The sequence below is a fragment of the Aplidium turbinatum genome, chromosome 5 (assembly GCF_918807975.1).
Source record: "Aplidium turbinatum chromosome 5, kaAplTurb1.1, whole genome shotgun sequence".
NCBI lineage: Eukaryota > Metazoa > Chordata > Ascidiacea > Aplousobranchia > Polyclinidae > Aplidium > Aplidium turbinatum.
In genome coordinates, this window is record NC_137476.1 from 32,509,285 (window position 1) to 32,581,373 (window position 72,089).

The 72,089-nt window shown below is 36.2% G+C and overlaps 3 protein-coding genes across 3 annotated transcripts; 1 reads left to right on the forward strand and 2 right to left on the reverse strand.

The window, feature by feature from the left end:
• Window positions 1-10,979: 10,979 nt before the first annotated feature.
• LOC145771143 (ryncolin-2-like) lies at window positions 10,980-17,379 on the reverse strand. Its single transcript, XM_082582880.1, has 5 exons — window positions 17,242-17,379; window positions 15,968-16,064; window positions 15,033-15,129; window positions 14,573-14,639; window positions 10,980-11,328 (listed from the first exon to the last, which is right to left on the reverse strand). Exons 1-4 carry the CDS (start codon window positions 17,377-17,379, stop codon window positions 14,600-14,602), a joined length of 372 nt encoding a protein of 123 aa, XP_082439006.1. The 3' UTR covers window positions 10,980-11,328; window positions 14,573-14,599.
• A 7,744-nt stretch (window positions 17,380-25,123) lies between these two features.
• Window positions 25,124-35,428, forward strand: LOC145770411 (microfibril-associated glycoprotein 4-like). Its single transcript, XM_082582052.1, has 7 exons — window positions 25,124-25,350; window positions 25,686-25,787; window positions 26,194-26,315; window positions 26,623-26,719; window positions 27,466-27,562; window positions 28,015-28,082; window positions 33,676-35,428. The coding sequence occupies exons 1-7, from the start codon at window positions 25,170-25,172 to the stop codon at window positions 33,921-33,923; spliced, it is 915 nt and encodes a 304-aa protein (XP_082438178.1). The 5' UTR covers window positions 25,124-25,169; the 3' UTR covers window positions 33,924-35,428.
• Window positions 35,429-45,517: 10,089 nt separating this feature from the next.
• Window positions 45,518-55,051, reverse strand: LOC145770442 (microfibril-associated glycoprotein 4-like). Its single transcript, XM_082582092.1, has 7 exons — window positions 54,820-55,051; window positions 53,542-53,652; window positions 51,196-51,335; window positions 49,961-50,057; window positions 49,028-49,124; window positions 48,612-48,679; window positions 45,518-47,608 (listed from the first exon to the last, which is right to left on the reverse strand). Exons 1-7 carry the CDS (start codon window positions 55,001-55,003, stop codon window positions 47,358-47,360), a joined length of 948 nt encoding a protein of 315 aa, XP_082438218.1. The 5' UTR covers window positions 55,004-55,051; the 3' UTR covers window positions 45,518-47,357.
• Between the last annotated feature and the right edge of the window lie 17,038 nt (window positions 55,052-72,089).

The window sequence follows — 72,089 nt, forward strand, 5'->3', positions numbered from 1 at the left end:
TAATAATTATAAGTATTTTGTAATGTTAACAAAAAGCTTGCATTAATTTGAGAGCAATGAATTTACTACTCTTAGTTAAAACAATTTTTGCTTTTCTATCGATTGCAAAAACGCCAGGCACCCCTGGTAACTTTTGGACTGACAGTAACTTCCAGACTGCAACGCCGCAGAAGCAGTCCAAAAGTTACTGCTATTGTAAGTGGGTGTGCTTTTTTCAAATTCGTTTGGGAAAACTTGTAAATGGACTGAAAATTTTGCAGTTAAAACTGTTTTTTAACTGCAGTTTAAACTTCACTTGGTCAGTAGATTAAACCCTCTACAAGTAGGCCTATGCGAAAGATGAATCCCAAGGATAAATATTCTTACCACGAAACCATTATTATTAACTTTAAGTTTCGTGCCACGTGTTTTCGATTGGAGTTCAACGGAAATTCATTGGAGTCTCAAAGTGTTCAACACTTTTGTAAAAGTTAAAGCCTCTCCGCGTGTGAGACTGTGATAGCCTACTCACTGAAGGTTGATGGCGTTTTGACTACCAGTTGTAGCCAGTAGCCTAAGTTAATTTATATTTCTTCAAAACGGTAGTTATGAAAAACCAGACCAAAAATAGGCTCAGTGCTTCATTCACTAGAAAACTTTGGTTCGCAATCGGAATGAGCACATCGCAAAGCAGTGCGGACGAAGAGTCTCGTTCGTTATAGGAATTAACCACTTTCATGAAATACATAAAATATAGTCAAAGTCTCAAAGACTATGTTCGTCAACTACAACTCAAGACCAGCGGCTAACAAGTCAGCTTTCAAATGCAAACTTTGCACGATATATTAAGGCCTGTAGCTTATTAAATGCCACCGATTCATGCATAGCCACGATTCAAACTTTGAAATGTTTGGAGCGATGATCAATTAAATTATTTGTTTCATAGGCCTAGGCTATAGCCTACAACGAGTCAATAAAACACTCATAACATTACATTGTGAATCGTAGGTTGCATCATTGCACAATCAGGATGACCGCAAAAGACTAATAGGCTGGGTGGTAGGCTAAGTGGATCTAGTCAATCACCTCCCCATGCAAATTTATTTGCCAACGCACGTAAGGCACGGACACAACTTCAAATGGTATGATACAAACCCTTGGGAGGTGATTGACTAGATGACCACTTAGCCTATAGACTTTTGCTGTCATCCTGATTGTGCAATGATGCAACCTACGATTTACTTGCCAAAATTTATTTGCCAACGCACGGACACAACTTCAAATCGTATGATACAAACAAATCAGGTTGAAATGATAGCCTACCGTACGAAAATTGTTAGGTTACTTATTAAAATTTCATTCCAATACAGCAACAATTTCTGGTACAAAACTCATCTTTTAACTTTCATCTTATTTTCGCTTCATTCCCAATTACGTTTCTGCTATAAACCATGTTGTTAAGATGCAATGGTGGATAAGTCTTCAAGTTCAACATGTTTCCAATGTTGAAATCATTTAGGCTATAAAAATCTGCTGCAATTAAGCGTCAAATCTGACAGCCCTGTTTTAGTAACTTCTGGACTGGCAGTAACTTTCAGACCGCGTATACGCGGTCCAGAAGTTACGGTAACTTTCAGACCGCAGTAACTTCTGGACCCAGGGCCGGATTTAGCTGATGGGGGGCCCGGGGCACTTTAAGATTGGGGGGCCCCCGTGCAAAAAATTTTTTCGCGCCTTCGGCGCGAAAAACTATCTCTACGTCTACAGTAGCATCAGTCCAGTATTGCACAGCATTTTGCAGAAACTTTAAAGGTCAAAAGGAAAAAAATAACACAAAATCACATTTTTTTCCACATAGGGGGGCCCTTCAAAAGTCGGGGGGCCCGGGGCAACTGCCCCCTCTGCCCCCCCTAAATCCGGGCCTGTCTGGACCGTTACACCGGCACATCAAAAGGAATATGTATGTTTCGTAAATTTCGTTCAGTTCTTCAAAGCTGTGTTCAATTGCAACAGACGGGTTTCTGTTTCTTTCGTTAGACGTTTTCTTCATGCTTAAATCGTGCTTTGACGCTTTTAGGATAGGCCACCTATGTCGGTGACTGATTGAAACGTTTCAGCGCTTACCACAATAATTGTATGGCTGGAAGTATTCATGACCAATGCCGAGGTCACACAAATAAACACTATAGTTGGTGAAAGGCAAAATTGTTGCTATGCAAAAGAATGCTCTGACATTTACAACTTGAATATTACAAAACTTATACACCACAGTTTTGAAACACCCACCTTTATTTCATAGGCCTGCATCAATATAATCTGCCACAAACGTTTTTTATCTTTTTTATTCCTTATTTTAACTACAATGAATACTAAGTAAAATTTTTATTTTCTGTGAAACGTTGTTTGCAATATTTTGTTGCTGTTTGTGCAAAACTTTTGTTGTCAAAAAGTATTAAATCAAACGGATTCAAGCTTTTAATTCGTGGAGATTCAGATATTCAAACGATATTTTATGCAAGTTCGATGATATTCTAGTTTGTCCAAATACTTATGCTTTGGTACGTTATATATTTTCCAATCCCAAGCTTCAATTGTATGAAGCGAAAAGGTCACAAACGGTGAATTGAAGTAGAATTGTGTGTGGCCGTTATCCCTTATTGGTACATCTGCATCCATTTTGTAAACGCAACGTAAATTGAATGTAAATTGCAACGTAAATTTATACGAACTTACATGTAAGTAAGTAACCGAATAACGAAGTAACCGATAATAACATTTCGTGAGAATTATGGAATTAAAACATTAAGCTTGGTCGAAACACATAAAGTAGCCTGTCGTGAGACTTTGCATCTTGATTGTGACACTGCATAATATACATTATAAATACGTAAACCGACAATTTTCTTTTACAAACGTTATCCGAAAAAATGTTTTGTGAAGCGGTTACAAACCACGGTTTTGTGAAATTAATTATCGTTATTTTGTTTTTACTTCTCAGATGCTGCAAAATGTCATCAGGAAAAATCGCAAATAATTATGTTTATTTTACTGTATCTCTGCAATATTTTTTGCTAGAAATTGTGAAACTTTGTCATAATCATCTTTATCTTTACTTTATCCACTAATCTTTGTAAAATTTTTCAGATGTCTTAGTCTAAAGAAGTTCAATTAGATGAGGATCAAATGATTTGTACTGCACAAACACTGCCTACTTGTATATAAGCTAACCTTAATTTCTTTCTTTCATTTTATGAAAATATACAATAAAAATTGCCATTACTTAATTGCAAGCAGTAATTATGACTTCACTCAAGCATTCTCCAAAACTAATCTGCTTCTCGCCTGGCATCTGTTGCTCAGCAGCACATTGCAAGAGTTACGCAATCGTCGCTTTAATTTGACGCTTTATTTTTTTTTTCATCTTTGGAGATGGACAATAGTTGACAAGAATAATATTGTTAATTTTGCACTAAATTTTAGGTGCATTCATTATGAAAAGTAAAACAACATAGCATTTATTATGTAGTAGCTACTGACCATTCATCATTTACATCAAAATAAAATACAATTTTGTTTATTGAAACTTATTCTTCCTATCTGGATTTTTTCACATTTCATACAAATCAAACTAATGCACCAACATAAGGCTTAGAATACATGTCAAAACATCTTTCGTGAACTCATCTTATTAAAAATCTCTGAAGATTAAATTCAAATGCCTTTTGACAATGACTGGTTTCTTTTGCAAATATGCAGCAGAGAAAGGTTGAATTCCTATATGCAGATTTTTTTCTGCTTACAAATCCTATGGTCTAGGGCAGAGGTCACCAACTGGCGGCCCGCCGGCCGCATGCGGCCCGCCACGCTGTTATGTGCGGCCCGCGGAAGGTATCAGCGTACAAGTACAACCTAAAATACTTTTCTTGAAGAGTTATAGAGCATGAAGGCAAAAAATACTTTCCGGGAAGCATATTTTCGCTTTGCATATGATTCCACCGACCGACCAATCATATTTTAGTTCTAGGTTGGGGTCGCTTAAAGTGATTCCAATGCGATGTCCAGCTAAACTGTCCCAGTGGTTGATTAAAACGTCTGTTTTCAAATTTCGAAATTGTCTGTGAGTATAGGGTTGCTTATATTAAGTTTGTAAATGTCATGTAAACTCTAGTGTGCGTTTCACCGTTATTGTGTTTCACGAGCAGTGTTTCCTTTATGCAAGTTTTTGTTGGCAAAATAAGTCGGTGTGCCAAATCAATTTATAATAAATTGGCAGAATATTATACAAATTTAAAAACTTTTTCTGGTTGTATTATGAAAATACTTAGCTTAGTACTGCAAAAAGTTGTTAATCAACAATTATTGCCATGCATGCTGATAAGCACCGTAAGTGACACTTGTCTAATAATTAATCAAGGAAAGACGGTTTTATAGACTCTCACAAAAAGGATCAAAACCAACCCATTGCTTTTTTAGAGGGAACACTGTTCATGGGTTACGATAGGAACGTTTTTTCGGTGATTTCCACAAGCGTTTGTTTCATGGTGCCTGGTTTCTTTTTCCTTGTTATTGGAGCATATTTTTCGCTGGTATGTTTTGCAGGTCACTCTTGTTGCCTGTATAGGCTGTATTGCGATGCGTCAAACATTTCCTTGTTTACTGATACTGTTAATTGCGAAGCGAAGTAACAAGACCACTCTTGCTTGGCGATGAATATTCTTATGAAACCGCTCGCCTTGCTATAATTAGCAAAACAAGTGGCCTCGTGTATTATTATTATTGTAACTGTCTCCGCCGCCAGTGTAGCCAAATCGTTTGACAGCCGCTGGCTTCGATCAGTCTTTCAACAAGGTTGATAGGATCTCCATTCTGTTTTGTCCTTTGCGATGTTTTGCAATCGATGGAGATGTGATTTGCTGAGCAGGGATCCCAGGCCAGCTTTCCTGATGTCAGATCGCAGCAGTTGTAATAAGTTGGTACGGTGACGTCCGGTTCGGCCTTGGTACTTTTTGCTGCCAATTATGGCAAATTCAAGGGCTTTCTGGGGAGGTGAGTCCTGGTGAAGTCTCAGAAGGTGTCCAAACATGTTCCATCTCATGGTGGAGATCTTGCAAGATAATGGTTCACTGTTGCATGTTTTGTGGAGGCTGGCACGAAACTTTGTGTGCGCATTAACAACGAAATGTCCGCAAACTTTGAGACAGCCATCGGTTCCCCTCAAGGAGACAGCCTCTCCCCCAATACTCTTCACTTGCTACCTATCTGCAGCATTGATTTCAGTGCGAGAACAGTCCTCGTTTATTAGGGATTGTTAAAGAAGTCAAAAGTGTTGTTAAAGGAGCTTGGCCTGGCAGTAGCGTTGTTCGACTAATTCTGTTGTTGCGGTATTCTAAGATAAATATTAACAACATGTAACGCTGGATACTAGGTACGAAATGAATTCTTTTCTAGCATAAGAGTGAACATACTTAAAATTTTATTAGTGCAGCCCGCCACTGCTCTCCTTAGTGCCAAAGTGGCCCACATGCAAAAAAGGTTGGTGACCCCTGGTCTAGGACTCGAGGTTTTCCAAATTTGATTGATATTTAACGACCAAACGACCAGGTTAAACTGCAACGTTTTAAAACTAAAATGCTAAACATATCACGATCATTCACATTTATATTACACATTCAACGTCTGCAGACGTTGAATTACTGTAAAATTGATGGATTTTTTTGTCCGGAAATGCACACACGTTTTTTCTTGGAATTCGTCATAATTTCATGGGTTCATTAAGAGTATTTTTTCGTGCCAAGGTGATTAGGCTACTGGTTCTGACAATTTCGCATCATCATTAGCTTAAATAATGTATTGGAATAGCTTTGTGTTGTTCGTTGGCACACCGATGATTGTCTTTAGTCCTAGTTGTTGGTTTAAAATATCATTTCACAATTTGGAGTAAATTTACATCAGGATAAACTTGTTTGGTCTTGGGTGTGAATTTATGCAGTCTTGACTTCTTTGGTTAATGTTAATGATGCTGATTTAAACAGGAGGCCAGAATTATTCTAGCCCCAGGGCAATATAGGCTCAACACAGTACTGCCAATGCCACCACGTCCCACTTTCGAACCGGCCCTTAGTTTATGAAACGCCATATATACTGTTTATCGCCGTTACCAGAAATAAGGATCGACCATTGACTTTCGCAGTAAGGGAACGAGATGGTGCTCACACGGCACTGACTACAACGTTTGCAACTCGAGGTGTCTACGTCTCACGTTCAAAAAGTATAGGCTACGTCTCATAGCTTCTAAAAGAGCGATTTACTCAATTTATAACTGTTATTGCAATTGAACAGTAGTCCATTCAATCAATATATTCAATTTCTAGAGACCTGTGGTCATTGTAATAAGGTGGTAACTTTTAGGAAACATATTTTTCAAAAAGTTTTGTTTCAGCTCTCATTGAACATCAATAGCTTTCAGAGAATTCCTGTTAATGCGTTGACAGAATCGTCACCGGTGCATTGTGGGTAGAACTGGAATAACACGAGAAATCGCTTTCAATAATAACTCGTTTTTTTATTATGTTTTACGGCAGCCGATTGTACCAAGAATCGAAAGCGATAGACACTGTGTATCGCCCATGAGCCTGGGCTCGTCAGTATCACACCACCAATTCATGCCACCAGGGTTTTCAACCACCGCCATTCGATGCGTTTTTGCTCACACTGGAGCTGATTTCACTTTCCAGAGTTTACGCTTTTATTGATTTTTGAGTTATAAATTGTTTGTATTTGCCACACTAGCAAACAAAACGCTTAACCTTTAGAAGACATGTCTCAATGCGAACGTTTGAAGTAGGCTAGCTTTCAGTTTAAATTGCGTGAACATTCTATCCTAAACCGCGACTTATTAGCCCACTTTAATTAACCCGGCTGAGCATAAGAGCTTTCCTGCTTTGTTCCATTTAATTCGTCACATGGAATTGAATTAATCACTGTTACAACAATTATAATAAAAGCAGTGATTACGTGCTGCGACATGATGGTAAACTACAACATTAAGACCATTATTGACGTTGAGTCCTGTTGATACTAGGGTATGATTATGACGTCACCTTTCATTAATTGATAACAACTGTCAACTGGGCCTACTAAACCAATTGTGCATACTGTGCATTGAAGACACGTTGGGAATGTTAACAAAGGCAACCAACAATTAGAATGTCATATTACAACATTGTAATTTCGTTGTGACTAGTCGTACGGGGACTTGTGCAGTGAAAAACTATTTTTATAAACCTTATGCTAAGAAGTCGAATCGCAGTTGACAACGGTTTAACAATGCATCAGCTTTAAAAAATATTTTAGCGGTTTTACACCGGTTTAGGTTTAAATGCTGTTAACACATTTACTTCGCTTTAGTTTGAGGTTTGGCAAGCGCGCTAATATAGACTATGATTTGCGTCGGTCCCGTTTAGACATCATCTAGCTTTTTTTGTTTTTTTTCAATCCCATTTCTCAAGTAACTCTGCGTCAGTTGAATAAATCTCACTTGAGTGAGTGTGATTCAGTTTAAGACTTTTGACGTTAAAAATCGACTTAAAATTTTAAGTAAATAACTGCGCTTAAATGTGGCCATGAATCGAGAGGAGTTTGATTTTGTTTGGCTTTTATGTCTTTGTCTTCAATGGTTCAGTTTCGATTCGACACTACATCTATGCTCTTTTGTTAAGACTGTAGTCTATTTCAGAGCTTCCCAAACTTTTTTGCTCGCGACCCCTTTTAACCTCCTAAAAATTTTGGCGACTCCTTACGATTGAAATGATAAGCAGTGTAAAATACACATTTGTGATATTTATTGAAAAGCTTAGATCAAACGAAAACCAAAAACAATTTACCGGCACTCAGTTCAGTTTGTTTTTATTTTTATTTATTTCTGACCATCACAACGAATCCTATAGGTAACCCACTGGAAACAAAACAAAAAAGCAATCACGTTTATTCAGCTTGATGGATGTGACTGCTTTCTGCTACAAAGCAAGTCCATCCGTGGCTGAATGTTAGTTAAAGCTGGTCTCAAGACGCTTTCAATGTTGCTTAGGTTGGAACGGTAGACGCAGTGAGAACATTTCAGATAAATCATTTTGAAATTTTGGATTCTAGATGTTTCAATTTTTTGATGAACGCATCAATTTTAGATTTCAATGCAAAATATTGATGTTTTCTCCTAGGAGGGACAAATTAAATTCGTTTAGTGTTTCAAGCAAATCTGGCATTTGACATAATTTCAAAAACTAGATGTTATTGAGAAAATGGTGGACCAAGACTGAATTTTATTCTGTTGGAAAAATCACGCTTTCGGTTTTCAACGTTAATTGGCTGGGCATTTTAAAGCTTTGACTTTTGAAAGCCACCTCACTTCACGGTGCAGTACAAGAGTTTTTAACTCCGATTCCATTTCACCTCATAAATGTTCAAAAATACGGGCAGCCATTGAGTGCGCGACTCTTAATAATGTTTATAGCTGTCACAGCATCTCGCACAGAAGTGTTAATATGCAGCACCTTGTGCAAATTGGTATACTCTCTGCGATCTTTGAAGTTTGTTACGCGACCCCTTGGGGGGTCGCGATCCCCAGTTTAGGAAGCCCTGGTCTATTTGGTTGGTTTTAAATCTTTATCCTCGGGCTGACAAAGCCTTGATAGCTGATGATAGTTTTGCATTCTTGTAGAGGCTTTTGACACAGAGCCGGTTACCGAGATCGACAGCGTGAAATTTCCGATTGTTGAAGTGTTGTTGCCAGGGAATTATTCCATTTATTGGGTGTCGCTGACTGAAGAGCAGTCATTAAAATGCGTTGCTCAAGCGCACACCCTGCGAGTCACCACTTGGTCTTGAAGCTTCTTCGTTCGAGAATTCACTCGCTAACCAGTTGAGCTATAGAGGCGGACTTCAGCATAAAGCTGTTTGCCGCATTACATAACTTGTCGGAAAAGTTTTTGTTTCCGAAATGAAAATAAACCCTTAAATAAAGAAACATTGTCTTGTCTCGTATATAAACAAATGCTTGAAATCCAGCCATTTAAATAAAATAAATTCCTGCATCAGGATTTAAAAAAAAAAACGGATTAAAATTCCTAGATTTCCGGGGCCCTCAACCCCATATTTTTTTTTGTAGTTTAATATCACAAAGGTGAGATTCTCACTCAGGTCGGTGAAGTCCACAATTCCCATCAAGTTAGAAGTTCGATTCCCTCTTAAAACACATTGATATCCACCACTGATGATCACAAACAAAGGTGAAACTCGAGTATGGCGTCTTCCATTTTTGTTCGATTGGAGTTTTAATGACTTAACAAATCCTCACATCCTTTAATTAATCTAATATCACGTCAGTTCCTCTTAGTAACTTTTATCGATGAGTTTATGTTTTGGACTCGGGGCTGTTACTCCGTCAGCCTCCGCCCTAATCCGGCCCTGTACATCAATAACTAGGATGGATTTTAGCAACTTGTAATTTTTATAGCTCCAAAAAGATTCCTAAACAAGCTACACTTGTTTTAAGTTATGTTCAGGAGTTTTATAATGTAAATTGCTTTTGCATTTTTTAACTGCAACTTTTCTAGGAATTGTGCACAAACGAAAAGCAATAAAGAAAATGTTTTGTTTTGAATTTTACAAAATCAAGTTAGGATAAGATTACATTAGAATCATCTTTTTGAGCTAAATAAAGACGTAATAGTGATCACAGAAATGTCCCAATCAAATATTTTTCCCGCCGTTTTTCAACGCAAAATGTTCAGATACATCAAAAGTGTATGTGGATAAACCAAATGAACAAAGTGACTATACTGCGGTTTAAAATGCTCGTGCATAAATGCAACATTTTACTACAACATTTCTTAAAAATAAGTGCAATTTTCTTATTTTTTTACTGCAACAAAAGTCCACAACCAGTTGATGTTATCACGATCTTTATCAACACTAGCTTAGACACCACTTTAACTCAATTTGGTTAATACTTGAAAAAGATTAAGTGGCTGTTCGGGTTGAATATATTTCAGAATAACAGCATTTAAATCAAATAACATGCCCAGCATCATATCACGAAATTGTCCTGTCAGTTTTAACCAGAGCTTTTAAGATACTTGATTCTCAGTACCAGGATATAACACTTTAACCGATATTTTAAAAAACAAAGCAAAATTTAATTTTCTCCAAGAAGCTACTAATATATCTGTTATAAACAATAGGGTTAAACAGTTTAACCCAATCAAATGCACTTGATAGCAATCAAAATACTTCCACTGCTCTCTCTCAACAAACTAGTATCTAGGCCAGGGGTGGGGAACCTTTGTAGTATTGCGGGCCACATAAAATCAGAAATAATACAGGCGGGCCACTAAAAATTTCGAAATTTTATTTACAGATAAAAAATGCAGCGAAGACAGTTAGTGGACAATGATTTATTTCACTTTCACAGCTAGCGGGATGGTTGAAAGTTTTTATTTTTGGTGAGTCGTGTGATATCTGCTAACACGGAAGATGTTGCAACTCTTAATTGTAACTCAACTCTTAATTGCAATTCTTAATCTTCTATGATGGATTAAATAGTCATAGAAGGCCATTAGCAATATACCAAGAATGCACACCCTACTCTTTTTTGAGCTGTTGTTTCAATACATTTTGGGTAAAGAAATTTTAACGCGGGCCACATGGAACAGTCACGCGGGCCGCATTTGGCCCGCGGGCCGCAGGTTCCCCACCCCTGATCTAGGCCAAGCCTATTTGTTTGTACTTGCGATGCTTTTTTATGTAAAACCTACCAGCTAACTGCGTAACCAGAAAACAACAAAATTGTGTTATTGGATGCAACTGTTTATATACACAAAAAGAAATTTCAGCGAATATGTACAACCAATTGTTCCTCAGGATTTAAACTATCCACGATTAAATTAACAACGATTTTCTAATAAAACATCATGTTTGACTAAACGTTACACAAGGTGCTGTTATCGATATGTTCTATTTAGGCAAAAGCATAATGCAACCAGAGCTGGATTCAGACTTTCGGAGAACTGAATGAAGTATAGTTAATGATGGTAATGAAGTATTGTCTCTCTTTTGCTTGTGAATCAAGTAGCCTACATACTTATCTTACTTAAAAATTACTCCAAAGGCCGTGCTTTCAGTATATCGTAATTCATAGCGTACTTAAACTGTTTATTGATGTGACAGCGAGTAATATAAAACAAGGGTGTAGAAACTTTCCGCACTGTCGAGCTAAATACTTATAATCCAGGGGTGTCCAAAGTACGCCCGGGAGCCAAATCCAACCCGCGATACGTTTTAGCATGGCCGCACCTGTTGTTTCACAATGTGTTATTTTTGGTCCGCAGACTTACAAAAATCATACCAATTCAACTTGCATTATTAAAAAAATTAAAACAACATTTTCTTACAAAGAAGAGAAAAGCCATTGAGAAAAGTTAAAAGTATTATTGCGTCATAATTGCGAAATCAACTATTATTGTCATGAAGAGTACAGTAATGACTGATGAGTGATCGGCGAGCATTCATTTATTTCCTTGCTTGTGAATTCACCGACCGCTTTTGGGATTTTGCTGAAATTGAAAAGGACATTTTGCGATTCACTTCATTCTGGGTGAGCTCTAGATCACCTGCAGCTAATTGAGCTTCACTGCGACGCCGATTGGCGAAGTCGACAGAAACCTATTTGTCTTGTGTTTTTTACCAGCAGCTGGATAAAAACAAGTTTTCAGAAATGCGAACGTTTGAAAGTAAACGTTGAGCTTGTTCGGCTCAACATATTTATGCTTGGTACCACTACAACCTCAAACCAAATTTGATCTGGGTACTAAAATCAAAACGTCAACTTCATCCTTCACATTAACAGCTGTGGTTTACAAAATTTCTGGATGTTTCTATTTATAATGGAAAAGCAGATAACTTATATCTTAACTTATCACATCCGGTAATATGCCACTTCATGGTAACTCATATAAAATACTTAAACCTGCATTGCTTAGTTGTATGAAAATGATATTAAATAACGCAATATTACTATATATTGCACCATTCTTGGAGCAAAACAAGATTATCAGATATTGTTGGCCCTCGGGCCCTTCCGCAGTATCAAATTTGCCCGCCCGGGAAAAGTTTGGACGCCCCAGGTATAAATGGATGGGCCGGGGACCGCACTTTAACAGAAATTATTGTAACGTAATATGTTAATTATGACAAATGTTCATGCAGCTATCTCAAGCCGTCCAGCCATTCAGTCCATGATGATAAACCAATTACGCTACCTCCTTGAAGTGGCAGTCAGCTGAAAATCACCAATCAAAATCTAATGCAAAAATACAAAAGTCATTGTTTGGAAACAAAAATCAAAATTGTCGAGGCACAAATCGCCTCGTGGTTCCCACTTTATTTAAAAAGTAGATCAATTTGTTTAACCACGGGTTGCACAACGTTGGAGTAGAAAATACGATGACGGTAAAAGTTGTTTCTTAACTAACGTTACAATGACAATCTCCATATCAATGACCATGCGATGCGGTGTCGTTGATGATTTTAAAGCCGTTTGCTTTTCACCAAGACGGACTATATCAGGGCGATTTAACTGAGTCGTTGACTGAGTCGTATATCAGGGCTACTACGGAGTCGTTGATGATTTTAAAGCCGTTTGCGTTCCACAAAAATGCTTTTTGGGCCACATGGATCACAAAGTTTAAAATTAGAAAAACACCTAAACAAAATTTCAAACTTTTTTTTTTGGCAGATTTGTGGAGAATAACAAATTTGTTCTTTAAATTGAATCAAATCCGCTGAATCTTCATTTCTGCCTTTTTCATCGAATAGCTCAAGAGACCACCACCTATAAAGCAGCGGCTGAAATCAAGACGCCCCTTTGTGCCTGCCGCACAACAACTCCTTAAGAACGCAGAAGAACTTGGTTTAAGTGCGGCACACTGGACGAACCACATGTGGAACACGGAGTGGCAAAATCACACCTCCACGCTCCGTGACTTCATACCCGACGCCGATCCCCGTCCACCAGGGATGTCCCTCGCAAGGCTTGCGTGGGTCAGGCTTAACCGCCTGCGAACTGTCGTCGGCCGCTTTCGTTCGGACATGCACAAGTGGGGCCTGGCTCCTTCATCAGAATGCGAGTGTGGTGCCACGGAACAGACCGCAGACCATGTCATCCACCACTGCCTCCGCACGGTGCGCATGGTCTGAGAATCCTGGACGACGAGACTGCTGAGTGGCTGAAGATTTCCTGCCCTCCAATCTAGCCTGGAAAGATCGCTCATACGCCATCATCATCATCATCATCGAATAGCTGTTTCCCTTCCAATGATACCAAATGATTCCTTTATGACGACCACTCGAATGCCCTCCATCGATGTATTCTCCATTTAAGTCTGAATGAGAACAATGATCATACCACCACGCTCCACGACGATCAACGGCACAATTGCTGCTCCCCAACGCGTCATTATCGTTGTCTTTTGTGCTGAATTGCTGATTATTGTTGTAGGACAATGAATCATCTTCAATAAAAATGATTTACGTCAAAATGCTATTTTCTTACGCAAACAACTTGCCTTGTCAGTAAATAATCAGTTCATGTTCAAAAGCTCTCAACTGCTATAACTTATTTGAAAAAATTGAATTATATTGAGAGAGATTAAATTTCATTTTCAACATCATTTTGTAAATACTGGTTGTGTGCTGTATACAATTTTAATAGTACCCGGTCTGTGACCAAAAGCGTTTTTTCCGTAAGCAATCCATTGTAAATATGGACAAATAACTTTTAATGATCAATTGGCACCGGCTAAGATAGCCAGTGACGTGCTTTCCGTGTACGAAAACAGCTCGTATTAAGATAGGGTTAATAAAGTTTCAAATTTTAGAAATAGATTAAGCTTGAAAGTTGGATAGATCGTTTTATATACTTTGCTTTATTATTCACGCAATCGTTTTGTGTTTACTTAATAATCTTGATAATAATCCACTGATTAGCTGAAATGACAGATGCTTGGGACATTAAGCTCCTTTCGAAAATGTTCATTTTCTACATGTATCCGAGTGTTCGTTTGATAGTGTGTATGTTTGTATTATAGCCGATGCGGCTTGTGATGAACTAGATGCTCAGTTCGTAATTATTGTAGATACGTAAGCTACCACTTTATTTGATAGTAAGCAAGCGAAATAGATCTTAGTAAAAAAATTTGAAATCGAAAAACATTTTTTAAGGTGGCGCCAAGATCTAAATTTTACAAATTTATTTTATGAAAATAGCTAGGCTTACACCCTTTCCAACGTAGAAGAAAAATTTCCAAATAATTAATGAAAACATCTGCACACTCTATGTGATGTTGATGTCCGTCCTTCGTTTTCGAAGATGGAACGGATAATGTGATTTTATTCGATTGTTCAAAGACAAACAAATGATTTGCCAAATAGCGGTCCTTGTGGTTATTTAGGTGTAATTTACAGTAGATACAATCCAACTTTTGTCAAATGAAAACTTATTTCTGTTCAAAACCATTGGTTCAACCACTCACTAACCCACCTGCTGTTCCATTACAACTTCCAATATTCAATCGATAATGGATGTGGAGTCTCCTACAGTCATGGTGCTGAAAAATATTTATCGTCGTATAAACCGTTAATAGTACTGGGGTATATGATGAAATAAAAATGATATGTATCACAAGATACGTTTCAATTGCGTTGAAATGGTAGAGCATAGAAACAATACGATAAGCAGCAGCCGGTCCACAAACTCAACTAACTTATAGGCGCCTAAACAAAACTTAATTGAATTGTTCGATGCATAAAATTTGTTAGCGATTGTTTGGATGGTTTGGATGGTAATTATTTGGTAAACCTTGATGCCAGATTTTAAAAACAGATTGCAATATGTTTATTTAATAATAAGTTTTATTTTTTTTTTTTATTTATTGATTTCATTTGAAACAGCCGGGCTATACATTGAACAAACAATATGTAATGAAAAATTAAATACTCACCTGTACTCAGCATATGCAGTGTTTCCTTCCCAGTCTTCAAGATCAATGCGAAGTTTATACGAACCAGAACTGGTAATGGCATGGAGATTATCTAAGCCTGAAAATATCAAAAACTCAAAATACATGACAAATCAAAGTATAAATCATAAAATATAACTGCAGATAGTGCTATACCACTTCGACTTCAAGGTCTCATCCATGCAGTGTTGCCGGATGTAGAATTCTGTCAATTTGGAAAAATCTGAAGGTCGTTGAGATTCATGGGAAACCAAATTTGGGTTAAAAAAAATCTAAATTTTTGTAGAAGGAAAAGGTAGACAATGCTTGTTTTAAAAAATTGCGGCTACACTGAGGTGATAAAAATCAAATACTTTCATTTTTAGAGATCATTTTGTAATTTGTAAAAAGCACATCACTCAGTGAAGATTGATACATTTTGCTTGTAATATGAATTGTAAAAGATGTTTCATTAAAGTGTTCACAATTTTTTTTCACTTTTTCAACTCACAAAAACAGTGGATAAGATATTAAATAATAGGAACAGCTAAAGGTGGTTACGTGGCTTTTTAACTGCCGATTTTGTTTTAAACAAGTGTAATTTTCCTATGTTGTGCTGGTAAGCCACATAGCAAGCAACAGTAGCCGCACCAATATGTTCTGTTAAGATTTTGCACTACTTTGGCACTTGTGTTGCATTTGAATTTTTGAAAAAACAAGTTTGCAGCCAAACATTTCAAGGGTATTGATGCTTGACGAATGTTTTATTAACTCTGGTTTTGAAGGATTGCGACGTGTAAATACTTTATTCTCTTGCCAAATGATTGCTGCTTCAAATCACCACAAAGTTTTGGCATAAATGTGAGGGGCCCAACACGCAAACTGGTAAATCACAACTTGAAACTAACGTATAGTTGTGTCATAGTTATGTGACCCACCCAACCAGAATTCACCACTTTTGTTTCCAAATCCAGCTTGATATTCAGACCAACCCAAATAAAAATCAACTTCTCCTGGGTTTCTTCTTTGAAACACCTGGAAAAGTGGAGATGTGAACACTTGTCTATTATTCATGTGCTTTATTTAATTTCTCAAACAACAAGAATGTCTTCAGCAAGACAAAACTATATTTGAAAATACTGGGAAACTTTGGGGCCTGTCTAAACAGAGTAAACCGGGTGCAATTGATATTTGTTGAATTTCCAAAAACGAAATATAGAGGGAGTGCTTATCAATAAACAATTTGGTGATTTCATAGGTATTAGATATATTATTTACACGTTTTGCCAAGATGAAACAGCGTATCTTGACCTGTCTATCTAGGCTCAAAATAAATGCAGCATTGACAGAATAATAAGAATTTTATAGGCTATGTTGAATTATGTTTATAATATAAGTCATGTTAAAATTGAATTTTTCATATTCGTTTGTAATATTAAACAATAAAATAGCCGAGGTATGAAAATTAATTTTTTCAAATTTTAGAAATTTCAGGTCAAAACATACTGTAGAAAATTAAATAACAAACTTGAATGTAACGTTAATTTACTGAAATACACAAACACAACCAAGATATAAATCGAACGTTTTTGTTGCAGTACTATGCTTTCGTTAGAACAAAATATTTCAATTACACATAAAGAAGAATCAGTTAGAAATTTATTTTGTTTGGCAAATGATATTTTGACGAACACTGGACTAAAACTGCACATCACAACATTAAACAAAGAGAGAAACTTGAATCTAAACCATTTCGACAAAGCATATCATAAACATGGTTTGAAAGACCAGCATAAGAGTGATTCAATTCAACTAGAAAATGCACAACAAAAAGACTAATCGCAAACACATTATTTCTTTTTTATGTTGGCACTCTGTACCAACTGAAATAACATCTAGATTCTAGACATAACGCATCACAACGCTGTTTATACACGTCATACCAAAAAGAAGAAATTTCAATCACTGCATTATGTTGGACATGAGTATTAGATCAGTGCATTGATGGAAAACATGACCTTTAGCATAGGCTAGTCAGGGAATGGTTTATCAAACTTTTAAGGTCTATCTGTAACATGTATAGCATCGCATGTGATCCAAAAAAACGTTTGCTTCGTACCATGCAAAAACTAATGAGCATACAATAAGCGTCTACAAGATAAAGCAAAGTATCAAAAATTTAGTGACATCAACATGTGAAAGTTTTACTTACCAACCAACTGCCATCACCAGATTCTAAATCGCAGTACACGTCAAGAATTTTTCCTTTTATGAAAATTGAATAAATTCCACTGGTGTTGTGTCCTTGTTTGGCAACATCATTGCAGTCATTTGTTTGAAGGAAAGTCATTTCTGATAAAATCAAAACACACTCAACAAGAAACAAAAATCTGTTTATTTTGAAGCATGGGCTATAAGAAATCACTTTGGTTAATTTTTTAATGTTTAGTTATTTTTTAACTTCGGATTTATTTTAACGCAGAAAGTCAACAAACGTTTTTCTTTATCACAAAGTAAATAAATAATTTACGATGTTTTTCCTGCTCATAAAGGCAGAGCAAAGTGTTAATCGGGGGAGGTAGTTTTAAAATACGCTCACTGGTTCTAATTTTGATGCGATGTTTGTAATTTGAGGCAAACTGTAAGAAAAAATGTGATCAATTACTTCTTCCAATCTTTCACTTCTCCTTTGTGAAATAACTTGAACAATATATATCAAGAACACATTGGCATCAAATCTGTATTCTTAAGAGCTTATGTGGTCTTTTTTGTACCCATGGTACAAACTATTCGATGACGTATACCTTTATTTCAGACCTTGCGATCCATATGAAGCGAAGAGAACAATTTAACAAATTCACTTGCATGCAACATGCGCTATAAGACATAGGCTATACTAGTATAAACAATTAGAAACATTCAGAATAAGGTTATACGAGATGCATTGTTTGTTTGTAGTGTTCATGAAACGATGACTATAACAGACAATCCGATTTCATGAGCGACGAAATTTATTCATTCATTTTATTTTTCATCATTTACGCGTCCGTGACGAAAAAAATACTACTAACTACAAAAGTCGATATAGTTATACCAGCACGATAATAAACGGGAAAAGGTTGCAAAATCTTGAACCCAAACTCAAAAACCCAAAAAACAAATAGCAAAAAATAAGACAAAAACAAAGAGAAGCACACATGTGGTAATGAATGACAGCCTAATGAAAAGTATTGTGGATTGAATTTGCCAGTTCCTGTATTGATTTGGTTGAGCAGTCATCATAACAATAATAGGATAGAGAAAGAAAACCAGACATAAAAGAAACCCATCCTAGGCAAAAACCGGTTTTGATGTGGCCTAGGAGAGCAAGGTGTAGAGCTCTTTCTATAATTAGACAGCACATCACCCAGTGGCCTACGACGATTGAGGTTCGAGATCCAGTTTAAAGTATTGTTTCTTGTCCTGGTGGGTGGTGGAATGGATGAACCAGTAGATAAGATGATGATGTCCTGATGGTGTTGATGAAGCTCTCATCCTCTTTTACTATTAGCTGAGATTTCGCAACGTTTGATAAACGCAAAAACAGCTTTTCTCATCAAGGCCTCAAATGTAGTTGTACCACAAGAGATTTGAAGCACACTGATGTTGATGTGACGAGGCAGTCGATATAAAATACGAAACGAATTGTTATACGCCACTCGAAGACGATGAATATTGGAACATAAAAATTCACTCCATAGTTGGTTTCCATACATATGCATACAATACGACCGAAATAAGATATTTTTGACCACTTGAGAATGCATTGAAAATCTAGCTCTTAATTTATTTGCAGAGCAATAAAAGAAACGAACTTGTCTAGTGACATCACAATCATCAAGCAAGTCACTTCTTAGACGCACACCTGAGATGCACACCTGATGACTTAACTCGGTCAACCAAATTAAGTTTGTGAATATGTTTCATAAAGAACACATTAGTGAATTACTTTTGCCAAAAGTAACAGCTATTTGTTATCATCTTTTATTCTTGCGTGTTAAAAGAAGTTTGACATTTCGGATTCAGCACTCAATATTAACCCTACCTCAGTTTTCAAATATTTTTGCGGAACAAGTATGCATCGAACAGTGTTATTATAAGGTAATGCATAAAAAAATGTGCTACCTCAGTTAAAGGTCATTCAAACGCGGAACTTATTTAATCAAAATTTGTCAAATAGTTTAATATTAGACTACATACGTTTTAAATCCAATTAAAAAATAGATAAACTAACTGAGTCATGCACTATCCTTAGAATACGTTTTAAACCCAATAATTGTGATCTTAAAATGTATCAACATTGCATGCTGCTTTTAAATCGCAACGATGAAAGTATACTTTAAAGAAAAAAGCTTTTCCTAAAAGTTTTGATCAATATTAAAATCGCGATGGATGAAGAATACAAAACAAAAACAATCTCTGAATAACGCAATGGTCTTTTTTATCTGCATAATTTTCTAATTTCTGTTCCATTGCAGACAATTTGTTCTGCAGCCTTTCCAACTCCGCACTGGTGTCATCAGCTCGTGCTTTTTCACCTTTCATACCTTGATCACCTGTATTGGTAAAAAAATGCAATCGGCTTTTCTATATTTTTAGTGAGACTATAAGTTTTTAAACGCAACTTTATCACATCAACATTGGCAGAAAAACGTTTTATGGTGCTGCAAGTAAAATCGGCGAATATTTACCATATACGCTACCTACAACGGCCACTGACTTACTTTAAAAAGCATTAAACCTACTAATGAGGATTATCACCAAACTATCACCAAACTATTATCACCAAACTCGACCAACTAGTGTAGATTATCACCAAACACAAACCTTAATTTTGTTCAATCTCTGCTTGTTTATTACCAAATAAAAAAGGTTTTGTAAAAGCTTAAGTTTATGTCCAGTTGTGACCAAATAAATAGTTAAAATCATCCAGATAATGGATATTTGGCTGTGGCCACAAAACATTAATGTGACACGCCATTTCAGGTGATTAGGTAGAATCATGGGTGATCAAACTGTTCTATAGTTACGTATCCTTTCGTTGAAACTACGCATGTGTCGTCTCCCTTAAAAACATTTAGTACAAACTGCATGCGACAGAATGGATCAACGCAAAATGTAATCAGTGACTGTTTAAATTGTCTCTACACTTTAAATGTGATGGATTAAGTTGGCGTTACTTTGCAAGTAAACCAGTTTTTGAATCAAAAGTGACTGTCATGTCACTTGTCACATGTTTGTCACTTTTGATTCAAAAACTGGTTTACTTGCAAAGTAACGCCAACATGTGACAAGTGACATGACAAACACTTGTGTCTCTTTTTAAAAGAGGTACGCATGTTTGCCATGCTTAATTGGAAATCTGACACAAAAATATACGACTTCGACTCCTCGGTTTATAACTGGTCGACTCCAGACAAGCTAAAATCCCTAACCTCCGACTTCACAGCCCTCATTCTTAGTTTCGAAATTTTATTAGTTGTATTTTTCCACATATTTACTTAACCGCATCGTTTTTATCGAATTGCGTTGCATTGACGTATATATAGTGTCTTGCGTGCCGGAAGTTTTTTGAGGCAATGCTACTTCGTAAAAACGTCGAACAGACCAGGCTTGCCACTCACAGATATTCAAACAAGCTGATTGAATGGCTACAGAAAACTACATACATCAAAAAACAAACTATCAACCTTTGACCCCCTGCAAACCCGTCGCACCCCTCTTGCCAGGAGGGCCAGGCAATCCCTTTTCACTGACGTCATCAATATTAGGAGCAGCACCACATGAACAACACGTCATTTCACGTGAGGTGTCCGCAATCGACCATGACATGGCAAAAATGCTGAGGATGACCAAGATTACTGCTTTGTCCATGTTTGTTTTGAAATCAAAGTAATAAAAACAATAAAATTCAAACCCTGCTTTTGCTCCTGCCGTAGAATTATAATTGTTAAAAATATTGTAATTATTTGTATGATTCAGTAAAGACTATTTATTGCTCATATAAAAAAAAGAATACAAAAAATACTCTAATTGAGTTTAGGCAAATTATCTTCAACTTTATCCTGACAAGCTTCAAACAACCTTTTGAGGTCCAACTTCTTTTCCGGTATTGGATCGGAGAGGTCCAAATTTTTTTCAATAAATTTTAGTATGCTAATTCGGGTGGAATGAAAAAATAATATATTTTTCATTTAAAAAAACCCAGATGTCTTAAAAGTGGCGTTTAGGCCTAAAAATATATTTCAAAATGATTTTGGTCATCTGCCACCTGTACTGAAATGAAGTGAAATGTGCGTCTAGGCTAAAGCTCAGCCAGCCATGGATATTGACTACCTTGACCGTATATATATATAGATGCACATTTCACGTGTGTCATAATGACAAGTACGCGATTGCCATCACTATCTGTTCTACCAACAGTTAGCAACCACCATTAATTGACTTACACTAGACTAATTTACTTCTCCTGGACATAACCTACAACGGATCTTGCCATTAAACTTTTCAGTGTCTACAAAGTAATTTTGTGATACTACGTATGACATCATTAAAGGACTGTAGTTTTTAAAAAAATAACTGTAAATATTTTCATGAAAAATCTGACGTTGTTGTACAAAAATTATTTACTGCCCGAAAGTAGGCCATTTCTATGGTTGGAGAAAAAGCTACATAGGCAAGGTCTATTATAACATGTTCGGCTACCGTCAGGGACTTTGATCTTGAGTAGATCTTCACATGTAGCCTATTCGCACAAAAATAATTTTGGTACAAAAGGTTTTGTAAAGGATTGATGTCCTGTAAACCAGACGGTTGAATACGTGACATCAATATTTATGCAATTCAAAATACGATTCAAAATTAAATCAATGAAAATAAAAAGCAAAATCATCGGCAAACTGTGTTTTTGATTTATATGTCGGCGTTTCTAAGCTTCCATCCATTTTAGGATTAAACCTTTTGACCTCAGTGATCGTAATTTTTTCTCTTTTTTTCAATTTTAAAAATATAGCAAATAAAATTCAACTTTTAAAATTATTTTTGCTTTAGTATTTTTGTGCCATGTTTTAGCACTTAGCCAGCACACAAAAAAAAACTATACTACTCAGTCAAACTACATCATCTCTAGATGCAGTGAACAAAAGCTGCATTAGTCAAAACATGTTTTATGTATATCTGGTCTGCAACCACATCTACACTTTGCGGAAAAATCATTACAACTGCTAATTTTTCATCAAGAAAATATATTGTCATACAGAAAGCGTGTCTTACATGGAACCAGTCTCTAAATGGAATAGAGATGATAGAAATCAGATGCTCAAGACTAACTTCTCACTAACAATTAACTTTTCATAATTAGTTACTTTGATAATAAAATACTGCATGTCAATCATAGACTATGAATTCTAGATTGTTACATCACAAAAAGCATTAGTTATTCATTACAATGAAGGGATTTCTAAGTTCTTTGTATCATAAGGTGTCGATGTCACCCGTCGTTTGCAGCAAACAGTTAAAATTACTGCACTTTTGCACACCAAACAAACAATGATCCCAGAGCGGTGTGAAGTTTATTAAACCAATGAAACTCACAAAAGGAAGCGGCTTTTACTGCAATCGGTTTTCGATTAATTTAAATTTAATTTCCAAAGGAAAGGGTGTCAAATTGACACCCTTCGTTGTACTAGTGTTAAGAAAAAACAATGCAAGCAAGCTGAAACTACGCCTCCAATAAAAGGTGTCATATTAACTAACGAAAGATTTGCCAAGGTTACAGCTTGAGTATAAGAAGTTTTGTTTTAAACGCAAAACAATATTGTGATAAGTTGAGACGCGTTACTTATCTTCGAAGTTTTGCAATTCATTTGTTGGAAGGTTTGTTCTACCACGTTTTCGTGGTTGACTGGTGGACTTTTCTACAGATTCTCTGCTTTTCTTTTCATTTTTTTGTTTAATCCAAACTCAGAATAAGCTATAGTGCTTTTGTATTTGGAAGTTTTTTTTTGTCGTATCCTGCCTTACACCCGGTGGTTGAAAATTTAGATTGAGTGAATGGAAAGGCAAGGAAGCCAATCTTCGTGTCTACCTTCAGGCATGCCGTTAAGTGTCCTGCCAGAGACACAGCCACATGCTCTTGAGCGTGTCGATATTTGGAAGTGAAGTAATTTATCACAAACAAAAGCTTTTGATTGACTTTTAATTTCATAAAAGAACCACAATGATATCTCATGAAATATTTTACGCGTGGGAGGCTTTCCTGTTCCATGCAAAGTCACATCTTTCTGTTTTCATTTGGAAGTGATGTAACTGAACAAAAGGGGAGAAAGTTTGAATCGTTTCCTTCTACAAGACATCAATTTAAACCATCACTCCCTCACCGTAATTACATTACAGGAATACAACGTTTTTACAACGTGATTTAACATGTCCAGAGCAGGATCCGCTTACAAACATTTTGAATTGATGCTGCGACTGAAGATATCTCAAAATTCAAGTCTGATGTATTTTAAAATAAAGATCAAAATTAAACAAAAAACAATTAAAAGCAAAACAACCAGTTAAGTAACTCTGACTTGTCTGTTTTGTCACGTTCCTAAACTACCAATCAATTTTAACGGTTTTTAGACAAATTCTTAGAACTTTTGGTTTTGTAATTTCTGAGAATGTTGTTTCATTAATGAAATCTTTATCCTTGGAATGAAAAATTTTCTTTGGTAGCTTAATCCAGACACTTTTTTGGATACTTGTAGAGGCTTTGCACCACTGACGCAAACTTGATCATTGAGTTTATCTGAGGAAAGTTTTCGATTGTTAAAGTGTTGTTGCCAAGCGTTATTCCATCTACTAATTTGATAAATAAACATGTATTTTACTTCATGCCTGGTACTCGATTTTCTTTTATCTATTGCAAATTAGTCCAAGCATAGCATGATATGCGTATCTTTTTATAGAAGCGACATAGCAGTGTGTACTAGAAAAATGCACCTGTGCCTCAATGTGCGTCATCCTGAGATGTGTTTGTTTTTGCAACAAAAGCCGACTGAATGAAATTGTTCAGCGCACATTTAAGAAAAAAATGGTAGGCTCTTCTGTTTTAAAAAATAAGCTAAACTATTAAGAGGCCTTGCAACTGGTAATCACATGCAACACTTACAATCATTTGCCATGCTTTGTGATAGTTTAACACATGGCCACGGTTTAGTTTATTCCACACAAAAATCGTGTGCCTTGTTTTTAACAAAGCACGTTTTTCAACAACAAGGAACACAAGAAACTACTACATCATCAGTACATCATCAGTACATCATTAGAGCATCGTTAGTGCACTTCCACATAACATGAAGGTAGAGTTTTGTTTTTACTATTGTTTCGTTGAAGTTTAGGAATTAAAAAAGTTAACAACTACTACTTATCATAAACGAAACATAATATATTCTGATGACTGCTGCATTCACTACTAGATAGTAAAACGCCTGTTGTATCGCTGTAACATATTTCGCAGGCAAGAAGTCATAGTAACTCTTAACGCAAGTGTGGCCATTTTCAATCTAAAATGCACAAACAGTTATTGTATAAGTTTAGTACAATGAGGCATAATTGGTGTGGGAAATTTTCCTGTTTGATGCATACTCATAGCTCGGAAATATGAGGTTTCAGGAAGCAAACAGGAAGCTTTACATTAATTATTTTATAAATTACATACAAACCCACACGACTTATAGTGAAAAGATGGTAATATAACGTATATGTATAATAGTGCTCACAGTAACTCCTTCAGTAACTATAAGGTCACAAACCCAGATCTGTTTGTTCATAAATTTTGCTTAATTTCCAGCAAAGATGTTAGTGTATTCTTGATTAGAAAAGCAATGTTTTATAATGCTTCTAAGTATGCAAGTAATAGCCTATGTTGCTTTGAGAAAACTGTTTTGAATATATTCAGGATTATTTCATTTTATCTTGGAAATATCAAGACTGATATCAGCGAGTTTATATTGAGTAAAGTGTTTGCAATATTTACATATTTTCATTTCACATCAAATATAGCCTAGCAACTTAAAAAGTTGAGTATTTTTGTTATTGCAACAATCTAAAAAAAAGATGAGCAAAATAGTAATTTTATTCGTGATGAGCGTCTTTGCCATTTTGTGGCCGATTGTTGTCACTTCTCGCGAAGTGACGTGTTCTTGTGGGGTTGGTCCAGATGGTGATGACGTCAGTGAAAGGGGTTTACCTGGACCCCCTGGCAAGAGGGGTGCAACGGGTTTGCAAGGAACTAAAGGTTTGTATTCTGTTTTTTTTCAAGCACATTTGTTTTTTCAGTTGAATTTATTCTGGGTTGTGAACGCATGTGCTCAACAATAAATATCATGAATGTGTTTTCATTTGTACATATTTTTGTACTCATTTTAACCAGTAACGGAATAAAGCTTCTTTCATATTTATTAGCGACAACGTTCCCATTACGTTGTAAATTTTCGTGCTGTTGATCAGTTTTTATGAAGTCAAAAATTCCTTCACAATGCTAAGGACATAATATGATCTGATGCGTTTAAAGACTCAACTTTTATTAAATGGTTATGAACAATCTATCTGCAAGCTTTCATTATTTTGCAGGTGACCGAGGTTTAAAAGGTGAAAAAGGACAAGCTGATGACACTAATGCTGCCTTAGAGAGGCTTCAGAATAAACTACAAGCACTGGAAAATAAATTGGAAAGTACGCTTTGTTTAAAAATTTTCAAAAAGTTTATATTTTTTCCCATTTAAATATCACATCTTATATTTCACATATGAATCTTTAGGGAAATTTTTTTTCCATCGATTCCTTACGAATTTTTTTAAGAATTATTCTCAAAAATTTTTCTCAAAAAATTGGATTCATCTTCATGCTAAATATTGAAAGTTAAAATAATACTAAATTTATGATGCAACTTGCTTTGAATATTAATTTTTTGTAAGCTACAATTTACAAAATAAAACTCTTGTAATCCCTCAAGTATTTTTTCAAAATGTACGCACGTATAGCATTGGGGCTATTTTTGCTGTTTTAAATAATCGCACAACCGTATTTTGCAGCAACTGATTTGTTTTCTGGGTTTAATTATTTAAAAAAATAATTTCAGAAAAAGAATGTGATGATGTTGCTAAGCAAGGTCATACAAACAATGGAGTCTATACGATTTTGACAAAAGGAAAGTTTATTGAAGTGTACTGCGATTTGGAATCTGGAGAGGGGAATTGGCTGGTGAGGGAGTTATCAACGTTAGTTAATGTTCAGGCTATTTGTGAAGATGAAGGGAACATCAGTTTGAATAAGACAAGATATCATTTGTCAGCTCACCAATTCAAAAATTACTTTTCAAGACTGCAAACTTGAGACAAAATTGTCATTAAACCCATAACCGTTGTTTGCATATTTTGGCAACGCTTCTTTAAAATTATTCATCAATTTCTAGTCGATCGATATTCGGTTTAAAAACTATTTTTATGTATGCATAAGCTAGCATAAACATCTTGTTGATAAAGTACGAAAATTAATCTACTTATCTTAGGTGTTTCAAAGACGAAATTCTGGAAAAGTAGACTTTGACTTGGATTGGTTGACATATCAAGCAGGATTTGGAAACAAGTATGGAGAGTTTTGGCTTGGTAAGGAAAGAAATGAGGTTGAGATGTTAAAACTTTTGTCTTTACTTTTGTAATCATTCCAGATATAAACTTGAACTTCACCAATTGAAATTGCACTCAAAAAATATTGTATCACATCTTAGTGAAGCAAAATGTGTCAACGAACAATTCTCAACCAAGTTCACACAAATTCTGGACTAAAACTTCTAATGTAAAAAACGACAAATTGTAGTACTTGAAGCAATAATCGACTTGTCGTCGTCGTCGTGTGAGCCTCTGGGGTCGAGGGTATATCCTTTTACCGCTACCGATTCACGATGTTCCTGGACTACACTGGAAGGCTACTAGAGAGCAGCCAGTCTTTGGTTTCATCATCCATGACACGCAAACCTTCCACTCCGTTAGGTGACTTGAAGATGGAACAGTCATTGATGATGTGGTCTGCGGTCTGTTCCTCGGCAACACACTCACTAATTGACTTACATCCTACACGGAGAAGTTCTGATTGATTAATTACTTCCACTTATTTAGTCATTTTCCAATTATTCAATGATCATGATAATGCCAACGTGAAAGAAAATGAATTACATCACAATTCTCAAACTTGCATACCCACTCAAGCATTTAAATTAGGTCCCACATAATGAAGTGTGTAAATACATGATGATACACAGACTTTCTAAAAACGATTTACTTTAAACCTAAATTCCAGCATCAATATAAATAAATCCACAGCGCAATGTTTTCTTGCTTTTTTCTTTCATTAGGCTTGGATAATCTTCATGCTATCACCAACTCTGGTTCATATAAACTTCGTATTGATCTTGAAGACTGGGAAGGAAACACTGCTTATGCTGAGTATAGGTGAATATTTGATTTTTTTTAATTGTCTGATATGGCCAACCTCTGTTGCATTTGGTCCACATGTGACAACCATCACTAGTTTATGGTTTCGACTGTTTCAACTCAGTTTACTTGTCAAAAACCAAGTTCAATGTTGGCAGCTATTCTATATAACTTTAATTGGAACATTTGTTTCACATAATGCCGCAGTTCGGTATTCTATCGAATAACTACATTTGAAGAAATGCTAATATCTTTTAAAACGTAAAAACCTAAAATGTAGTTAAGTGGCAAACATCACTTGAACTCGTTTACACTTGTTGATGTTTTTTGTAGGCCATTACATCTGGTATGATAATGTCGAAGAACTTAAAACATATAATTTGCGATTCCAAACAAAACTAAATTTTATTATTGCATACTTAAATTTATGATAGTAGAATTATACTGTGAAACTTTTCTTACTTTTTCAGCACTATAACTGTGGGGGACGCAAGCACAAACTATCGGTTGAATATTGGAAGTTATAGTGGAACTGCAGGTGAGTTGCTCTTCATTTGAGTGTAAGTGTACATCTTTTGCTTGATGAAGAATGAAACATTCATCAACCGAAAACAATACAATTGTTGTTCTCAGCAGACCTAATGAAAGCATAGCACAAAGGTTTGAAACGTGGTTTGAAACTATTTATCGTTATGATCACTGGTGGTTACTCTATGATTTTAATGATGCTGTTGTAGCTGCATGAATAAATTATATTGGAAGTCTCATTTTTGAAACTTCAGAAAAGTTAAAAAAGAAAATTTGATAAATGAATCAATACAAAACGAAAGCTGTTAAAAATGCCAAAATTAATGGAGTAACGATCCTACACAAAGTTACATTTTATTGATTTTCCTTGTGCTTAATTGTATTTAAATTCACGATGTTTTCAAAATTGCATATGTACAGTATATGATCAAGTAAATTGTGAATCTCTACTATACCTAATTCTAAGGCGGAGTGATAACCATTTTGTGCAGTGATAAACCAGAATTGTGCAGTGTTAAATAAGTGTTTTTAGGCCAAATAATAAACAGCGCATACAAAACCCAAAGCAGATTACTTTTATGTTGTCAGTCACCTTCTTGTTTTCTAAAAAAACAATCAATGTAATATAAATGTTGTTTGAAGTTGTCTGATCTATGATGTAATAATGTCCATCTGGGCTTTTATCAGGTCAAGCCAAGTTTATCTTGTCAGGCCAAATCGAAGTCATACAACAGATGAGATTTGTAAATTCTTATAAAAATAGAGAAATAAAACAAAGTAACTTCAGCGGGTTTAACATGATGTATTATATACACAAATATAACACAATTAAAATAAACTCTAACGTTTTCGACACGTACATGTGTCCTCATCAGGAATTACATATCTGCAATATACCTAAAATGAAAATTGTAAGGTAAATTTGACTTTGCACTATAACTGTAAATGTATAGGCTACTAACGACACTCCAGACTGAAAAGTAGAAAATGAACGAGTGACACAGGAATGATTACAAGTAAATTATATGGTGGAAAACAGATCACATGAGGTGTAAACTACAGGCATTTGACAAACAATTAGAAAACACACAAGAGGAAAGATGAGCCACAGGCGAATAACTGCTGGTTCAGAGACGGATTATTACGTTTGATTCTTTAAGGGATACTAAAGAAAAACCTGACTTGGCGATTTTCCAAGTTCTTTGTGTTTAACTTGCTACCGTAAAACGATTTTCAATAATATTTTGCCCTATTGCGGTCTGATCAGCATTCCGCACCTACTTTTGTCAGAGCTTTCAAAACCAGAATGGGCCTGAGCAGCGAAGCGTGCGACTGAACAGTCTACGTAACAAAAGACGAGCAATCAGTTGATCACGCAACAGTTGTTACTGTCGGCGATTTAACTGTAGGCTATGTATGTATGTACATCAAAACATCAGATTTCAACGTCAAAACATCAGACAGTTTGCTCAAAACCTCAGATCTGAAGTTAAAACATCAGATGTTGTAACGTGGCTTTTGTTATTGCTGTCTTTTGTGACGTATTCTCGAGGTGTGTTTGCACTTTTTGGTCATTTTGAAAAAAAAAATGAAAATAAATGAAACATTGGACTTTGGGCTTTGCCAGCGCCATTGAAAACAAATTTTTTTCGGTAATTCTTTTTGAAATGTATTCTTGAATGTTCAGTTTACGCATTTTAATGCTTAATTCCCGTTTGAAAATTTCATTTAGTATGCCTTTAAGGCTTCCATGATTTTATTCTGAAATTCAGATCTGCCTCGAGAGATGATTTTAAATTGGTCGATCGAGACATTGTCAGTGCACGTTTCACAAGAGGCGATGTGCTCTTTAATTGCACTTTTGGTTGTTAAGTTTGGGTTTAAGTGCTCCCCGGCCCTTGTCAACAAATGTCTGGTTGACATACCAATGTATGTCTGGTTTGCATCACGCAAACAATGAAATTTATACACAACATTCGAAGAAAGAGCAAAGGGGGTAGGCGATTTCAGTTGAAAATATTGGTGCACTTTAAATGTTTTATATACAGAATGAACGTCACATGAAAATTTTTTTTTTATAAGTTTAGCTAGGTTTTTTGCGAAACTTGTTAAATCTTTTCCTAGAAAGGGTATACTAATAAAATAACTAAAATGTACTTCTTCAGGCGTGTCTTTTGGTTCATCAGCCATGAAGGTGTTTAAAACTTTATTGAAAACGTGGGAAGGATATCCACATGTTTTTCAATTTCTTGATTTTTTTCTGAAACAACTGATTATCAGAACACACCAAACGAGCACGAGACAACAGACACAAAATTAATCCAGATTTCCATATCTTAGGGCATAGAGCGTTATAATTTAAAAGCAAGCCAGTGTTGGTAGGTTTTCGCCAAACCCAGGTGTGAAAAGAATTGTGTTTAATTTCAATTTCAACATCTAGAAAAGCGATGGTATCATTAGATTTTTCAACTGTAAATTCGATATTTTCATGCTGCGAGTTTAAGAGGTTTAAAAATTTTGAGCACGATTCATCATCATCAAAAATGGCAAAAATATCATCGACATAACGTAAATACAGTTTGGAATAAAAATCACGATAGAATTCAAATATTTTGGTTTCGATGTGTGCCAAGAAGAAGTTTGCCAGTGTTGGGTCCAATGGGGAACCCATGGTGACACCATCTATCTGTTGAAACAAACTATTGTTATACAAGAACATGCCTTTTGTGGCTAAATGTAATAATTTTAAGAAGTATTTTTTCTCAATGGGCAGTCGGTTAGGTTGGTTATCATTAAAAATTTTGGTTATCTTATATTGGTTATTTCATAAAATTGGTTATCTTTTCATTGGTTATCTTATAAAAATGAATAAGTAAGTTCTGGTGCTACTTCTAAGCTTCAACTAATCGCTGCTTAGCGACTTTACTAAACTTCCAATTGTTGCTGACTGAACCCAAAATGAGTCAGGAGAGACATAATGTTGCTTTAGCAACGTCACAATTCCATTGTTTAACAATGGCTACAGTAAAAGAGAGATTACTTTTTGATCTTTGTACCGTATTGACCGCAAATTAGATTTTGAAGAAAGTCACAAATTTTAATTTTTTACCAACCGATTTTTGCGCCCTTATCAATGTGGCGCCCATGGCTCGAGCCATGCCTGCCATACCCTAGGTACGCCACAGCAGTTTGGTATCATTGTCTATATCAGTGGTTCTCAACCGTCGGTCCGCGGACCGGTGCCGGTCCGTATAATTATTTTGCCGGTCCGCAGAAAGATCTTACTTTCTGCAAAGCTTATTTTAATGTGAAGTCATTAGCATATTGTAAAAATGTGATTGCACTGTGAAATATGCACAGCTGTAAAACTAACATATCTCCACGTAAAATTGTTTGATAATAAAGGTGAACTTTTTGATGACCTAATTCTGTGCCGTTGATAATGTTTTTGTGACAAATTGCGCGTAGTTTTCAAAAAGTTTTGAAACACAGAAATACATAACCAAATGGGGAATTTTGTTCTTGTTTTTGAAAAATTTTAAAGTCGTTGGAGACAAAAATTTGGAATTAGATAAATTTGAAGTTCCGGGATAGTCAGGCCTGCAATGGAAATTTGCCAAAACCGGAGTTTGAGAAAGCAAAAATCTTGTTTTTCAAAGACTATGCGGAAAATTGCGCTTCGGAATACTGTAGAATGAAGACAAGCCGATTTGCTGTGGAAAATGCTGGTAAAATCGAGTGGTGAAAAAAGTAAAAAGAGGTGCTGAGCATTGTGAGTCAACACTTGAAAGAGTTGGCTAACAATTTTGACGATCATTTTGCGTAACATGAAGATCCTCGACATGAAAACTTTTGGATAAACAATCCATGAATGATGATGAATGATGTCAACACATGCGACCTTAATCTTCATGAAAAAGAAAGTCTGATTGAATTACAATATGTTGTGCTTCTACTTTGCAGTCAAGATTTGAAAAACATCATTGTAACACTTTTGGATATCTCTTGCAAACGAATTCGTGCCATCGAATTGATGGTAATTGTTTCAGCTACGACAATTCTTTTTCATCTCTAGCTTTAATAACAAAGCAAAGAAATCGAGTGGATGCAGAAACAGAGCTACGTGTTTTAGAAACTTCTTTGATATCTCGTCTTCCTCACATAGGCTACTGGCAGCGTAACAGTAGGAAATTTTCCACTGACATTAATTTTGTATGCAAATGGATTGATATTTTTCTGTTTGAGTTGATTTGATTGCCGTTTTATTCCAATTTGTGTCCTGAATACAAATCATATGCTAAAACCTTGCATTATGGTGCGCAACAACAACTTTGGATAACTAAACGTTACAAATATTCATTCTATTCACTACGATCTTTGGTTGCCGGTCCGCAAACATTTTTTTTTAATTTTGCCGGTCCCCCACTGTTAGGTTAAGAACCACTGCTCTATATTTTTACAAAAGGTGAAAATGATTAAAGTTTTTTGAATTGAAAGCTCTGGTAAAGTTTCCTTTAACGAGCTAACTGAAAAAATATCAATTGTATTTCTAACAGGTGTTAGAGTAACGTTTTCAAAAAAAAATTAAAATTAAATGATTAATTAGGTGTGGCAGACTTGATGAACAGTTTGGTCCTTCTGCCACTCCTATCATCATTAGCAAACAACCTAGCTCACTTTGTAATCTTGTATTGTTTTTCGTTTTGTTTTTTTTCGCATATGCTAGTGATGCAAAAATAAAAGAACTTCTTCTTCTTTTAATTTGCCTTTAAGTGGAGATCAAACGGGTCAGTTTTGTTAGTCCTTTATCAAACAAAGTTATATTTACAAATAAAAAATTAAACAAATTTGTTAAAATAGTCTTGAATCATGAAATGTAAACGTACAAGACAAATCCGTTTTCCATAGTGACAGCATTCATTATTGTACGTACCAGGGTATGTTGTACTACGCTTAAATTTAAAGATCCTACTTTTAACTTTAGTGAGCTGATTCTTGCTTGTTTTGAATAATTTAATCTATTTAACTTGTTGAGAAAAATGGTTAGTATTTTACAGCTATTTAGTCTTTGACTGATCTGTCTTGGTCTAACCAAACCAGCAAGAACTCAAAAAAATTAGTACCCAATACAAACAATTCAAAAAAAAGCAGCATAATAAATACTTTGGAAATAATGTATAAAAAAATTCTAAGTTACATAAATTATGTTAGAGAATGTTTAAACTCATTAACAAATATTAAAACAATTTATCACTTACTGTGTTGAAGCTAAATTCATTCTGATTTCAAAAGATTTTAATTCCTACAAGTAAAGGTAATTAGATGAAGGGCCAAATTAATAATCAACAATTTCTGTGTGGGCGAGCAATTCTGCTGTGGAGCATCATGAAGCGTTGTGGTTCGAGTCTTACTTTCATTCAAACTTAAATGGAAAATACGTCGATGGAGCGCTTACGAATACTTGGAAAAGATTTTATTGGTAGCATTGGAAAGAAGGCGACTATTTGATCAAATAAAAATTACTTATTATTTAATAATTAATAAATAAAAATTAAAAATAATTTTCTTTTGATTTCAAACTATTGTTATTCTTACCGTTGAAGGTAATTCATTGGCCTACCACAATAATCAGCCATTCAGCACAAAAGACAACGATAATGACAGCAATGGAAGCAATTGTGCTGTGACTTATCCTGGTGGGTGGTGGTTTCGTTCTTGCTTATATTCAAACTTGAATGGAGAATACATCGATGGAGGGCGTACGAGTGGTCATAAAGGAATCAATTGGCGTCATTGGAAGGGAGACAGCTATTCGATGAAAAAGGCAGAAATGAAGATTCAATTAATTTGATGCTTCAATAAAAAACTTTATATTCAGTAAATTCACAAACAAAGCATATGATATAAATTTGCTTTTATTGTTGATCTAGTTAGAAATAGGCCCATATTGCTGTCAACATTTGTAGCCTACCTTTTCTGTATATATTTGACAACAAAGCTTCCATGTTTATACAATACAGACTTTCGAGGGTTTTGATGCTATGGCTTTTTAATCACAGAAAACTGTATTTATAAAATGTTTACTCTATTAAAATAGCAGTAAGTACCACACTAAATTGATAAAAACAAAGTTTCCTATAAAGCTTTCGCCATACTATCGTTAGTCTGTAACAGGTGATATTAAAAAACATAACAATATATAAGTTGATTTACAGTGTGAGGTTGATGTGACTTAACGCATTCGTTCATCATACAGTAATTATAAGGGAAAGTTTTTGCAACTTTTACAACTTTTTACAGCTTCCTAATTACACAGAATTTTTGTATAGTATGATGTTTTAAGCTGTTTGTAGAAATTGTATATTGCACCTTTTTGCAGCTTACTTCTATTTTACATGCAATTTTTTTCTGCAACTTTTATCAAGTATTGCGCAAAATGTAAAGGTGTGATTTGAAAAACATGCTGTAAAACTGTTTCTAGTATGGTTCTATTCTCTTTGATTCGCATAACAAAGATCTATGTGATGAATGGATGGAACGAAGTTGTAGCATGCTACGTAAACTGTTGGCGAACGATCGCCATTTCTCCCCAGACAATGTGTGGAAATATTTGGCTTTATATGTAAATAGATCGCTTGAGTAAATCACTGTCGTTTAAATTTGGCAGCTCTGCAGCAGCTGACAGCGAAATGCTGTGATGTAGGTTTCAAATCTCAAGAATATAAAAATGTATTCAAAAAGCAGACATCCTGCAAGTCTTAAGTTGTTGGTTTATACAACAGAACATTTCGAGTATCTCATACCCTAATAATTTTAAAATATTTGTGCATAAATGCAAACTGTTAGTGCAACTTTTGTTAAAATTAAGTGCAAATTTCTCACAATTTAAATGCAATAAAAACTTTCCCTAGCAATTATGCAACTTTGATATTAGATACTCTTTCTTGGAGTGCCTCCTTTGCATGCTCTGTGATCAAAGGCCCTTGCTCCAACAATCATCGCAAAATTAAACCATTTAAACTGTTCAAACTGACATTGTAAAACTGTCAAACCAGTAATCACTTCCACATGTAAACATATTCAGAATAAGCATATTAAATAATATCTCCCAAGACACGTGCTTGCATAAATTGTTAGAAATATATTATGATCGTGATATGTTCAGCATTTTAGTTCAAATCATATACATTGCAGTTTAGCTTTGTTGTTAGACATACAGTAGGTACATAAAATCAAGAAAATTTAGACAGAGAACTTGTGAGCGAAAAAAAATCTGCTTATAAGATTTAAATTGTTTTTGTACAATCTCTGCAAAAGTAACCAATATGTAGCCAAGAAAAGTAATAAAATATTCCATTCGCATATATTCGGTCTTTTATAGTTCCTTCAGAACTTTCTAGCAAGAAGAAGTCACGCAAGATAACTTGGTATGCAAGTTTTATCATGATAAAGTTTTTGTAGAGAGTTCGCTTTGTTTAACCATAGACAGACAAAACAAAGTAACTTCAACGGGTTTAACACTGAGCTAACGTCCGCCCCGTTAGATCAGTGGTTAATCGCCCGGCTCAAGAACACGCTGCGCTGGTTCGACTCTCAGGGTATGCGCTTGAGCAACGCATTTCACGATTGCTCTCCATTCCACGTCGCCTAATGAATGGAATAATTCCTGGGCAACAACACTTCAATAATCGAAAAACTTCACTCTGCCAAAAGTCCGAGGATAAAGATTCAAAACCAAACCAACCAAAATATTTATTACACAAAGAAATATAACATAAACACTTCGGACTGAAATGCACAAACTCAACAAGTCATACAAGAATGATTACGAGTAAATAAAACGGCGGGAAACAGATCACAGGAGGTGTAAAATACAAGCATGAGACAACAAGGAAAGACGAGCCACAGGCAAATAAGTGCCTGTTGAAAGACAGATTATTACGCTTGATTCTTCGGACTTCCATGATCTTAGTCGGAAACCCATTTATGCCGAGCGTCCTATATGTAGGACACCTACTCAAATTAAAATTTTTCTTTGCAGGTTCAGTTTTTAGATTTAGACGAAGTCAAAATACATTTATGAGTATTTTTGCAGTATAAATCACCACTTTTTTCAAAAATTGCTTTTTTGGTTGAGGCTTGACATCATTTTCAATTTTCCCAATTTTGCTAAGTCTGAAATTTTGAAGGTGCATGTTGAATTATGATAATAAATCCGCATGTGCAAATAAGCTCAAAAGATGGGTGTCCTATATATAGATCGCTAGGCACACGTGTTAGCAAAAGCGACAATCAATTCCCACGCATCAAGCGGTATCAAACAGCGATTCCCTACGACTTCTACGCTGTATAACAAAGTAGTTGTGTTTGTTTTTAGAACAATAACTTATTTATTGTAGTTTAGGCGAAGTAGTTTAGGCGTTGGAGGAAACCTTGTCAATAATTTTGCTGATGTCCTCGCCAGCTGCGGCAGAAAGTTTTGCCACTTGTGCTACAACTTTTTCAGTAATGTGAAATTGGCTACGACGCTAGAGGATAAAATTAGTGAAAGCAACAGCTACAATTTGTGAAAACAGCACCGAAAAATGTCCGCTGATCGCAAAAGATGCTCTGAAAATACAAGGAAGAGACAAGTGCAATTTTAGAACCGATACCGACAACGGCGTGCTGGTTTGCAAATAGAATGACAACAGTGTGGTAAATTTATGCTCGAATACGGTTGGAGTTTACTCAACTTCTAAAGCCTCTCGATATTCATCCTCTGAAAAGAAGCGTGTGCAAATTGAACAACCTTGATTGATCAAGCTCTATAACGAACATAATAATGGGGAGGGAACGTTGATAGAATGGACCAGAACATTTCGAACTATCGCATCGCAATGAGAGGTAAAAAATGTTATTTGTGCTTGATTTCATACATGCTCGATATTTCTGTCAACAATGCATGGCAACTGCAAGAAATTTGCAATAGAGGCAATTCAATGGATTTGCTTTCTTTTCAAAGATAGGTTATATTGCCAGAATATACTTGTCACAACATCGAAAGCCACCTCAACAAGGAAAGCGGGGCAGATCACAAAAGGTTTTATCCGATGTACGTTACCATGCCTAGGCTATGAGCATTGGGTGCTAGCCCAGGACAAACAAACTCGATGCGCCTATTGCCATGCAATAACTACTACAAGATGCGAAAAATGTGATGTCGGTCTGCATGTCAAATGCTTCAAGCAATATTATATTTCCCAATGACTTGTTTCAGTGATCTGTTGCTTTGCTACTTTTCTTCTTCGTATTTTGTTAACTTTCATAAGACATTTCCCATTTATCACTTTGAGCGATAACGATTGAGCCTACTCATTACGCACAAGAAACTTGCGAAACTTGATAGCGGATTTGCCTAGCGTCCTATATGTAGGACGGTCTTTTTCTCGACCGGTACTAACATAATTAAGAAAAAATTAATTGTGAAATGTTTTTTAGGTCATGATTATGCAATATTTAAATTTTCAAAAAATTTTTTTAAGTAGCCTACTTTCAATTTCGGTACAAATGGGGATCTGCCTTGGGAGATGATTTTAAATTGGTTGATCAAGGCATTGTCAGCGCATATTACACAAGAGACTATGTGCTCTTTAATTTCACTTTTAGTTGTTAAATTTGTGTTTGTGCCGGAGAGCACCTAAACACAAATTTAACAACTATACGAGACGTCAGAAAACTTAGAAAGCAGCAATAGCTTGTGTAAACAATAAAATTTTGATTTATTTTGATATAAGTGAATCTATCTTTTAATGCACAAACACATTGGCCTTAACGATTACACTGGTCTACAAAAAAAATCTGCAGTTTGGACTTTGAGAACTGATGTAGGTTTATTTTGGGGTGCTGAATCCGAATCTAAACTCAGATATTTTTCTATCACATCGCATTTGTTAGATATGATCACAAAAATACTTTATTTTTGCCAAAAGTGGAAGATTTGACGTTGCGTTTACCACCAATATACAGTATGCTGTGCTATAGCGAAAAGTTAGTGTTAGACAGACCAAAATAGCTTAAATAAAGTTACTGGACAAGCATTGCCATAGGCTTGCTTCAATCTTTGTAATATGATGCTAAACATTGATAGAAGGTGATATGTTTTACTTTTAGCTTTTAGCTTGTCATTACATTTTAATTAATATTTTGCGTCAAAAACAACTTGGTATTGATATTTTGCGTCAAACTTGTAGTTTTTGGATGTATTTCAGCCATTTATGCACCCCAGGGCACGGATTACTGGATACAGCACAATGTATATGTGTGTGACAAACGCAACGTTAAATCTTTCATTTTTGACAAAAGTCACAATTTGTTGTTATCGTATCTCAAAAATATGACGTGATGCAATAAATCTGAAGTCAGATTCGGATCCAGCACCAAATATTACTCTGTATGAGGCTTCAAATTTTATACCGCAAAATCGTGTTGACCAGTGATATTATTTGCCCTGAGAGCTCAGTAAAATACATACAACTGATTCTTCAAACAATAAAATGTCAAAATCAAGCAACGATTGTTCAAATACCAGGGTATATTGTTGAGCAACACATATCAGGCAGAAAGTGCAGAAAATATTTCTATTTCTTATGGTTGTCTTAATTCATAGTTTATATTTGCAATTAATTAAATCTAAATTAATAGCAATATTTCTATGCAAATTTGCAGATGAAAAAAAAAAACATTTAAGCAAATAACACATGCTCGTGCTGTTGAGACCATTGGGTATTTATCAGATTTTAACGTACTTTGACGTATATCTTCACTGTCCCTTTTATGTTCTACAGGGATACTGCAGCTTTCGTTAAGCTTTATAAATGAATTGTTGATTGGTGGTACAGAACTTGAAAATACCGAGTAAAAAGGTTGCTCACAGCTCGAAACTGCAGTTTTTCGTCTGACTTTCTTCAGCAGCTGTCGCTGGATGAAAATGAACCTAAATGTCGGCTACGTAGCCAAGTGGTGAGAACATCTGCGCGATGTTCGAAAGGACGTGGGTTCGACACCGCTCTAACAGAGCATGAGGCTGAGTCTCGGCAAAGGCACTTTTTAGCAAGCCAAAATAGGAGAAGCAACTGACTCGAAGACTATATGTCACTTTGCTGCTTCCTGTTTTTTGTTGTATCGCATCTGTGATCACAGTGTACTGTCATGTTGTCGCAATGGGCGTAAATAAAAGCATTGTTAGGCTATTATTAAATGTGGTAAAGTATTTATATTTCGGTTTTCGTCTTTTCTTCTACTGTACAGTAAATACTTCACCACATTTAGGTTAATTTTATTCTGACAACAGCTCCAGTGGAGAGGAAGACAAACAACTGCAGCTTCGAGCTATGAACAACCTTTTACCTACAAATGAAGGTCACTTGAGAAAAATCACAATAATTGGTAATTTGTAATCAAGTAAGTCTAGATCAATGGCAATGTTTATCTGCACGCTTTGCAGATGAAAAAAAAACGTTTAAACAAATAACCCATGCTGGTTGCTGTTGAGACCATTGGTGTTTACCAGATTTTTAGTTACTTTGGCGTATATCTTCACTGCCTCTTTTATATTCAACAGTGATGCTGTAGCTTTAGTTGAGCTTTAGAAATGAAGGCCATTTGTGAAAGTTTATAGTAATTGATGGATCCGTGTTTTGTTTTTTGCAAGGAGTAATGTGCAATTAAGGTAAAGGTAGTTCCATAGGGTTATAGGCAAATTGTTCGTAAGCAATTGTCCGTAAAACAATTGTTCATAAATTGTTTTTCGTAAAATGAAATCCGTAAAACAATTCTTCGTAAAGCATTTTTTCGTATACATCAAATTTTAACTGCATGCACGAAAAAATGCTTTAGGAAGAATTGTTTCACGAAGAATTAATTTTACAAACAATTGTTTTACGAACAATTGCTTTACGAACAATTGCATACGAACAATTTGTCGGACACCGTTCCATACGTAGTTACGAAGTCTCTGGAAATGAAAAGGTAAGGTTCTTATCATACCAAGCTTTTAGCGCTAACGAGAATAAGGTGGCCAGTTCCTTTCCTTTGCAGGGATAATCTGTCATTATGCAGGTGCACATGATATTTTATTTAATTCTGATAAAACTGTTGGCATGATGTTTGATACTACTTACCTAAAGCTAAACCTGCAGCCCAAAGTCAAATTTGGAACCTCTTACATCAAATTCGTTGACGCTGTCAAGTATCTAGGCATTGTTACGAACAAGTTTTTGTCTGATGACGATGAAGATTTCTGCTCTCCCAAACGAGCACCTCCGTCGACTGAAATCAAGACACCCATTCGTGCCAGCCGCTCAACTTCTTATCAATGAAGCTGATGTACAAGACATCTCTGCGGCTGCTTGGGCGGACCATAGATAGAGTTCTGAATGAAAGTCAACCGCCACCAGACTCTATTCGTTCATCCCCGACGCCGACACACGCCCCATCGGTCTAACACTACCAAGACAGGCATGGGTGCGCCTCAACCGTCTCCGTACGGGCGTCGGGTTTTTCCGCTCAACCATGCACCAATGGGGAATGGCCTCTTCCTCCTCCTGTGGATGTGGTGCCGAGGAACAGACCGCAGACCACATCATCAATGACTGCTCCATCTTCAAGCCACCTAACGTAGTGGAAGGTCTGCATGTCATGAATGATGAAACCAATGACTGGCTGCTCTCTAGTAGCCTTCCAGTGTAGTCCGGGAACATCGTGAATCTGGGGTGGTAAAAGGATAGACCCTCGGCCCCAGACGCTCACACAACGCTCACACGACGACGACGACGACGGCGATGACATTAAGTGCCAAGTTAGAGCTTTATATTGTACGGCGAACATGCTACGTTCACGCTTTTCTAACTGCTCTTCCGCTGTAATGAATGTACTATTTCGCACGTCTTGTTTACCTATGTACTCCAGTCAACTGTGGGCCAATACTTATCCTCAAGTATGAATAAATTGCGTGTGGCTTACAATAATGCATTTCGAACATTGCATAAATTACCGAGGCGTGTTAGCATTAGTAGTACTCAGACGTACCATCATATTTCTACGTTTCATGTCCTATTCCGAAATCGTATATTTCATTTGGCAACCGCTGTCAGGTCTCATCTAACAAGTGGTTAGTTGCAGTTTTTACCTCAGAGTGTTATACTTCTTCTGACTATATGTGTCTCACCATAACGTGACTATGTACGCATAAGTTTTGCTTATATATGTAACCTTGTGTGTTTTGTGACTTGTGTTGTGTTTATGAATATGGGCCTGTCTCTTTAGTGCCTGATGCAAATAAATAATAATAATAATAATTATATCAATTTATTAATAACATTTTTTGTTAATGTTACGACTGAATTTGCATTATAAAAGATCTAGAAACTTGATTCATCAAGTATTTAGTAGACATGTAGAATCGAACAGTTTTATTGATGCTGAGTTCTATTGATACTCGGGTATGATTATGATGTCACCTTTCATTAAACCAAAGAGATTTCTGTAACACGTCACCGAACGCGATGTAACATTAGAGAGCTGAACTGACATGGAATAGTCAAATAGAAGTCATTCATTGAAGGAACGAATGCTTTGTTCAATTTTATTTTCTACTTCCATGCTTCTACCTATTCTTCTGCTTCCAAAACCTCTCGGATACAAATATGAGTCGCCATAATTGAGCATGGATATTAGCAGGTTCCCAGTCAGCAAAGGTTCGTGGGGCCCACTTGGGCTGCATATGGGTTACCCACATTGTATTGCGTGGGCCCCAGTACCTATGTGTCCACGGTTTGCAGAAATGCCCAAGTGGGCAGCCCACCTACGTCTAATGGGTGGGCAGCCCACCATGAAACCATTATTAAAATGTAAACCGCCGTCGCATTGTATCGTTGTATATATTCAATTTTTATGATTATTGCACTTTAATATAGCATAATGGACGGGTGCGAACGTATATTTTATAATTTTTCATCATGGTGGGTAGCCCACTTCATGCCCACAGAAAGCCCAGAAAGTTTATTTCAAGAAATGAAAATAAATGCCCAGATACATTTTCATGATATAATAACATTATTAAGATAAATTCAATAAAAGATGTCGGGAATCGGTTGTAAAGAAAAAATATGAAGTAGGCCGCGCACATGGGGCCTAATCGGAAACATCAGATAAACCCACCTTAAGCCCACTTAGCCCACGAATGCCAATGGAAATCCCACGTGGGCCCCACGAACCCTTGCTGACTGGGTTGGAACCTGCTATATCTAGTCATGCCAAATATCTATTTGTCAATTTGAGAACAATTTAAAACAGATCTGTATAACGTAATTTTGATTTTCCAATAAGTCTTTTTCTTAATTGGATACCGGAGTTGTAGAACTACTTAAGTCACACTTTGTGGAAATTAAGTTATCCACAGCAACAACAACATGTTGTTTGATGGTCAGTGCCTGTCCTCGCGCAAAATTTAATTTAAACAAACTGCTTAATTTCGTCACAACACACGCTAGCGTTTGCATAGAATAAAGGGTTAAACAACAATTGAAGAACTTTAATTTCCTTTATCTCAAAAGTCGTATTTTGGACTTAAGTAATTCTTCAACTCAAGCATTCAATTCAATGTGGCAGCATAGCCACATTTCCACCATAAATCAACTTCATAAAAGCAACAAGTGGCCTATTGTTGTAGTTGCATATCAACCACAATAATTAATAACATCATTAAAGTTGGGTGCCGGACTGCCCAGGTCTGTTATAGAGATGCTACAGTCAGAAAACGTTACGAAACGCTGAAGTATAGTACAAACAATGGTTAGTGTGCTTTCTGTGTAATGTGTATGAAAATAAATAATTTTTTCGTATGAGTTAGTGATAACAAGTGGAGAAAAGCAAATGATTCACAATGCCTTGAATATATTAAATATAAAACTCAACCAAAATAGATCAAGTCAACGAGATGTTGTCGAAGTAAAAGAAGGTTTATTGGTGCGAAAAATTACGTTACGGTAGCGTTTGAAGCGTTTTTACTTATTAAAAAAATGCTACCTACCGATTATTGCGAACAACTGGCAATATCAACTAACGTTTTTATGACAATCAACCTCATTTTTTAGTTCATTGCCAACACCTATGATTATTATTATTAATATTTTCACTTAAAGTAATGCGTTTAGTGCTCTCAATAACCAAGCATTTACTACGAAAGATAATGATCATGACGTACATAGAAGAAATTATGCTACGGATTTTCTTGGAGCATGGTGGTATAGAGATTGCTCTAATTCTAACTTAGATGGTCAGTATGTCAATGGCGGGCGTGGAAGTACTTGGAAGAGACTGATTTGGTATGAATGGAAAGGAAAACGATATTCAATGAAGACGACAAAAATGAAACTTTAACGGATGTGATGGAACAATTGAAGTTAAAACTCTCTGGGTTACAATGCAACAATTTTATCTTGTTCTTGGCAAAACTACAAACTAATCATGCTTTTGTATATTTGAAAATCGCCAAGCTTGCCAGTCATCGTGTTATGTACTTGTTATACGGAGAGGTAGCGTAGCCAACCAATAGTACCGACATCGAAAACAACGGATAGGCTTACTTACAATGATATTAAAATTATGATTTGAGCCCTACAATTAATTCTGTTCGTTGTACCAAGCACAATCAAAAGGAAATAGTATAAAACTTCTTTATCTCTTCATTTGAAATTTAATTTTTTTTTTATCTGCTTGGGAATACTATTGTTTGAGCAATAAACATGATAGCAATTCTAGTGGTTTTCACTTTTTTTTTTCCTCACGATGCACTCGAAAATATTTTTGGTCTAGTGACGCATTAAAAATGAACTTTTTAAAACTCATGTATTAAAAAGTGTTACTTTGCAACAGCAAAGCACACTGAAGGGATGTGATGTGCAAGCTTCCTGAGCTATAATAAGGTCCATCAGATCTTATTAGAAGTTGCTAGACTGCTACTCACATATTCTTTTAGGCAGAGAAATTTTAGAGAGTAGCTACTATTGAGTGTAGCTTGTTATCAAATGTTGAATTTTTTTAATTCTACCTCTTTTGGAACAGCTATAAGGTGAATATTCTATAACAAAATACTCAAGAAAAAGCCACATCATCGTTCAAGAAAGCAGCAAACTTCTATGATCTGCAAAATGCAACACATTCTATAGTCGTGCATGTCACGTACCTGGCGACTTATTAAGGAAAGCAAGGAAATATTATTCCTGCATCTAAATTGTCCAATTATTTCAAAGTGATGTCATTTAACACAACTCTTTTAGTTTTTCTTTAATATCAGTTAATAGTATTGGACGCCCCTTGAAATTTGAAACCATGCACAAAGGCGTTGCGACGCGCAATATGAGAATCACCAGATTAAACTATTGAAAATGTTTTGTATTTAGCTACACAGCCGGTACTGTTGTTGATAACAACCGTCAACTAGACCTTCTCAACCAATTGTGCATACTGTGCATTGAAGACGCGCTGGGAATGCTTAACCCGTATCTGTAGCCACACGGGGTTTTATGCTCTTTTAATAAGACTGTAGTCTATTTAGTTGGTTTTGAATCTTTTTCCTCGGACTGACGAAGCCTTGATAGCTGATGGTAGTTTCATAGTTGTAGAGGCTTTTCGCAGGGCTGGTTACCGAGATTGGCAGAGTGAAGTTTTTCGATTGTTGGAATGTTGTTGCCGGGGAAGTAGGCCTAATCCATTCACTACGTGCCGCTGAACGGAGAGTAGTTATTAAAATGCATTGCTCAACCACACACCCGGAGATCGAGTCACCACTTGGTCTTGAAGCTTCTTCATTCACGAAACTCGCTAACCAGTTGAGCTATCGGGGCGGACCTCAGTATTAGGCTATTTGCCACATTACAATAACCTACATCACATAACTTGCCGATTAAGTTTTTTTTACGAAATGAAAATAAACCCTTAAATACAGCAATATTGCCTCGTCTCGTTTATAAACAAATGCTTGAAATCCCGCCATTTAAATAAAATAAATTCCTGAATCAGAATTACAAAAAAACAAAAACAGATTACAATTTCTAGATTTCCCTGGGCTCTCCACCACCACTGATGATCACAAACAAAGGTGAAACTCGAGTATGGCGTCTCCATTTTTGTTCGATCGGGGCCTTTATGACTTAACAAATCCTCATATCCCCTAATTAATCTAATATCACGTCAGTTCCTCTTAGCAATTTTTAGCGATGAGTCTATGTTTTGGACTTGGGGCTGTTACTCCGTCAGCCTCCGCCCTAATCCGGCCCTATACATCAATAACTAGGGTAGATTTCAGCAACTTGAAATTTTTTATAGCTTCAAACAGATTCCTAAACAAACTACACTTATTTCAAGTTATGTTCAGGAGTTTTATTATGTAACTTTTTTTGGTATTTTTTAGCTGCAACTTTTCTAGGAATTGCGCACAAACGAAAAGCAATAAAGAAAATGTTTTGTTTTGAATTTTACAAAATCAAGTTGGGATAAGGTTACATTAGGATCATCTGCTTGATCTAAATAAAGACTTAATAGCAATCGCAGAAATGTCTCAATCAAATATCTTTCCAGCCGTTTTTCAAGGCAGAACGTTCAGATCCATCAAAAGTGTATGTGGATAAACCATATGAACAAAGTAGACTACTGCGGTTTGAAATGCTCGTGCATCAATGCAACATTTTATTACAACATTCCTTAAAAATAGTTGCAATTTTCTCATTTTTTACTGCAGCAAAACTCGACAACCAGTTGATCTAATCACGATCTTCATCAACATGAGCATTCGCTCCGGGTCCCGTTTAGACATTGTTGTTGAAGACATTGATTGTTGTTCAAATTGAGTTGAAGACACCACTTCAGCTCAATTTGGTTAACACTTGAAAAAGATTAAGTGCCTGTTCGGGTTGAATAATATATTTCAGAATAACAACATTTAAATCAACTAACATGTCCGCATCATATCACGAAATTGTGCTGACAGTTTTAACCAGAGCTTTTAAAATACTTGATCCTCAGTATTAGGATATAACACTTTGATATTTAAAAAAAATTAAGCAAAATCTAATTTTCTGCAAGAAGTTACTAATATATCTATTATAAATAACAGGGTTAAACAGTTTAATCCAATCAAATGCTCTTGACAAGAATCAAGATACTTCCACTGCTCTCTCTGAAAAAACTAGTATCTAGGCCTGTTAGGCCTATTTGTTTGTAATTGCGATGCCTTTTTATGTAAAACCTACCAGCTAACTGCGAAACTCGAAAATAAAAAAATTGCGGCATTGCATGCAACTGTTTATATACACAAAAAGAAATTTCAGCGAATATGTACAACCATTTATTCCTCAGTATTTAAATCAATGAGTCACGAAATTCTTAAAAGGCTTTGAATGCGGCTGTTTTCATGCACTGACATACAGCCCACTTTAAATTGACAACGATTTTCTATTAAAACATCAATTTTCACTAAACGTTACACAATAGTTATAGAGTGTAGCCTAATTATCTTTCTTAAAAGTTTACCAAACTCTAAAGGCCGTGCTTTCAGTAGTATATCGTAATTCATAATGTACTTAAATTGTTTATTGATTTGACAGCGAGTTGTTTAAAACAGGGATGTGCCAACTTTCCGCACTGTCCAGTTAATTACTTATAACCGGATGGACCGGGGGCCATACTTTGTCAGAAATCATTGTGACGCCATATGTTCATCACGACAAATATTCATGCAGCCACCTCAAGCTTCGCAGTCATTCAGTCCAGGGAGGTAAGCCAATTCAGCTACCTCCCTCGACTGGCAGTCAGCAGAAAAAATGGCTGCATTGAATTCACATTTATCAACATAAAAATACAAACGTTATTGCTTTTGAAGCGAAAATCAAAACTGTCGCGGCTTAAACGGCCGAATGACCCACACTTTGTTTGAAAGTAGATCTTTTAGTGGATCAAGGTTTCCACAACTTTGATGTAGAAAATATACCGTTGCATGATGGTGATGCAATGTTGCGTGATAGTAGTGCAAAGTCGATCGTTAATTAATGTTACAATGATAATATACATATCAATGACCTTGCGGTACGGCGTCGTTGATGATTTTAAAGCCGTTTGCGCTCCACCAAAAATGCTTTTTGCCCAGATGGATCACAAAGTGTAAAATTATAAAAACGCTAAAAGAATATTTTAAACCTATTTTTTCCACAGGTTTGAGGAGAATAGCAAAGTTGTTCTTTAAATTCAATCAAATTCGCTGGATCTTCATTTCTGCCTTTTTCATCGAATAGCTGCCTACGTTCCAATGATACCAATTGATACCTTGATGACCACTCCTACGCCCTCCATCGATGTATTCTCCATTCAAGTTTGAAGCTAAGCAAGAACCAAACCACCACGCACCACGATATGTCACAGCACAATTACTGCTCGTCAACGCGTCATTATCGTTGTCTTTTGTGGTGAATGGTTGATTATTGTGGTAAGCCAATGAATCACCTTCAATAACAAAAATAAAGATGACTTTTCTTACGCAAACAACTTGACTTATCAGTAAATATTCAGTTCATGCTTAAAAGACTTCAACTGCTATAACCTATTTGAATTATTATTGAGAGAGATTAAACTTCGTTTTCAACATCATTTTTGTAAAGACTGATTGTGTGTTGTATGCAATTTTAATAGTACCCGGTCTGTGACCAAAAAGCGTTTTTTCCATAAGCATTCCATCGTAAATATGGACAAATGACTTTTAGCGATTAATTGGCACGGGCTAAGATAGCCCGTGACGTACTTTCCGTGCTACGAAAACACCTCGTATTGAGATGGGGTTAATAAAGTTTCAAATTTTAGAAATAGATTAAGCTTGAAATTTGGATAGATTGTTTATATACTTTGCTTAATTATTCAGGCAATCGTTTTGTGTTTACTTAATAATCGTGAAAATAATCCACTGATTAGCTGAAATGACAGATGTTTAGGATAATAAGCTCCTTTCGAAAATGTTCATTTTCGACATGTATCCAAGTGTTCGTTTGATAGTGTGTATGTTTGTATCATAGCCGATGCGGCTTGTGATGAACTCGATCCTCAGTTCGTAATTGTAGATACGTAAGCTACCACTTCATTTGATAGTAAGCGAAATAGATCTTAGTAAAAAAAATTGAAATCGAAAAACATTTTTTAAGGTGGCGCCAAGATCTAAATTTTACAAATTTATTTTATGAAAATAGCTAGACTTATACCCTTTCTAACGTAGAAGAAAAATTTCCAAATAATTAATGAAAACATCTGCACCCTCTATGTGATGTTGATGTTCGCCCTTCGTTTTCGAAGATGGAACGGATAATGTGATTTTATTCGATTGTTCAAAGACAAACGAATGATTTGCCAAATAGCGGTCCTTGTGGTTATTTAGGTGTAAGTTAGATACAATCCAAGTTTTGTCAAATGAAAACTTATTTCTGTTCAAAACCATTAGTTCAACCAGTCACTAACTCACCTGCTGTTCCACTATAACTTCCAATATTCAATCGATAATTGGATGTTGCGTCTCCTACAGTCATGGTGCTGAAAAATATTTAACGCCGGATAAATCGTTAATAATAATGGGGTATATAATGAAATAAAAATGATATGTATCACAAGATACGTTTCAATTGCGTTGAAATGGTAGAGCATAGAAACAATACGTAAACCAGCAGCCGGTCCACAAACTCAACTAACTTATAGGCGCCTAAACGAAATTTAATTGAATTGTTCGATGCATAAATTTTGTTAGCGGTTGCATAGTTTTGATTGTAAATATTTGATAAACCACAATGCTAAATTTTCAAAACAGAATGCAAAAAGATTGCATTTGAAACTGGCAGGCTATACATTGAACAAATAATATGTAATGAAAAATTAAATACTCACCTGTACTCAGCATATGCAGTGTTTCCTTCCCAGTCTTCAAGATTAATGCGAAGTTTATACGAACCAGAACTGGTAATGGCATGGAGATTATCTAAGCCTGAAAATATCAAAAACTCAAAATACAGGACAATTCAAAGTATAAATCATAAAATATAACTGCAGATAGTGCTATACCACTTCGACCTCAAGGTCTCATCCATGCAGTGTTGCCGGATATAGAATTCTGTCAATTTGGAAAATCTGAAGGTCGTTGAGATTCATGGGAAAACAAATTTGGGTTAAAAAAATCTAAATTTCTGTAAAAGGAAAAGGTAGACAATGCTTGTTTTAAAAAATTGCAGCTACACTGAGGTGATAAAAATCAAATACTTTCATTTTTAGAGATCATTTTGTAATTTGTGAAAAACACATCACTCAGTGAAGATTGATACTTTTTGCTTGTAATATAAATTGTAAAAGATGTTTCATTAAAGTGTTCACAATTTTTTTTCACTTTTTCAACTCACAAAAACAGTGGATAAGATATTAAATAATAGGAACAGCTAAAGGTGGTTACGAGGCTTTTTAACTGCCCATTTTGTTTTAAACAAGTGTAATTTTCCTATGTTGTGCTGGTAAGCCACATAGCAAGCAACAGTAGCCGCACCAATATGTTCTGTTAAGATTTTGCACTACTTTGGCACTTGTGTTGCATTTGAATTTTTGAAAAAACAAGTTTGCAGCCAAACATTTCAAGGGTATTGATGCTTGACGAATGTTTTATCAACTCTGGTTTTGAAAGGTTGTGACGTGGAAATAATTTATTCTCCTGCCAAATGATTGCTGCTTCAAGTCACCACAAAGTTTTGGCATAAATGTGAGGGGCCCAACACGCAAACTGGTAAATCACAACTTGAAACTAACGTATAGTTGTGTCATAGTTATGTGACCTACCCAACCAGAATTCACCATTTTTGTTTCCAAATCCAGCTTGATATTCAGACCAACCCAAATAAAAATCAACTTCTCCAGAGTTTCTTCTTTGAAACACCTGGAAAAGTGGAGATGTGAACACTTGTCTATTATTCATGTGCTTTATTTAATTTCTCAAACAACAAGAATGTCTTCAGCAAGACAAAACTATATTTGAAAATACTGGGAAACTTTGGGGCCTGTCTAAACAGAGTAAACCGGGTGCAATTGATATTTGTTGAATTTCCAAAAACGAGATATAGAGGTAGTGCTTATCAATAAACAATTTGGTGATTTCATAGGTATTAGATATATTATTTACACGTTTTGCCAAGATGAAACAGCGTATCTTGACCTGTCTATCTAGGCTCAAAATAAATGCAGCATTGACAGAATAATAAGAATTTTATAGGCTTTGTTGAATTATGTTTATAATATAAGTCATTTTAAAATTGAATTTTTGATATTTGTTTGTAATATTAAACAATAAAATAGCCGAGGTATGAAAATTAATTTTTTCAAATTTTAAAAATTTCAGGTCAAAACATACTGTAGAAAATTAAATAACAAACTTGAATGTAACGTTAATTTACTGAAATACACAAAAACAACCAAGATATAAATCGAACGTTTTTGTTGCAGTACTATGCTTTCGTTAGAACGAAATATTTCAACTACACATAAAGAAGAATCAGTTAGAAATTTATTTTGTTTGGCAAATGATATTTTGACTAAAACTGCACATCACAACATTAAACAGAGAGAAAGTTGAAGCTAAACAATTTCGACAAAGCAAATCATAAACATGGTTTGAAAGACCAGCTTAAAAGTGATTCAATTCAATTAAAAAATGCACAACAAAAAGACTAATCGCAAACACATTATTTCTTTTTTATGTTGGCACTCTGTGAAAACTGAAATAATATCTAGACCTAACGTATCACAATGCTGTAAAAAGACATTTCAATCACCGCATTATGTTGGACATGAGTCTTAGATCAGTGCATTAATAGAAAACATGACCTTTAGCATAAGCTAGTTTGGGAATGGTTTAGCAAACTTATGCGGTCTATATGTAACATGTAGTATCACATGTGATCCAAATACAAAGTTTTCTCTGTACCTTGCAAAAACTAATAAGCATACAATAAGCGTCTACAAGATCAAGCTAACGTATCAAAAATTTACTGACAAAATCGTACCAGAGTTTAACTTACCAACCAAGTGCCATTACCAGATTCTAAATTGCAGTACACGTCAAGAATTTTTCCTTTTATGAAAATTGAATAAATTCCACTAGTGTTGTGTCCTTGTTTGGCAACATCATTGCAGTCATTTATTTGCAGGAAATTCATTTCTGATAAAACCAAAACACACTCAACAAGAAACAAAATGCTGTTTATTTTAAAGCATGGGCTATAAGAAATCACTTGGTTAATTTTATAATGCTTCGTTTCGATTTAACTCCGAATTTATTTTAACGCAGAAAGTCAACAAATGTTTTTCTTTATCACAAAGTAAATAAACAATTTGTGATGCTTTTTCTGCTCATGAAGGTAGAGCAAAGTGTTAATCGGGGGGAGGTAGTATAAAAATACGCTCACTGGTTCTAATTTTGTTGCGATGTTTGTAATTTGAAGCAAAACAGTAAAAAAGAATGTGACCAATTACTTCTTCCAATCTTTCACTTCTTCTTTGTTAAATAACTTGAACAATATATATCAAGAACACATTGGCATCAAATATGTATTCTTAAGAGCTTATGCGGTCTTTTTTGTACCTATGGTACAAACTATTCGATGACGTATTTATTAAACGTTTATTTCAGACCTTGCGATCTACTGTGTATGAATTGAAGAGAACAATTCAACAAGTTCACTTGCATGCAACATGCGCTATAAGACATAGGCTATGCCAGAATAAACAAGTAGACATATTCAGAATAAGGTAATACGAGATGCATTGATTGTTTGTAATGTTCATAAAACGATGATAATAACAAACAATCCGATTTCATGAGAGACGAAATTTATTCATTCATTTTATTTTTCGTTATTAACTCGTCCGAGACGAAAAAAATACTACTAACTACAATAATCGATATAGGTCTACCAACACGATAATGAAAAACCTTGAAAAGGTTTAAAAACGTGCCTGAAAAGTAAATCATGTAGTAGGCTATATGTTTATAGCTAGCACAGGTACAAAACCTAAAAAAACAAACCGCAAAAAATATAATCAAAAACAAAGAGAAGCACACATGTGGTACTGAATGACAGCCTACTGAAAAGTATTGTGGATTGAATTTGCCAGTTCCAATATTGTTGTGGATGAGCAGGCATCAAAATAATAAAAGATTAGAGAAAGAAAGCCAGACAAAAAAGAAACCCATCCTCAGGCAAAAGCCTGTTTCGATGTGGCCCAGGAGAGCAAGGTGTTGAGCTCTTTCTATAATTAGACAGCACATCACACAGTAGTCTACGACGATTGAGGTTCGAGATCCAGTTTAAAGCATTGTTTCTTGTCCTGGTGGGTGATAGAATGGATGAACTGGTAAATAAGATGATGATGTCCTGATGATGTTGATGAAGCTTTCATCCCCTTTTACTAATAGCTGAGATTTCGTAACGTTTGATAAACGCAAAAATAGCTATTCTCATCAAGGCCTCAAATGTAGTTATACCACAAGAGATTTGATTTTGAAGCTCACTGATGTTGATGTGACGAGGCAGTCCATATAAAATACGAAACGAATTGTTATACGCCACTCGAAGACGATGAATTTTAGAACATAAAATTTCACTCCATAGTTGGCTTCTGTACATATGCATACCATACGACCGAAATAAGACATTTTTGACCAGTTGAGAATACATTGAAAATCTAATTCTTAATTTATTTGCAAAACAATAAAAGACACGAACTTATCTAGTGACATCGCAATCATCATGCAAGTCACTTCTTAGATGCATAGTTGCACAGTGCACACCTAAGTAGCCTACTTTACTCGGTCAACCAAATTAAGTTTGTGAATATGTTTCATAAAGAACACATTAATGAATTACTTTTGCCAAAAATAACAGCTATTTGTTATCAATATTTTATTCTTGCGTGTTCAAAGAAGTTTGACATTTCGGATTCACCACTCAATATTAACCCTACCTCAGTTTTCAAATATTTTTGCGGAACAAGTATGGATCGAACAGTGTTATTATAAGGTAAAGCATTAAAAAAATGTGCTACCTCAGTTAAAGGTCATTCAAACGCGGAACTTACTTAATCAAAATTTGTCAAATAGTTTTATATTAGACTACATACGTTTTAAATCCAATTAAAAAATAGATAAACTAACTGAGTCATGCGTTATCCTTAGAATACGTTTAAAACCCAATAATTGTGATCTTAAAATGTATCAACATTGCATGCTGCTTTTAAATCCCAACGATGAAAGTATACATTAAGGAAAAAAGCTTTTCCTAAAAGTTTTGATCAATATTAAAATCGCGATGGATGAAGAATACAAAACAAAAACAATCTCTGAATAACGCAATGGTCTTTTTTACCTGCATAATTTTCTAATTTCTGTTCCACTGCAGACAATTTGTTCTGCAGCCTTTCCAACTCCGCACTGGTGTCATCAGCTCGTCCTTTTTCACCTTTCATGCCTTGATCACCTGTATTGGTAAAAAAATGCAATCGGCTTTTCTATATTTTTAGTGAGACTATACGTTTTTAAACGTAACATTATCACATCAACATTGGCAGAAAAACGTTTTATGGTGCTGCAAGTAAAATCGACGAATATTTACCATTATACCTACAACGTCCACTGACTTACTATAAAAAGCATTAGATCTACTAATGAGGATTATCACCAAACTATCACCAAACTAGACTAACTAGTGTAGATTATCACCAAACACAAACCTTAATTTTGTTAAATCTCTGCTTGTTTATTACCAAATAAGAAAGGCTTTGTAAAAGCTTAAGTTTATGTCCAGTTGTGACCAAATAAATAGTTAAAATCATCCAGATAATGGATATTTGGCTGTGGCCACAAAACATTAATGCGACACGTCATTTCAGGTGATTCGGTGAAATCAGGGGTGATCAAACTGTTCTATGGTTACGTATCCTTTCGTTGAAATTACGCATGTGTCGTCTCGCTTAAAAAAAATTCAGCACAAACTGCATGCGACAGAATGCATCAATGCAAAAAGTAATCAGTGACTGTTTAAATTGTCTCTTTATACGTTAAATGTGATTGATTAAGTTGGCGTTACTTTTCAAATAGGCTAAACCACTTTTAGAATCAAAAGTGACAAACACGTGGCAAGTGACATGACAAACACTTGTGTCTCTTTTTAAAATAGGCACACACGCTTGTCATGCTTAATTGGAAACCTGACACAAAAATATACGACTCCGACTCCTCGGTTTATAACTGGCGGACTCCAGACAAGCTAAAATTCCTAATCTCCGACTTCACAGTTCACAGCCCTGATTCTTAGTTCCGAAATTTTATTACTTGTATTTTTTCACATATTTGCTTAACCGCATCGTTTTTATCGAATTGCGTTGCATTGACGTATATACAACACGTTATGTTAGTTTTATGAGAAATAAATAGAAGTGCTGCGTCTCTTGCGGGCCGGAATTGTTATTGAGGCAATACTACTTCAAAACGTCGAACAGTGCAGGGTTACCACTCACAGATATTCAAACAAGCTGATTGAATGGCTACAGAAAGCAGCCCAACCCGCTGACAATAAATTTCAGTAAATAATAATAATAAGTTTAAGTTTAATAAGTTACACACATCAAATAACAAACAATCAAACCTTTGACTCCCTGCAAACCCGTCACACCCTTCTTGCCAGGGGGGCCAGGCAAACCCCTTTCACTGACGTCATCAATATTTGGACTAGCACCACAAGAACAACACGTCATTTCACGTGAGGTGTCCGCAATCGACCATGACATGGCAAAAATGCTCACCATGACTAAGATTATCGCTTTGTCCATGTTTGTTTTGAAATCAAAGTAATAAAAACAATAAAATTCAAATCCTGCTTTTGCTCCTGGCGTAGAATTATAATTGTTAAAAATATTGCAATTATTTGTCTAATTCATTTAAGACTATTTATTCCTCATCGGAAAAAAAAAATTACAAAAAACCTCTTATTGAGTTTTGGCAAATTGTCTTCAACTTTATCCTGACAAACTTCAAACAATCTTTTAAGGTTCAACTTTTTTTCCGGTTTTGGTTCGAAGAGGTCCAAATTTTTTTAATCAATTTTAGTAAAATTCAGGTGGAATGAAAAAATGCTTTTTTTTTTCAAAATCCCAGATGTCTTAAAAGTGGCGTTTAGGCCTAAAAACAACTTTCAAAGTCATTTTTGTCATCTGCCACCTCCACCTGTACCCAGGTAGTTAAATGCCCCGAAAAGTCATATCAAATGCCCAGAAAAGTCACCTTCGAATCGGCAAAAAATGTCATAACTTGAGAACCGGTGATGCTGGAAACCCCACTTGTAAGACATTTGCTTTTTTAATTAAAAAAAAACAATTTCTCACTTCACCTTAATGCCCATTACCGATTCAAACTTCTTTCCAAAAAAATTTGCTCCCGGCTGAGCAGAAAATAAATGTTTTTACTCCAGGCAACGCACGTTTGAAACGGTCTTTGCCACTTTAGGGGGAGGGAATTTAATTGGCTTTTTTTTAAATCCAACTTTAGCCCTGGTTTTACAATACAACAGAACTTTCTATGACCTCTGGAAAGAAAATTGAAATTTCCGTTCAACCCCCCTCTTATCCTGAAAATTGCTTTTTGTGTTTAACTGCCTAATATTGTATGAACGTCGCTTTTTTGTTTTTAGCATTTAAGTTCAAGTATTATATGCTACTGTACCAACACATGTTAAATATATGCAAGACTGCCATAAACATTCTTCTGGTCTAGGTTTCATCGAAAACACGGGAAAGTGGTGACTTCGATTTGTGCGCATGACTACGCGAATGCGCAAAAGTGTGACATTAATGTGAAACTTTGTATCAAGATGGTTGTATTTGAGTCGCTGTAAATTCACCAAAACTACTTTTCAAGAAATAAAGTGGCGTTTAGCTAGTTTTTTTTTATAATAACTGATTTAACTGATAAAACGTAATTGGCTTCTGTCTGCAAAAATTTACTTTGCATTTTCGATTCAAGCCCTCATTTTGAGATTCTTCGGTTAATCCCTTTCCATCTACCTCTCTATTTTATCTGCTAGTTTCAGTTTAATCATGTAGATTGATTTGCCTTTGGTGTGCTTCTGCTGCAACAACCAGTTTGACAACTGCTGCTCAAGATGCTTCTTAACAGCAAGTTGATATAATGGATGTTTGTCCGCTTGAGGTAGTTGTTGAGAAATTTCTGTCAAAAGGCCACTAGGCAATGCAGTACTTCTGTTCAGAAGATCTTTCCTTAAATTTCCCAGCAATGCATATGGCATTGCACTCCGGGCAAAAAAAGGCAACATTAATGAACGAAATGCTTCTTGAAACCAACAGTGTTTTCTCGATTGGTTTTTGACCCACAATAATAATCATGCTTTTATTTGCGTCAATTGCGATAACATATATAAATCTGCGATCACAGATGCCATACAACAGACGACAGGAAGCAGCGAAGTGACATATAGTCTTCGAGTCAGCTGCTCCCCATATTTTGGCTTGCCATTAAGTGTCTTTCGCCAAGACACAGCTGCGTGCTCTGGAGCGGTGTCGATCCAACGTCCTTTCGAACGTCGCTCAGACGTTCTCACCACTCGGCTACGCAGCACAAGCTCAACATGGAAAGCTTTGGCACCCAGAATTTTCGTTAACCTGTACATCGGTTGAAGGCCGGCCAGCTTGACTCTATATCTATAGCTCAGCCAGCCATGGATATTGACTACCTTGACCCTAGATGCACATTTCACTTGTTTCATAATGACAAGTAGGCGATTGTCATCACTATGTGTGCTAGAAACAGTTAGCAACCATCACTAATTTACAAACAATAGGCTAATTTACTTCTCCTGGACATGACCTACAACGGATCTTGCTATTAAACTTTTCACAGTGTCTATAAAGTAATTTTACAACATACAACATAATCAAAGGACTGTAGTTTTTAAAAAATTTCCTCATATATATTTTCATGGAAAATCTGACGTCGTTGTATGAAAATTTATTTACGGCCCGAAAGTAGGCCATTTCTATGGTTGCAGAAAAAGTTACCTAGGCTAGGCCTATTTATAAACATGTTAGGCTACCGTCAGGGACTGTAATCTGGAGTAGATCTTTACATGTACCCTATTCGCACAAAAATAATATAAGCCAACAGAAATAAGTAATACGAAATATAGAAATAAGAAGCCTACAGAAATATTCATGCACCATGTGACTACACGAAAGAGCAAAAAGCCTGTGAAAGTTTCGAAATGGATTTTAAGTGGATATGGTTACATTTATTTTATTTGTTTAGCCAGCACAATACAAAATTTGAAACTAAAACTTCGTGAATCAACTTTTCAATCTTCTTTTAAATTTACCAATGATCCAAATGGATACGCACTGCGATCAATACTAATCAAAGAAAGAGAGAGTAGGCTACCACACTAAATTGATAAATTCAAATGCATTGCAAAGCTTTCGCCACAAAATTGTGGCTTCGTTAGTGCCTACATATCTATTTTATGAAAGAAGGTTTCAAGTTCTACTTTTGAAAGAATGATGGTTGTGCTAGAAAAGCCAAACTTGTAATTGTGTGATAAAAGCTGTACAATACCCTTGAATCAATTTAATGTGGTAGCTTATTCTGTATTTTATAACTTGAGTAAAGAGGTTAATTTTTTCATAAAAATTTATTTGAAATTAAAAAATATTTAAATAAAAATTCAGCTTGTTTAAGGCAGGAAATTTTTCTCACGCCCAAACGGTTATCTCCATGCGAAATTCTAAAACCTCTTTTAGTGGAAGCGACTTAAGCAATGATACTTTACGGCCGCCCATTGGGCTGCATGCGGCCCTCAACTATTCTTCCTGCGGCCTTCAGAATAGCTGCCCCAAACAGCGAGAAAACGAGGTCATTACATAACCTAGGTGTTAGAAAAAAGTGCCTCATAATAACGTTTCCCCTACACTATACGGATGCAGAGTAATTAATTATGTTTACCAGGAGAGTTACGTCAGACTTTAACATTTACAAGCAATTTCTCACTTTGCGCTCCATTCCCGGCACATCAAAAGGAATATATATGTTTCGTAAATTTTATTCAAACTTTCTAGAAGCACGTTTGGTTCCTTCAAAGCTGTGTTCGATTGCAACGGATGGGTTTCAGTTTTTTCGTTAGACGTTTTTTTCATGCTTAAATCGTGCTTTGACGCTTTTAGGATAGGCCACCTATGTCGGTGACTGATCGAAACGTTTCAGCGCTTACCACAATAATTGTATGGCTGGAAGTATTTCATGACCAATGCCGAGGTCACACAGATAAACACTATAGTTGGTGAAAGGCAAAATCGTCGCTATGCCAAAGAATGCTCTGACATTTACAACTTGAATTTTACAAAACTTATACACCACAGTTTTGGAACACCCAGCTTTATTTCATAGACCTGCATCAATATAATCTGCAACAGATGTTTTTAATCTTTTTTATTCCTAATTTTAAATACAATGAATACTAAGTAGAATTTTTATTTTCTGTGATACGTTGTTTGCAATGTTTTGTTGTTTGTGCAAAACTTTTGTTGTCGAAAAGTATTAAATCAAACGGATTCCAGCTTTAAAATCGCTGAAATTCAGATATTCAAACGATATTCTTTGCAAGTTCGATGATATTCTAGTTTGTCCAAATACTTATGCTTTGGCACGTTATATATTTTCCAATCACAAGGTTCAATTGTATGAAGCGAAAAGGTCACAAACGGTGAACTGAAGTAGAATTGTGTGGCAGTTATCCCTTATTGGTACATTTGTATACATTTTGTAAACGCAACGTAAATTGAAGGTAAATTGCAACGTAAATTGTAAGTGTAAATTGCAACGTAACCTGAATGCAACGAAAATTTCATTACATGTGGTTTTGAATGGTTTCAGTAAATTATGATGAAAGAAAATGGAGTAAGATTGTTGGGTTTGAAGGAAAGTTAATTTCAACTTTAACTTTCATTTTATCTAAAAAAGTTACGTTGATGTATTTCTGAAAATTAAATGAGGCTGTTCACCAGGCATTTAGTTAAATAACATTATGCGTTCTCCTGATGCAAATTAAGCTGAACTATCACAAGATGTATAAAGTGACAATCTACTTTTATTTCGACGTTTCGTCAATCAGACACGATTGACTTCTTCAGGGAGCTAGACCAGGTAGTGAATACCTGTCCAGCATAGAAAAACACAGGACAATGTTGCTTAAATCAACTAAACATGCAAAATGAAAATTAATTTTCACCAGTAGAACGCATCATGTCATTGATGTATTTCTGTTTATATTTTGTAAACAACTCATTTTTCTGGATATTTCCCTGATTTCCAAACCTGATTATCAAATGCATTGTTGCGTTATCAATACAAATAATACAACATGAAAAAGAAATGATGTTATGTAAAGAAGAAAGCTTTTATCTCCTATTCAGCTGTATGCAATGACAAGTGAAATAACCAAAACGATGGCAAGACATCCTCTAGACGTGGACCGAACTCAATTGGACGAACCAATCCAAGACCGTGTGTCATGGAAGAAAATAACCCACGTTGATGAGTAATTTCCTTCAAGAAGAGATGGCGACTGATAATGAATTAAAATAAATTTTCTGACGGAAACTACAGGAATTCACAGAGCAATTTAATTCGGAATTATCCACCTCTAAACGAATAGAAAAGCTACCTCTTGAATAAGTTGAACTATCAAGTTTAATGAAAATTTACTTTTACTCTTGTGTTTTTTTCAATCAGACGCGGTTGATTTTCTCAAAAAATTAAATTATTTAATCTAGTACTTGGTTTTTGACTAAACTTAGCTGTTATCAAAGTATATTCACAACCAGGTTGCAGTGTTGCAACCAACTGACAAACAAATTGAAAGTTTCAAACTTAAAACGAGTCTTTCGCAATCTACTACTTCCTGAAGCACTCTCAGTATTGGCTATGTATACCAATCTTCCCACAGCCCATGCATGGTATTAAAACATTGGAAAGCATTCCAGATCTTGCTAAATCCTGCAGACTACAAATACAATGTCATAAATTCAACTTTTCACTCAAAATAGAAAAACAACTCAGGAGACACAAGTCTCTCGACAACGTCACACGCAGGGCCGGATTTAGGAGGGGGCAGAGGGTGCAGGTGCCTCTGCCCCTCCGATTTTTGAAGGCCCCCCCTACGTGGAAAAAATGTGATTTTACGTTATTATTATTTTATTTTTCAGCCTTTGAAGCTTGTGCAAAATGTTTGTGCAGTGCTGGATTAATGCTACTGTAGACGTAGAGGTGGTTTTTCGCGCCGTAGGCGCAAAAATTTTTTTGTGCGGGGGCCCCCCGATCTAAAAATGCCCGGGGCCCCCATCAGCTAAATCCGGCCCTGGTCACACGGAGGCATATATCTCTGTGGCCACACCCAGTGTACCACTGCACTGAGGAGGCCGGAAGGCCGAAACGGTGTGCACTGTCTGCAGTTATGGACGCTCTTGGCCAGTGGTTCCCAAACTTTTTCAGCTTGTGGCACACTAGAAAAATTATAAAACGCTTGCGGCACACTTACTAGAGAAGAAAAGTTGCTTTAAAGAAAATTATTTTCACATGTTAATGCAATGGATGTGCTTGTTTATACGAACATATACGACTGAAACGAGGTTGCATTGTTGACAAACATACCCGCATTTCATCGTCAATTCTAAGCAGTCTCTCTTGTTTACAGCTTTTAATTTCAATCAAAACAGAAAAGCCATGTTCACATAGCCGTGGATGTTTATGGCAATATATTTTTGATTGTTTATGCACCGATCATGGAATAAGATTTGGAAGCAGACAGCCAAAACTCATCCAAGTTTTTTTTGTGGAAGCAGCGTTTGAAAAAACGGGTCGTTTCGTAAATCAATGAGCTGTGCTTCTGCAGAAAGATTGCTTGATTCATTGCTTCCAAATGGTGGGAAGTAATGTTACAGTCCAAGCTGAAGTCCAGACAATGTGTTCATGATTTGCGGAATGATTTCTTGTTTATGAGTTGATTCATTAAGAGCGGGAAATGGATCAAAGACTTTCTTTGAGACTTTTCCTTTTCTCCCGCATTGTAGGACAACTATCAGTACTAACGCTCACGCAGTTACTGCATTTCAACTCAGAAAGCAAAATATTTTCATCTACCAGTTTGAATAACATTCACTTACCAATGTTTCAGTGTTAATGATGAGAATAAAAGCCAGCAGATGAGATTTCCCAGTTCTGTCGTCAGTAGGTTCACTTGTAAAGACCATAGTATAGACAGCTGGTTGTCTGTAGCAACAAAGCATTCGCGAACTTGATCCTTTAAATCAGGGGTGTGCAACCGTTATTACAGGAGGGCCAGATATAAATAACTGGGTGAAACCGCGGGCCGCACGTTTATTTAACATATGATTTTTAGTAGTTGCAGGCACAAAACAGTAGTGTTTTTGTTATGCATGTTATTCTTATGGCAATGGCATTATTAGGGATTATCTCCTTGCAGAAATGATAAGTTAAGACTCATAAATTTCTGAAGAAAACTGCTATTGGAATTTATTGTCACACCGCGTCTTTAAAGGGGTACTAAAGGAAAAACCTGACTTGGCGATTTTCCACGTTCTTTGTGTTTAACATGCTACCATAAAACGATTTTCAATAAAATTTTGCCCCATTGCGGTCTGACCACCATTGTGGGCGTGCTTTTGTCAGAGCTTTCAAAATGAGATTGAGCCTGAGCAACGAAGCGTGCGACTGTGCAGTCTACGTCATAAAGGCTAGCAATCAACCGATCACGCAATAATTGTTACTGCGGGCGATTTGACTGTAGGCTATGTATGTATTTACATCAAAACAGCACATTTTAACATCAAAACAGCAGACAGTTTGCTCAAAACATCAGATTGGTAACGTGGCTTTTGTTATTGCTGGCCTTTATGACGTATTCTCGAGCAGTGTTTGCACGTTTTGGTCATTTTGAAAAAAAATGAAAATAAATGAAACTCTGGACTTTGGGCCTTGCCAGCGCCATTGAAAACAATTTTTTTTCGGTAATTGTTTTTGAAATGTATTCTTGAATGTTCAGTTTACTCACTTTAATGCTTAATTCCGGTTTGAAATTTTCCTTTAGTATGCCTTTAAGCGAGTTCTGTGAGAAGTTTGCAGCTGGCTCCTTTTCCCGACGGCTTTTTCAAATTTACTTTAATGGAAGTGCTCGCAATTCAAGTCCATTTTCCAAGTGTTTGTCTGTCAGAACCGATCGATAGGGAGATTTTATGACGCCCATTTTAGAAAACAATTGTTTGCACAAATATTTTGAGCCAAACAGAGCCATTTTCGAAGCCATGGATTTTTTGAATGTGGAAAGTCATCTTAGTTGAGATGCTTTCAGTAAAAATCGTCAAGGTTCATTTCTAAACACTTTGCTTTCAAATCTGTTTTCTCTTGAAGATCAATCAGTTCAAGTTAGATATAAGCAGGTGCTTTTTCAATGTCTGTGTTGAATGGCGAAGCGAATATACCAAACAAATGTGCATGAGATTTGAAGGTTTTGAAACGAGCCAAAAATTCATGCAACAAATTGTTCAAGTTGGTCTGCAATTTCAGTTTTCTTCTCAGGATGCATTCAATAGTTTCTCAAAGTTGGAAAGTGGAAAAAATTTCCTGTCTGTACATGAGCTTTCCAAAGTCGTAATTTGTTCATAATGCCTTTTATGTGACCATACATTTTTACATTCCAAATAATTAAATACAATGTATTAGCGGTGGCCGGTGGGAGATTTCTAAAATGGTTAACAGAAAATGCAAAAGCTGCAATCCCATTCCACAATGAATTGTTCACACGTACCAGACTAAACTAAATTATAAACACGTTTCGCGGGCCGCACACAATTCAAAATTGGCACATCTTCGCGGGCCGCACAATTTTTCTTTGCGGGCCGCATTTGGCCTGCGGGCCGCACGTTGCACACCCCTGCTTTAAATCTGAGAATATCTCTTCTATGCTTCGTGAAATTATGTTATTTGACAACGGAACTCTAACTTTTTTGGGGGAAGCATTACCCAAAAATTTCATCAACAACAACGGCTAATGCTGGTCCAATTAATGTTTCAATTACCGGTACTGTTTATGACGTGGCAATTACCCTACTCTATCGGCAATGCCATAGTTGGTTTTATCGTCACATCATCACATGTGCTTATTTATCATCTATTGAAGCAGTTGGAGCGCTTTTAAGTCGCAAATGCTTGTCTGCATGGCTTATTTTAAATATTTATACAGCTCTTTTCCAAAATTCCAAAAAGATTCGCGGCACACTTGAGAATCTGTGGCGGCACACTAGTGTGCCGCGGCACACAGTTTGGGAATCACTGCTCTTGGCTATTGCCGATTGAGCACTTTACTGGAGGCGCCTTGCTGTGCTTTGCGCAAAGCTCACTGCTTGCAGTTTGAGCACTTTGGCAAGGTTGGTGGTAGTACCATTTTTGGAGCTTGGTTTCCACAAATGGGAAAACGTCACATGGAGGTAGGCTATATATCTCCGTGGCCATACCCAGTGTACTTATTGCACTGAGGAGGCTGGAAGGCCGAAATGGTATGCACTGTCTGCAGTTATTTGTTTATTTATTTGCTTCAGATATGCACATATCTTACAATTCCATATGAAATTACATGAGAAAAAAAAACAAAGTGAGGAAAAATACATGTACAGGGGAAAGACTACAAACATCTCAATCTTCCTTGTACAACAATTTACAAGCAACATCATAAAATTTTGATCTTAGATACACTTCAGTATTCAACAGGGCACAAATTAGATTAATTTCGGAGCCGGAGATATAACGGTCAAACACCAATTGCATACCAGTGCAAAGCAAAGAAGAATTTGACAATAATGAACAATCTTCATCCAGATGTTCAAGTTTCGAGTATTGAAAATCTGCAAAAAAATTCGGACTATTGTTTCTTGTTTTCTGCATCCACTCAGCAAGCCAAAATTTATTACAACGCCACGAAAATGGGTGTAGACGTTTAAAATCGATTGATAAGGTTTTGTTACTTGAAAGCAGGAAGTCGACGCTGGTCTGGCATGCCTTTTACAATGTAGTTGATATGGCACTAATCAACAGTTGGGTTATTCACAAACACGTCTGTCAGAGCAACATAAGCCGCAAAGAGTCCTAGAAACATAGAAAAGGAAGCAAAAGATATGACAGGGCATTTCCCAAGCTGTCCAGAAAGCGACCAGCGGATGAAGATTTCTGCCCTATTATTCGAATGCTAGACCTGTTGTCAAACAACCAGTGACGTGCTCTAATTGCAAGTGCAGAAATCGTACAACTAATGCTTGTCAGCATTGCCAGAAACTAGTGTGAGGGTGATGTGCTTCAAAAAAGTGTAAATCTTGTGATAGTATGCAATAAGTTGAGTTTCGCTTTTAGCAGCATGAACATTGCTTACTTCACAATGTGGATACTAACGACCTGTTTTAGCCTGATGCTGCTAGTTCTCTGTGATAATAGCGAATTGCACTTGCTTTCGGAACACAGTTCCTCAGTCATGTGCTATGACTTTTTGGCCAGGGCCCAGGATCATTTCAAATAGGCTACGAAGAACCCTGTTGAAAGGTCCGAGACATTTTTATAAATGTCCTTATTTTTGCACTCTTATAATTGAGATGTCCTCTCTAATAAAACAAACACATTACTTTTTCTTGGAAAAAAGCTTTTTTCGGGATGCCATACTTTCTCAGAGAAGGTTCAGATATAGGCTACTTTATGTACCGGGCCCAACCTCTTTTCTCAGGGGCCCTCATCGCAGCTACTGTATTCAATCATTTAGACAAAAAATCAGTTCTTTTTTTGCACTGACTCAACGTCTGCATTCAATGTAAAAAAGAATCGATTTCGTGACTAAACAGCCTATTCTAAACCATTGTAGAGCGTACAGTCGTTTTGATGCGTTTCAGTTTTAAAAGCTCCGCTTAGCGCTTGCCACGGATGCTGGAAGCGTCAGTGAAATTTACAAATCGTTAAAGCATTTGGTATATTGTCTAAAAGTTTTTATTGCAGCAAAAACGATAGTACATCTTCAGGTGTCATAGATTTTCGAATTTTGTAGTTATTAGGTTGACAGCTCATCAGGGCCGTTGACAGGATTTCTCGAGCCCGGTACCAATTTATTTTTGGGCCCCTTTCATCGACAATGTTATGAATATAGAGCCTGCTGTTAAAATGAGGATGACACATGCCGTTTAAAGTAGAAAATTAAGAGGAATAGATCAAACCCGATATGCCAAAAGCATGGTTGTTTAACAAATCTTGTGCAATCTTAAAATTTCCAGAACCGCAAAACTTACTATCTCTATTTAGTGGTTGCTTTTTTGAACTTTCATTGGTCACATGGCGCTAGAGTATTACTTCCCGATTCCATTGATGTTTCACTGGTCATTCTAGGGCTCTAGGCACACCAGAAGAGAATTTACAGCAGAGTTAGTGCAGACGGTCAGAAAGTTTTCAATTTGATTTGGGAAAGGTTTTGGGCCTATAGGCCAAACATTTGATGATTGCTGCAATCTGAAAAGAGTTTTTGTCTAATTTCTAGTCCAGAAACAGGGATAGCAATCTTCTTACCTGTGCCATTTCAGTTTTTGCGTTTAAACAAACATTAGCTTGTTTATTTTAAAATTTGTGTTTCGGGTTATATTTCACTAAATATTTGTGGTTAGGAAAATCACTATACTAGACTAAACTAAATTTTTAGTTTACTGTTTGGTGGCTGAAGTGGCTATTTTACCACCACAAAGCTGAAGTGGGCCCAGTACCCGGAAGAGGGCCAGGTACTTTACCATCTGACTGCTGAAGTGGCTGTTTTATATTAAGATCTTGATAATGTTTGAAGTCACGGGGAATCTTTTAAATCCGGGCCCCCTAAATATTCCGGGCCCGGGTCCAAAAGTACCACCTAGACCCCCCTGTCAACGCCCCTGCAGCTCAACTCATTGGCGTCAACGTGTCTGCTTTATTGCATTAATTTTTCGCAAAAATTGCAACCATCTCTAAGCTTTTGCGACCGCTCTGCAAATGCAAGTCCATATTTTCAGATGACTTCGTCAAACTTGCGGTTTCAAAGCATCAGAACCATGTTTCTCGTGCGACTACATTGGAAGCATAAAGACATTTTTATTCAACGAAAAAAAACTTTTTAAAAAATTTGAAAAAAAAGTAATGTTCTGGACCCCCTTGAAGACTGCACGCTAGGCGACCGCGTGGTTTCCTTTATGGGCGCGCCTGCCCAATACCACAACAGATACACATCAATGACTCATCTATTCTACTGTAATGCTACGAATAATTTGAAGTGAGACAAATGTCCAGATATTTACGGTATTTCCTCTGAACATCTCAAATCAGAAAGAACACCTTAGAAAACCTCTAAACATAGCATTGCTTTTCCTTTTCAACCTTATTTTAGTGAAGAAAAAGATTTCCAGCAAATTCAAAGAAGTTCTAATAATTTTAACCTGCAAGAAAGGCAATAGATTCGACTGCAGCAACGACTTTTCAATAAGTTTACTCAGTCAAACAGTATATACAAACTCTTCATCATTATTATTGATACACGCTTAAAAGTGATTTTTATGCATCTTTTTCCCCTACGCAATCAACTTATCAACCAGGTCGAGAAACAGTCAAACTGATCCTAGCTCTCGAAAAAGTTAATCAAATTCAACAACCCCATTCATCGCATCTTCTTTTACTTGAAAAGGCTTTTGACAATGTTAAATTATGTTATTTTTGGCAACTCTTGCATGAAACTTTCCTCAACAAAAATACATCAACGTTATAAAAGGAACCTAAGGCGATTTAAATGCATACCCAAGTCTATGATTCAAGAACATCATCTCTTTACCAAAATTGTAACTCAAAAGCACTAATTAAAGCAAACAACGGAACAACCAGATCAATTGAAATCTTAAAAGGTGTTAAACAAGGACATGTTCTGTCCGTTATCCGGTTATCATCGTAGCTGCTGCAATAGTCTCAGAAACGAAAGATGAGTGTACAAGTGGGCTTGAGCAACGCACGTTAAGGACTGCTCTCCATTCAGTGGCATCTAATGGATGGAATAATTCCTGGCAACACGACTTCAACAATCGAAAAAGTTCACTTTGTCAATTTCAGTGACCGGCCTGCGTCAGTGGGTCAAAGCCTCGACAAGTATGAAAAACTGCCAGGAGTAAGCTTTGAAAGAAGCTTTCCCAGTTCGAGGATGAAGATTTAATCAATCAAGTGGATTCCCGATTTGCGGATACGTATCCAACGTAGGCTATGCAGACAACATGGCCATCATCAACAACTTGAAACTGAAAGATACAGAAATCCCTAAATAGTCTGTCAAAAAACGCTGCTAAACTCGGCCTTCAAATAAATGTGTCCAAAACCAGATGTATGACAATCGATGAAATTAACAATACACTAAATTTCACTGTATAAGAAAACAAATAGCACAAGTATCAGAATTCGTTTATCTCGGCCACAAACAATGGAAAAATTAAAATTGCAGTAGGCCTACAATACTGAATTGACTGAGGTTGGGCACTGGGTAGCATTAGAAAAAAACTAAACAAAAATTTGCTTCCAATAGACTCCAAATCAATTTAAACTCACAAATGTTACGCACTTGCGTTTTACCAGTTGTGATATACCGGTACAGTCTAGAATGCCTAAATTAGACGTTCGAATAATGAAAACAACTCACCACTTTCTAAAATCACATCGTGGGAAGCATGGCTAAAAAAAGACTACTTAGCCACATGCAAATTGAAGGTTTATTGACTATGACAGAGCTACATTCACGCAATGTATCTCAACCTTAGTGGTTAACGACCCTTTTCAGGTGATTGATACAGCCTGCGATCCCCTTCCTGCGCTCTTTTCTATAGATAAGCTATAAAAATTATCACAAACATACATTTCAATAACATTTAATTTCAATGAACTGCTGAATGTCACAACCTTTCATGTTTGGCGTTTCAAACCGGCCTCATGGCGTTGAAAAAATTCTAAATGCTTGCTGATGTGATTGGAATGCTTTGTTTCAAAATGCTGTTTTAACTTTGATGACTTCATAAATTCAGCACTGAGAACTACATTGCACAACATACACTGTGGCTTCTCAATGCTGTTGCTAACTAACTTTGTTCTTTGTTGTTCAACTTTGTTCTTCACTTTTACCGCAATTTTCTTCACTTTGCCGACCAAGGTTTTTCGACAACTAACGTTTTAAGATTGTTGAATAGTTTGACTCAGTTCATTCGTTCTACTTGAACAAACGATGATAAATTGGCCTACAACCAAGCTACGCGTTCTCTTTCACAACAATGCGACCAATTAGTCATTTGCTACAACATTACTGTATACAAAGTGATTGCTGCAAAGATTTTTCATTTTTCCAGAATTCTTTGCGACCCCCAGGTTGAGAAACGCTGCAGCAACAATAAACTCAAACAGTGGCGTAGCCAAGGGAAGGCTTGGGGGTTTCACCCCCCCCTCCCCCGTTTGACACGCGTGTGACGTCACTATGTTGAGAATGATGCTTTCAGTCCCTTTATGTCTCTAAAACAAAGTTTGCCTAATTTTAAACGAAACTGCATTAAAAGAGGAAGTTTTACCCACATTTTTGTTGAAAATGCTCTCAGAATGCACCAAAGTCAAAGTAATTTTGCAAATATTTATTATAAATAGCGTAAATATTTTGACATTTGTCTCACTTCAAATTATTCATAGCACTACAGTAGAATAGATGAGAGTCATCGAAGTGTATCTGTTGTGGTATAGGGCAGGCGCGTCCATAAAGGAAACCAGGCGGTCGCATAGGGCGCAGTCTTCAAGGGGGTCCAGAACATTGTCTTTTTTTATAATGTTTTAAAAAAACTTATTTTTTTGTTAAATAAACATGTCCTTGTGCTTCCAATATAGTCGCAAAAACTGCAGACTAATACCGAAGTGACATTTAAGACAACTGTAGTGCTTTGAAACCACAAATTTGATGAGCTCATCTGGAAATAGGGACTTCATTTGCAGAGTGGTCACAAGAGATTAGCGATTGTTGCAATTTTTGCAAAAAATTAATGCAATAAAGCAGGCACGTTGACGCAAATGAGTTGAGCTGTCAAATAACAGTAGGCTAATAACTACAAAATTCGAAAATCTATGACACCTGAAGATGTGCTATCGTTTTTGCTGCAATAAAAACTTTCAGACAATATACCAAATAATGAGTTGTAAATTTCACTGACGTTTCCAGCATCCTTGGCAAGCGCTGAGCAGAGCTTTTCAAAACTAAAACGCATCGAAACGACTGTACGCTCTACAATGGTTCAGGATAGGCAGTCTCGTTACGAAATCGATTCTTTTTTACATTGATTCTTCTGCAGACGTTGAATCAATGTAAAAAAAGAAATGATTTACTGTCTAAATGATAGAATACAGTAGCTGCGATAAGTGCCTCTGAGAAAACAGGTTGGGTCCGGTACATAGCGTAGCCTATATCTGAACCTTATCTGAAAAAAGTATGTCATCTCAAAAATAGGTTTTTCAAAGGAAAAGTAAGTTGTTTATTTTATAAGGAAGGACATCTTAATTAAAAGAGTGCAAAAATAAAGACATTTATAAGAATATCTCGGACCCAGTGGCGTAGCTAGGGGGGGGGGGGGGCGGACCGCCCCGGGCGGCACGTCTGGGGGGCGGCACTTTCAGACAGGACGTTTTGTTCTTTTTGTTGATAATGCAAAAGTACACGGAAAATAAAAGCAAACAGAATGGCAACGTTCAAAACAGTGGCGTGGCCAAGGGGAAGAGGAGTTTGGGGGTTACAACCCCCCTTTTGGCACGCATGTGACGTCACGATGTTGAGAATGATGCTTTCAGTCTCTATGTCTCTAAAACAAAGTTTGCCTAATGTTAAACGAAACTCCATTAAAAAAGCGAGTTTTGCCAATACCAAACAATCTCAGCCAGGAATTATCAACAAGAAAACATAGAGACTTAGCTTTATTAGGTAACCGAAAAATTCCCAAGAAAACATGATCTTATCCTTTTGCTATGCCACCGGACAGCGCCATTTTACAGGAATATTTATACTAGGGGATTTATACCCACATTTTGTTGAAAATGCTCTCAGAATGCACCAAATCCAAAGTAATTTTTCAAAATTTTCTGGGGGAGGCCCCCCAGACCCCCCGCCGCTGGGTGTCGTCTTTGGCGAGGACGCCGACGGGCTTCGCCCGCCGGCCCTTAAAACCCTCCCTTTTCAAAATTACTGGCAACGCGACTGGTTCAAAACATACAATACTTCCACTTTTAAGTCAATTAAAAAAATTTCATTTTCACATGCTTTTTCTTGAAAGGGCGGCAAAATCTGAATCCGCCCCGGCGGCACATTCCCTAGCTACGCCACTGCTCGGGCCTTTCAACAAGTTTCTTGGTAACCTATTTGAACTGATATTGGGCCCTGGTCCAAACGTACTCACTGGACCACCCGTGTCAACGCTACTGGCTACAATATACATCGAGCCTGGCTATATGCCTTCGCCCTCAACATGGCGGAACTGGTAACGAAACTTGCAAATAAATTAGCATGAAAAGGGAAATTCGACATAAGCTGTGTTGATGTACCAGCATTGTGTAAACTTTGATTATTATTTAAATTTGAACTGCTACTTACTACTGTACAGTAAAGTGATTTAACCAACAACAATTTGAAGATGCAGAAACCTAAAAATACTTAGGCTAACGGTTATTACTCACTTCAGGAAAATGTTGAGCCAATAGGTCGCAGAAATTGAACTTTGCCTTGAACCAGCTAACTCCAGCATTGTGAGCCTTCTAGCAGTCAACCAGAGTTGATTCTTTCTTTAAACTGTGTTTAATCATTACAGGAAAAAAGAGTAATGACAGGAGTGGGAATCAAACCCATGCTATCGAAATGACTATTCCCCAGCTCTAACCCTCTCGGTCACTTCATCGAAAAATTGATTTAATTTACAGTACTTTCTAAAGTGTATGAGTCGTATGACTGCAATCAGCTGATTTAAATCTTGCCTTCTTATTGATTAATAAACCTCATCTGTTGCAGCGAGCTGCAGATTACAAACACGCCAACAGTACTCGGGGAGTGGTTTATAATTAGTTTGTCTAACTATGTTAAATCAACGTAAAACATTAAGTTTTACCAGCTTGGTTTATTTCGTAGATTGTCTGTGGGGACAATTCATTATTTGACAATGTTGATTTCAATTATCTGTTGCTAAAATTCGATGTTCATAGCATATCACTGCATATCTGTCTATGAATATTGTTGAATTGAATGCAGTGCATACTGTTCCGGCAGGTTCGAACACCCAAGATCACACTAGCTCACACACTTTTACACGATGAAAAACTTTAACTTCCTTTCATTCACATTTGGCTGATAAATTACAATTTTGCATGGTTTCTGAGCATTACACAATCGACAGAATAGCATATCAGCTATTTTACTTTATTTCAATGTTTAGCAACATTTATTCAATGTAGAAATGGTAGGTTTGACTGTCAAAAATGAAAAGGAAATAGTTGCAAAACTGTAAAATAATTGTGTTCACTGATTACACGTTAAATGTGATTTAAAGTGTCCAAGTATACAGTGCCCACAGGTTGGACCCAAGTATAGTAACTTTTCTAAGCATTTCCTAGCGCAGAATTATGCTTAGCGAACTTTTTTAATCTTAATCTCGAAGCTCGACTGGTTAGGGCGAAATTTATACAAAACGACTGCTTCGCAGCGCTACCACTGGCGAAGCTCCATATTTCACTGCTCTGGGACGACTTTGGTGG

What these genes read in the sequence shown, in the direction of transcription:
- LOC145770442 (XM_082582092.1), bottom strand. Translation starts at nt 55,003, where the DNA reads ATGGACAAAGCGATAATCTTAGTCATGGTGAGCATTTTTGCCATGTCA. An exon ending in GAAATTAGAAAATTATGCAG is followed by an intron (nt 51,336 to 53,541) that starts GTAAAAAAGACC and finishes TGGTTTTATCAG; the next exon opens with AAATGAATTTCCTGCAAATA. An exon ending in AAATGGTGAATTCTGGTTGG is followed by an intron (nt 49,125 to 49,960) that starts GTAGGTCACATA and finishes TGATATTTTCAG; the next exon opens with GCTTAGATAATCTCCATGCC.
- LOC145770411 (XM_082582052.1), top strand. Translation starts at nt 25,170, where the DNA reads ATGAGCAAAATAGTAATTTTATTCGTGATGAGCGTCTTTGCCATTTTG. An exon ending in GGGTTTGCAAGGAACTAAAG is followed by an intron (nt 25,351 to 25,685) that starts GTTTGTATTCTG and finishes ATTATTTTGCAG; the next exon opens with GTGACCGAGGTTTAAAAGGT. An exon ending in AAGTTATAGTGGAACTGCAG is followed by an intron (nt 28,083 to 33,675) that starts GTGAGTTGCTCT and finishes TTACCGTTGAAG; the next exon opens with GTAATTCATTGGCCTACCAC.
- LOC145771143 (XM_082582880.1), bottom strand. Translation starts at nt 17,379, where the DNA reads ATGACTTTCCTTCAAACAAATGACTGCAATGATGTTGCCAAACAAGGA. An exon ending in AAGTGGTGAATTCTGGTTGG is followed by an intron (nt 15,130 to 15,967) that starts GTGGGTCACATA and finishes TGATATTTTCAG; the next exon opens with GCTTAGATAATCTCCATGCC. An exon ending in ACTGCATATGCTGAGTACAG is followed by an intron (nt 14,640 to 15,032) that starts GTGAGTATTTAA and finishes AATATTTTTCAG; the next exon opens with CACCATGACTGTAGGAGACT.